General features: G+C 55.5%; 1 protein-coding gene across 2 annotated transcripts; it reads left to right on the top strand.

Annotated features, from left to right (window-relative positions):
- The first annotated feature begins 29,444 nt into the window (after positions 1-29,444).
- SESN3 (sestrin 3) lies at positions 29,445-65,707 on the top strand. 2 transcript variants are annotated; one of them, XM_016187130.2, is made up of 10 exons: positions 29,445-29,527; positions 47,702-47,767; positions 49,862-50,056; positions 51,133-51,315; positions 52,756-53,001; positions 53,588-53,762; positions 58,554-58,672; positions 59,235-59,407; positions 60,683-60,827; positions 61,422-65,707. In XM_016187130.2, the coding sequence occupies exons 1-10, from the start codon at positions 29,465-29,467 to the stop codon at positions 61,506-61,508; spliced, it is 1,452 nt and encodes a 483-aa protein (XP_016042616.1). In that variant the 5' UTR covers positions 29,445-29,464; the 3' UTR covers positions 61,509-65,707. The 2 variants fall into 2 exon arrangements, with proteins under 2 accessions (XP_016042616.1, XP_007520771.2); XM_007520709.3 differs by lacking the exon at positions 29,445-29,527 and adding an exon at positions 30,284-30,360.
- The last annotated feature ends 3,762 nt before the right edge of the window (positions 65,708-69,469 follow it).

Below are 69,469 nucleotides of genomic sequence, written 5' to 3'. Positions count from 1 at the left end.
TCCTGGGGTCATCTCTCTCTCTCTCTCTCTCTCTCATTTCTGACAGTATTTCAGTGATCCAGCCAGCAGCTTCTGTTCCATCACCCCTACTGATTTGGCTTCAGTTTCCTTTTGTCTGTCCAGTCCTTCTTCTGTTAGGGCTGTGGGGAGGTTCTGTTCTCTGGAACGCTGTGGTCAGACTGACTGGAGGGGAGCGGGCCTCCGATAGTCCGATGGTGAGCCAGCAAATGGCTTGGGTGGAGGGAATAAGGGTGTGGGAGACCCTGGTAGCTGAAGCCCAGGGAACAGCGTCCAACATCTGATGTTGAGAAAAGCATGGCCCGTGTTCTGAGGCACAGAAAGCTCTTCTAAGCACAGCCCATTCTGACCTACTCAGTGTGCGGGCTTCGTGTTTCTGTTTGCTCCCATAGTGCATTTCCAGCAAGACTCAGCATGGGCATTAGGTAGATCTGGCTTTGCCTCCTAAACCTGGAGCTTGCCAAGCCCAGCCCAGCCTTCCAGCGGGCAGCGGGGTCATGCCCTCTTCCTGCTCCTGCACCTCTAATCAGGGGAGAGGCCTCTCCAAGCACAGACAAAAAAAAGCAGAGGGTTTATGAGTTCAAAGATGGCAAAGCACATTTTCTGAATTATTACACATGAACTTCTCAGACACTTTCCACTGGCCTGGAAAAGTCTGTATCCTTCCTTTTTTTCCTTTTTTTTTTTTTTACTTTATTTATAAAAAGGAAACATTGACAAAACCACAGGATAAGAGGGGTACAACTCCACAAAATTTCCACCACCAGAACTCCGTATCCCATCCCCTCCCCTGACAGCTTTCCTATTCTTTATCCCTCTGGGAGTATGGACCCAGGGTCATTGTGGGAGCAGAAGGTGGAAGGTCTGGCTTCTGTAATTGCTTTCCCACTGAACATGGGTGTTGGCAGGTGGATCCACACTCCTAGCCTGCCTCTCTCTTTCCCTAGTGGGGTGGGGCTCTGGGGAAGCAGGGCTCCAGGACACATTGGTGGGGTTGTCTGTCCAGGGAAGTCTGATTGGCATCATGGTAGCATCTGGAACCTGGTGGTTGAAAAGAGAGTTAACATACAAAGCCAAACAGATTGTTGACTAATCATGGACTTAAAGGCTGGAATAGTGCAGATGAAGAGTTGGGGGCCCTCCATTTTGTAGATAGCTAGTAGGCATATTTTAGTTATATTCCAAAGGGCCTGTGGCTATACTAGTTTTTCTTTTTCCCCCTGAGCCTGAAATCTGATATGCAGGTGGATCCAAGTTACTGTCTGAGGAGATGATGTCATGGCTGGAAAAGGACCAGAAAGCTGGATCAGGGAAGAGAGTAGCTCCCAAGTATGGGAAAGGTGTATAAATATTGTTGACTGTAAACCCCATCGATTTGATGTGATCTGGGGCCCATATTCAGCTTAGGAGCCTATGTGACCTCTGCATCCCTGTAGATCTGAGCTCACATTCTGTGGTCATGAGTAGGAATGTTCCAAGCTGCCCCAATATCAGGACCCATCTTCCTCAGGTGTAGTATAGACTATATTGTCCAGCCTCCCTTCAGAGGATGGAACATTCTCTACCATTGTTGATCCAAGTTGAGGGCAAGGTCCTATGGGGGCCACAAAGGAGTCTATTGTGTTGTTCCTGATAGAGATGACTGATAACAATGGAGAGAGGGATTTATTTGAGATCTAGGTCCATCATGTTTGTTTGGGAATCTCAGAACTCTCGACTAGAGCCCCAGCTGATAGGGTGGCTTTTTTTTCTTTTTTTTTTTTTTCTCCCAAGGTTATTGCTAAGGCTAGGTACCGGCACTATGAGTCAACTGCTCCTGGAGGCCATTTTCCCCATTTTATTGGATAGGACAGAGAGAAATAGAGAAGGAGAAAGAAAGACAGACACCTGCAGCCCTGTCTCACCGCTTGTGAAGTGACCCCTCTGCAGTGGGGAGCTGGGAGCTCGAACCGGGATCCTTGTGTTAGTTCTTACGTACCTTACATGTGTGCTTAACCCACTGGGCTACCACCGACCCCCTCCCTTCCTCTCCTTTCTTTCTTTTTTTTATTATTATCTATTTATTATTGACTAGAGACAGCCAGAAATTGAGAGGGAAGGGGGAGGTAGAGAGGGAGAGACACTGTTGGGTAGTATGCCAGCTCCCCCTGGCTTCTGCTTCACCAAGCACCGGTATGCCTGTATAGGGATTGGTTTGATCCCATTCAAAGCTGCGGTCTATTTACATAAATCACTTTTATATTTACATAAAGCACCACCCTCCCTCCAGGGCATTGGTGGTTCAGTGGTAGAATTCTCGCCTGCTCCGCCCCCTCTCTTTGTCACACCCTGATTTGCACCAGTCACTTTTCTCTCCACCCTCTCTACGTCACATCCTGTTTACACCCTACTTGGCAAGTATAGTAGTTGTAGTTTAGCTTAGCTCGGCTTAGATTGTGCTGCATCCTGCATGAATAAAGAGATACTGCGTACAACCCAGCCATGAGTCCCGGGTCGTCTGTCTCCCATCAGTGAAGCTCAGCCCGACAAGACACCACTTGTGAAGCTTTCCCCCTGCAGGTGGGGACCAGGGACTTGAACCTGGGTCCTTGTGCGCTGTCACATGTGCACTCAACCAGGTGCGCCACCACCCGGCCCCCCTTCCTTCCTGTTCTACAGGATAGCTTTACTGAATATAGTATTCATGTTGCAAATGTTGTTGTTTGTACCTTGGCAGCTTGAACTGTCTTTATGGTTTCTACTGCAGAACTTGGTGGCTGATAGTCTTCTTCCCTTTTCCTTCCCTCCCTCTCTCTCTCTCTCTCTCTCTCTCTCTCTCTGCCTCCAGGGTTATTGCTGGGCTTGGTGCCTGCACCATGAATCCACTGCTCCTGGAGGCCATTTTTTTCCCTTTTGTTACCCTGGTTGTTGTACCCTTGTTGTGGTTATTATCGTTGTTATTGATGCCGTCGTTGTTGGATAGGACAGAGAGAAATGGAGAGAGGAGGGGAAGAAGGGAAGGGAAAGACAGACACCTGCAGACCTGCTTCACTGCCTGTGAAGTGACTCCCCTGCAGGTGGGGAGCCGGGGGCTCAAACCCTCAAACCGGGATCCTTACGCCGGTCCTTGCACTTTGCGCCATGTGCACTTAACCCACTGTGCTACTGCCCGACCCCCTCTTGCTTTCTTGCTTTCTGTTTTTTCTTTGACCTAGGATGTCAGAACCTCCAGCATTCAAGTCTTTTTGTATAGGCACTATGCTGTATCCTCTGGCTTGGTTGCTAGGCTTATAGGGGCTCTTCTCTGTGTCACAGACCACCTACTTCTTGCTGCTTTTTAAACTCTTTGCTTTTGGTGAATGCATCACAGTGAAGACCTGACAGGAACAAGAAAGGCAAGGAGGCCCAAAGCTCCTCTTCTTTTCATTCCACTGATGGCTTTCCTTTGCCCTATGGACTGTTGAATTCTGTCTGCTTCCTATCACTCTGCCTCTAGGCTCGCTGGCTGTCCCTTCTGCGATGTCTGACCGGCTGCTGACTTTAGTCACAGTAGTGTCCTTTGCAGGCACTGTAGTTTCTGTGTCGGAGGGTTTGGTCTGAGTGCTAGGGAGACGGTAGCTGATCGGGCAGGGTTCAGGCTTTGCGTGCCTGAGGCTCCTGGTTCTGTCCCCAGTGCCGCACGGACCAGTGGTATGGTGCCCTGGCTTCTCTCTCTCCTGTGAAGCACTCTTCGTCCCACTCTCACAGGACTTAAATAATAAAGCCTCTTAAAAAGGAAGAGCGTGGTATTGATGGAAGAATACACAAGTCGGTGAACAGGACAGAATAGAAGACCCAAAATAGTCCACATGGGTGTGCCCGGCTGGTGTCTGCCAGAGAGCAGCAGCAATGCAGTGGAGGAAAGAGGGTCTTTCAGCAAATGCTCAAACACTGGGCGGTCACAGGCCAAGTGCGGAGAGTCAATGCCAGCTCGGCCACAGGCCTCGACGAAAAACATAAAACTGTGACATGCATAGAAAATCACATAGTGGTCCGGGAGGTGGTGCAGTAGATAAGAGTGTTAGACTCTCAAGCATGAGGTCCTGAGTTTGATCCCCGGCAGCATATGTACCAGAGTGATGTCTTGCTCTTTATCTCTCTCCTCCTATCCCTCTCATTGATAAATTTTTTTTAAAAAGTTAAAAAAAAAAGAAACCACACAGAAGAAAACAAAGATGGCCTTGGCTATGCCAGGCCTTGTCTGGTCACCGCAGCACAGGCCCACTGTGTGAAGGGACTGCTGGGGTGGGGCCAGTGCCGCAGCACTGGGCTTCCTGCCCACGGTCCCAAGCACCACTGCAACCTGGGGCTGAGCAGTACTCTGCTTCCTCTCTCTCTCTCTCTCTCTCTGTGTGTGTGTGTGTGTCTCGCTTGCTCTCTGCCTCTCAGAAAATAAGCAAACTTTTAAAACAAGAAATGGTGGTAAGTGAGCCAGGGAGACAGCATCACCAGCCAAAGCTGAGCAGGGCTCTGGCCAGTCAGTCTCTCTTTCTCTCAGTAAAATATTTTTATTTTATTATTTTAAAAAGATTTAATCTTTATTTTTTTGGATAGAGACAGCCAGAAATTGAGAGGAAGGGGGAGATAGGGAGACAGAGAGACACCTGCAGCCCTGCTCCACCACTTGTGAAGCTTTCCCCCAGCAGGTGGAGACCGGGGGCTTGAACCTGGGCCCTTGCACACTGTAACACGTGTGCTCAACCAGGTGCGCCACCACCCGGCCCCAGTAAAAAAAGTTTAAAAGAAAAAAAAACCCTGTAAACTGGACTTGGTCAGATTAAAAAATTCTCTGTGAAAGATAGTGTAAGGAGGAGAATCCAGTCTGGGGAAGAGTATCGGCAGAAGACACTGCTGACAGAGGCCTGCTGCCTGAATGGGGTGAGATCAGAGCGTGGTACGATGCTCTCAGCCCCCTCAGAGCACCCAGCGTCCGGAGCTCTGGCAGCATCGAGCCAGGACACGAGAGCAGAGCCCTCCGCCACGCTGGAGAAGTGGGGCAGCTGCCTTGGAGGCGGCGTGGGGCTTGTCCTTCAGCAGACGTGCTCTCCTCAGGCACAGCCCAGCGCAGGGGTGAGGAGCATAGACCCAGAAGCCTGGACAGTCCAGCTGCCCCGCCCTCCACCCCCAGCGGGGACAGCTTCAGCGCTTCCTCTCTGGTGTGCGTCTGTGAACGTGTGCCTGTGTGTACCCAAATGCTGGAATACTATTCGTCTCTAAAAAGAAGGGGGCCATTAACCCGCGAGAAGGCAGGAGCCCCTGAAGCACGCGTGAAGGGTCAGCAAGGCGGTCACCGTGGGGAGCCACGACCTCACGCTGCGGAGGCCAGGCCTCTAGTGACGGCTCAGAGAGGAGGGCGGTTTGGCGAGGGCCCCATGGGGCTCAGAGCCCCGGGTGCATGGGCCTGTCTGTTGTCACACCACTCGCTCTCACCTGATAACTAACAGCAGCCTGGTCGTGAAGGAGGCAGTACTTGTGGAGCTGAAGTTGGGGGAAAGAGGAATAGCAGTGAGCTGGTGACATGGCTCACCTGGGAGGGCGCCTGCCTTGCCCTGCACACGACCCGGCCCCACATGGGAGCGCAGCACGGGCAGACCTCTCCTCCGTGACTGTGTGTGCATGCTTGCGTGCGTGCGTGCGTGCGTGCGTGCGTGCGTGTGTGCGTGGTGGAATTGTGCATCTGTGAGACTTGGGTGGTGAGGAAGGGAGGGAGAAATAGAAGGAAAGGAGGAGGGAGGAAGGAGGGCCTGCAGCTGCTGGACCTCTGGAAGCCGCGTCCGCCCACAGCACCAGCTAGGGAGCCTGGCCTGCAGTGGGTGTGAGCTGCGTGTTTGAGCAGTGGGTCTGCTGGCTTGGCCGCTGAGCCCGCCTGGTGCTGAGGTGCGGCCAGGGTCATGCGGTGGTGGGCGGCACCCATGCTGTGCCCTGAGCCGTGTGGGACGGGTGCCAGGGCTCATGGGGGCTGATGAACGGGGTGGGGGTGGGCCAGGCAGCCCAGCAGACGTTTCTCTCGCAACAGGTCTCGTGTCCTTGAGACGATCCCCGGGCCTGGTGCCAGGAAAATAAATGAGATTCAGAGACCAAGTCAAATGCTGCCTGATTATTCTGTCAGAGACAGAAGCAGGAAAACGAGAATCTCGAAACCCAGCCACCCAGGACAAAGGGGAAGTGGTGGCGGCGGCTCCCACACTCTGGAGCCGCGGAGTGAGAGAACAGTGCCGCTGGACGCCTGCCCCTCTGCCCCAAAGCCATGGGAGCCCGGGGTGTGGAGTGTGAGCTCTGCTCTGCGCCTTGTCTGGGAGACTGTGGCTCCGGAGGCCTGGCCCCTGTGCTTCAGAGCACTCGGCTGCTGTCCGTTCCCCTTGAAGAGCAGACCTGCTCGCCTCCAGCAGCCCTCTCCCTTCTGAGCTCCCTCCCACCTCCTTGCTTCCCGGGGCCTCTCTTCTTGCCCAGCCCCTGCGGGCGGGCGTGGGGGCATGCTCCTACACTCAGAGCAGCCTGCTGCTGGGGCCTCTCCCCTGTGCAGGTGGGTCCCGCCTCCCTCCTCTGCCTGGGGTCTCGGTTCACCCAGCCTCACAGGGACCAGGCTCACCAGAAACTGGGTGTGACTATCATAGGTGGGAGTCGGCAGGCATCGCTGCTAGTCTTGTCTGAGCACAAGTCTTCTGCATTTAAGAGCATACGAAGACCTATTTATCTCATTAGCGATGTGGCAACTCAGCAAAACTATGAGGAGGTTTGTGTGTGGGGCCGGATGCTGAAGGCTGGGCTAAGGCTGAGCCACACACATACGTTCAGTCACACACACAATCACAGTCACACATACACTCAGTCACATACTCGTATACACACACACACTCAGTCACACATTGACACAGTCACACACACACTCAGTCACATACACACACACAGTCGTATACACACAGTCACATACACACAGTCACATACACACACACAGTCACATACACTCAGTCACACAGTCACACACACACTCAGTCACACATTCACACAGTCACACACACACTCAGTCACATACACACACACAGTCACATACACACAGTCACATACACTCAGTCACACATTCACACAGTCACATACACACAGTCACATACACTGAGTCACACATTCACACAGTCACACAGTCGGTCACACTGAGTCACATATACACAGTCACATATACACACACAGTCACACACACTCAGTCACATACACACACACACATACACACACACACAGTCTCACACACAGTCACATACACACACAGTCACATACACACATGTACACACACAGATACACACACAGTCTCACACACACTCAGTCACACATTCACACAGTCACACACACACAGTCACACACGCACACTCAGTCACACACAAACTCACCAACACACACTCGCTCACACACGCCGCCTCCTCTGCCCTCGTGAAGTCGACACCCAGCAGCGTGCAGTCTCCCAGCCCAGGTGGAGCTGGGTGTAGCGGGCGGGCAGGCTCCAGGTGCACTTTGGCAGCCCTCACCGTGCTCATGTGCTGCCCACAGGTTGTGACTGGCTCTCTGGGAGCCACGGGGCCGGTGGTGGAGACAGCCATCGCGGAGTGGCAGGAGACCAGGCCCTCCCTGAGCAGAGCCCTGCACAACGTGAGTCGGAGTCTCCGAGGCTCTGGGAATCAGACAGTGAGCATATTCCAGCTTCCCAGGGAAGGAGAAGTGGAAGGAGAGGGCTGGCTTCCACCTTCCGAGTCCTTAACCTTTCCTGCCACGGGGCAGGAGGGAGAGAAGAGCTGGGACAGGAGGGCAGAGTGCTGCCGCCACCTAAAACAATAAAAATGTGCCAACCCCCTCCTCTCCCTTCCTCCCTCCCCCCCACTCTCTTCTTTCTTGATTCATTCATTCACTCATTGCTGAGAGAGGAAGAATCAGAGCCTCCCTCTGATATATACAGTGCTGGGGACCAGACTCAGGACCCCAGGCTCGCAGGCCCAGCACTCTCTCCACGGCCTGGCTCCTGCAGGGACCAGCTCTAAGCCCCTTTCTCAGTGAGGAGACGGGGACTCGCCGAGGCCAGTGCTGAGGCCTCAGGCTGCACGCTGCCCGTCACAGGTGCAGGGTGGTGTCGGCATCTCGGCTCCCGGCCTGCAGCCCGGCCAGGAAGCTAGAGCAGCCTCCTCCCACAGGAAGCGGGAGCATGGCGACGTTTCTCAGTTTTCCACATAACAATACAATGCCCACTAGGTCCTCTGTCATCCTTTTCTCCTCCCTCATTCTTATTTTTAGTCGCTCATCAAACCTGCAGCCGGACTGTGTGAAATAAAGCATGAGTCATGATTCTGAAGGAAATACTGTTTGTGATCAGAGTGGGCCACGAGGGATTAGAGGGCCTAGTTCCACATCACACCCACCACCAGCCTTTTCTCAGGTCTTAGAAACGGTTTGCTTGCTTTGCTTTTTAAAGATTTTTTTTTAAATAATTTTTTATTCCCTTTTGTTGGCCTTGTTGTTTTATTGTTGTTGTTGTTGGATAGGACAGAGAGAAATGGAGAGAGGAGGGGAAGACAGAGAGGGGAGAGAGAAAGACAGACACCTGCAGACCTGCAGCAGACCTGCGGTGGCCTGTGAAGCGACTCCCCTGCAGGCGGGGAGCCGGGGACTCGAACTGGGATCCTTACACCAGTCCTTGCGCTTTGCGCCACCTGCGCTTAACCCGCTGTCCTGCCGCCCGACTCCCACTTGCTTTGTTTTTGTTTCTACTTTTGTAAGTTCCTGTGTATCAGCTGTCTAGATCCCACCTATGAGTGAAACCATCTGGTAGCTGTCCTTCAGCTCCTATTTCGCTGAGCATCATCACCTCCAGTTCCACCCGTCCTGTCCCAAAGATTTCAGAGTAGTATCCCATAGAATATACAGCCTATAACTTCTTCAACCAGACAGCTGTGCATGGACGTTCAGGCTGCTTCTACTCCTTGGCTACTGTAAAGAGAGCAGCTGTGAACGCGGGTGTATATGCCCACTGGATAAGTGTGTGTGTGTAGAACCCTGTTTAGACATTCACTGGTGTTAAAGAAAAGTAGCTTCAGCTCTCCTCCGCTGCTTACTCTCATTGGCCAGCAAGCAAGTAAAGAGCACTTGCAAGTCTGCCTCATCATCTTGGAAACGCAAATCGCACGGACCTCGTAAGATACCGCTGAGATGAAGACAAGCGAGGACCACACACCGTGTCAGCACGCAGTAGCCCGCTACTCTGATGGCTGTGCGTCCCCTTCTCCATGAGGTCTGCCGGGGGGCCGGTCAGCAGAAAGCCTGCGAATTAACCCACAAAGCCGGGCCTCTCTGCTGGCGCGAGTGTCTGCCCACAGGCCCGACCTGCCTTTGGCCTTGCCCTTGGGAAAAACAAGAGTCAGGGTGAGTCTTTGTTCAGTGGAAATAAAGCCTATTCATGTGCTGAAGAACTTATTAAGCTATTATCCAAAGAAAGAGGCCAGGGCTGGTTTCTAGTCACAGTGAGGGGGCGGGGGGGTGGGTGGGAGAGAAAATCCTCAGCATGTGACAGAGCCAGAGCCCACCCCTCGTCTGGGGGCCTCGCCTTGGCAGAGCCTGTGTGCTTCTTTGAGCCGCGTGCTGACGGTGCAGCCCCGCCCACGCTCCTGCAGTGCTGTGTGTGCCCGCCAGGCCAGCCTCCAGGGCCAGGGAGGGACGGACGAGGGGGGTCCTTGCGGAGACGTCCTGGCCTCTGACCGTCCAGCCTGCTCCAGGACTGACCCTCTTCTGACCTGCTGCTTTCAGGAAGCTGTGCCAAACACAGTTAACAGCAAGGTGGGGACTGTTCTGAGGCCGGGCGAGGGAGGGGTGGGCTTCTGCGGCCGGGACACAGCGCCAGAGTTAAGAGTTACAGGGTCTCTCAGACCCCAGCCCGCTCTCCTCCTTTCTCATGGGGAGTGTGACCTGGAGGCCCTGGTCTCGTGTCCCCAGCCCACGCCCTGTCTCTGCAGAGGCCATGCTGGCTCCCAGAGGGCCTGTGCTGCCTCTCTTTCACGCTGCCCACAAGACCCGGCCCCAGGACAGTGGAGTCCGGCGACCCGCTCAGCCTGAGGGGGCTCTGCCCTGCCGCCAGGTGAAAACCCAAACGACATCAGACACCGGGGTGGGCCCACTGGAGAGCCAGCTCGGGACTTGGAGAAGTGAGGCATAGACCGTCGGGCCACAGAGACAAAGCCCTCATCCCAAGTACAGGAAGGACACCGGGAACAAAAGCTAGTGAGGGTACCGTCCTGTGTGAGGCCCTGGGGTCCATCCTCGGCACCTCTCACAACAGCACACGCTCTGATGTAAGAGGCAGGCAGGAGGGTGGTGCAGACGAGGGTACAGGGCTTACGTGCCTGAGGCTGCAGGCTTCCTCTCTGGTGGATGCCCCGTGCGCCACACTGCTACTCTGCCCCCCACAAAACTCTCATTTCATAGAATCAGAGATCTTAAATGAGCAGTTGTGCACATACTTAAGTCTTGCATGTACCAGCCACTTGTAGAAGTGCTTCCCAAGACTTTGCTCAGGCTAAGCCGGGCTGCGTCTGGACTCCGCTTCCCCTGCAGCGGCTGGCGGGCTGCTTTCTGCCTCTAGAGGAGGTGCTTACGCCCCCTCCTCGCCCCTGAGCAGGCAGGGAGCTGTGGAGCAAGGGTAACACCAGTGGGCTCCCCCTTTCCAGCCCCACTCAGCTTTCTCCTGAGCTGCTCGCAGCTTTCCACCGGCTGAGACACGGTGCTGGCTAGTAGACTCTGGCCTGTGTGCTTGTTCAGGAGAGAGGCAGTGTGGCTGCATATGTGTGTGCATATGACTTGCTCTGGTGGCCTTAGTCCGCTGACCTGGAGGATGTTACACGAGTGCATGCATGCAGTTCTCTGCCGGGTTTTGAACCTCTGTCTCTGTGCGCTTTGGCCTCAGATGCCGCCTGCCGCCTAGAGCTGTCTCCACCTGGCCTTCTGCAGCCTGGCAGCTGCTGTGCATTTGAGTGCCGTGGCCAGTAGAGTGCACGTGTCACTGGGCTTGAAGCCGCTGTGCCCGCGTGCTGAGGGTGCAGACGGAGCTGGTGGGGTGCAGCTGACACCATGCTCGACCCCTGCCTGCACAGATAGCCCTGTCAGAGTCTGTGTGACATCACGGGGCGGCAGCATGAAAGACACTGAGCCTCTGCCTGTCACCCCGAAACCGGGCGCCTAGCTGACCCAACGCCACAGGGTCCTCTGTATGCCCTCGGGCAGCAAGTGCCCAGACCCCTTCTGTCACAGCTACTCGTGTGTGGGCGGGGGCCCTTCCCACCAGCTCACCATGGGCGCCGGTCATGCCCGCTTAGTGGGACAGAGTGCTGACCGTCACTTTGCTGTAGAAACATCTGTGCCAGAAGCCAAAGCACAGGCTTGGGAAATATTTTGTTACAAGCAACATTCCAAATCCATGGCTGTTGGCTCGGCGTGCAGGGCTGCTCGCTGGCCCGGCAGCTGTGTGGTTAGGTCTAGTTCCAGCTGGAAGGCTGAGGGGCGTTCCAGCCAGTGTGGTAGGAACTGAACCCTTTGACCCACTGGGCTTGCTGAAGGCCCAGCACAGTCTGTTCCCTGTGGGTTTGCACAGGTCCCACCTGGACCAAGGGCAGACTTTCTCCCGGGTGCTCACTGCTCCTCCCTGCCACATCAGAACAAAAGGACACACATTACAGTGCACAAGGACCCAGGTTCGAGCCCCCAGTCCCCACCTGCAGGGGGAAAGCTTCACGAGTGGCGAAGCAGGGCTGTAGGTATTTCTCTCCCTGTCTGTCTCCTGCTCCCTCTCGATTTCTGGCTGTCTTTATCTAATAAATAAAGATAATTAAAAGAAACCTAAAAAAAATAAAAATTAAATTAAGAAACAAAAAGAGACATGAGACTTCAGCTGCAGATGACTCAGCGCTGCGACCCAGCTGTCATCCCCACCGACATCTCCCTAGAGCACCGTGGAGCTCTCTGGACTCTGCCCCATGGCCGTCTCCACGGAGACCACGGCATCCAGTGCTGGTGTCCCCTTCACTGGTGACCGTGGCAGCGGACCTTGGGGGCTGTGGAGGTGGTCTGACGGCGCTGGGCATAGTGGTGTGATGACTGCGAATTCAGCACAGCGGGCAGTGGGCTGTGGCTTGGGGAGGGGGGTTTCCTGTACGCCCAGCCTAGTTATCCCTGGGGCGTTTGACTCTTTTCTGAAATGTCTCTCACAAGGGACGGTTCAGTGTCAGGGACCCAGCGCTTCTGAAGTAACCACTTCACCTGTCTGCAAGGGCTCTGTGACTGTGATGTGATCCTTGCTTTGGAGCTGCCGGTCCCTGCTTGCGGGTCTGCCACAAGTCTCGGTCCGTGGAGACTCCCCGTGTCCGCAGCCACTTTCCACTGCACCGGTTCCACACGCAGGTCTGACCAGCTCCTGCTGGAGGAGTTTGGGCTGGTCTCCACTTGGAGGGCCCGGCAGTTCTGTGGCTTCATCCTGACGGCAGAGAGCTGGGTGCCTGATGGGATGAGACCCCTCCTGCCCGTGAGGAGACACCGCAGGAGGGGCCCTCTCCAGTGAGGCCTCTGGGGAGGGCAGATCCCTGACTTGTCCAGGGCTGGTCTGTCCTGGCGTGTCCATGTGAGGGGCACCTGCTGAAACAAGAAGCAGACCCAGGCCTAGCCCCCCGGCCCCCCCCCCCCCCACACACACACAGCCACAGCAGTTAATTACTGTGCAGAAACATGTTTTGAGTTTTGCCTCTCTGGGAACCTTTGAAAAGTCAAGCGTAATGTGGAGCCAACCCCCAAGTAAACCCATCCATGTCACGGCTAGCTCTCGGGGCCAGGGCTTCCAGGGTGGAAAACGGCTCTGCTCAGACTCGTTCTGGGGTGGCAACCTGCCCCTCCAGCTGCTGGATCCCTCGACAGTTTGGGGCTTGACCCTGGGCCTTCCTGCTTCGCCCGCTCCTCCGCCAGAGAAAGCCCACCTGCCCCTCAGGCCCCTGTGCCTCTGCCCAGGCTCCGAAAGGCAGGGCTGGTGGAATCCCAGGTGGGCTGGACCCGGCCCCAGATGCCAGAGAATGAGGCCGCCCAGCCAGCTCCTGCGGTGGCCTCCCTGGCTCTGCCCTCTGGGTAGCACTTGTAGCAAGGTGGCCCTGGGGGGCTCAGGGCCCTCTCCCCATTTAACACCCACATTCAAAAGGGTGACCCAACTCGGGGATCCAGAGCCCCAAGATTGACTTCCTGGCCACCGTGGACTCAACTATCTTGCTTTTCATTTTTGTGGCAGAAAATGCCCAGACAGCACTGGACAGGAAAGTGAGGGACTGAGACCCCTGGGAAGACAAGCCCCTGTGACTCCCTCCCACTGCCCTGTCCACCCAGAGGTCTGCGGGGGCAGGGCCTCGCTTTCCTGGGGGACAGCGTGGCTGGGGGTCGGCATCTGGGACAAGCAGAGGCCATCCGGTGACCCCTTCCCTGCAGTCTCCAGGCCAGGGAACAGCAAACAAGTTGGAAGCTGGGCCAGAGCAAAGCCAGGCCAGGCCTTCCCTCTAGCTGTGTCCTTCCTGGGCCTGGCCACCGGCCCCATCACCGCACAGACCGTCTGGGAAGGCGGGGAGCCAAGGACAGTGGAGAGCCTTTTCCGTGTTGGCATTTCCTACTTCAAGCAAGTCAGGTCTTGGGCAAAATCGTCTCCTTCAGTGCACTGCTAGTGAACAGTAGTTAAGCCTTTGTAAATACAATGTTCTCTGGGGCTCTGTGTCCAGGAAGAAAGGGGCCCACAGCAGGGCATGGAGAGCTGCGAGTGAGCTGCCCTTCCTTCCCTGGGGGGCCTGGGAGGGCTGGAGATGGGGCCAGAGCGGGAGCGGCATCTAGAAGCAGAGCCAGGCCCGTCTCTGTGCCGCAGCGCCTGTGGCCTGACAGCGCAGCCACTCAGCCACCACCTCTTGAGCTTTGCCTGAGAGACGCCAGGGTGGCTCTCTCCCTGGGATACCGGTGCCTGACCGCCTGCTCCAGGGGGCTGGGGGCTGAGCCAGGATTGCTGACATGGTGCAAGCCCTCTGCTGGGAGCATCTGGCTGAGAGGATGCCACCCAGACGTGAGCGGGCCACTGCAAGCTGACTGGGAGAGAAACTTGCTCCATCCCAAGAGTGGGGCCTGGTGGTGAGCACAGAAGTGTGTGTGTGTGTGGGGGGGGAGAATGGCAGGCTCTGGTTAGAACGTAGTGCTCGAGGCTGTCTGTCCCTTTCCTTCCCTCAGACCCCACTGAAGTGACAGTAGTGGCGGAGGGGTGTCCAGACACTGGGGCAAAGAGGAGAGGAGGTGAGAGCACTCACCGTTGTGGGAGGAAGGAAGGGAGGAGGGAGGGAGGGAGGGAGGGAGGGAGGGAGGGAGGGAGGGAGGGAGGAGGAGAAGTCATGGGGAGCTGGAAGGAGTTTCTGCCTGGGGCTTGGCCACAAGGAAGGTGTCACCTCATAGCTGCTTTGAAAGGGCCGGCACTCAGCCCCCAGCCTGGCTGCCTGCCACAAAGACCCCAGCCCTTTGGGTCTTCAGGACACAGTGGAGAGAGAGGCGCCCAGGCCAAGGGGCCCGTTGTGAGGTGTGCGGCTCTCGGCTCAGCGTCTCACCTGAACGTGGTTCCCTTCTTGCCGGGGCAAGCTTTGCAGTTTGATGGCATCCCATTGGTTTGGTTTTGTGTTTGCTTTCCTTGCTGTCGGACTCGAGTCTTCAGCTGTGTTCCCAAAGCAGACACTGTGGAGAGCTCTGCCAGAGCTTTCTTCTCTGTGTTTGATGGTTTCTGGCCTAACATTCAAGTCTTTGATCCATTTGGAGTTGACTTTTGAGCATGATGACATGCCCCTATTTCATTTTTTGTTTCTGCATGACTTTTTTTTCTTTTTTCTTAGCAGAGCATTGCTTAGCTCTGGCTGATGGTGTGGGGGACTGAACACGGGACTTTGGACTCTCAGGCATGAGAGTCTCTTTGCAGAACCATTGTGCTATCTACCCCTACCCCTTCTGCACATTTTAGCCTGATTTTCCCAGTGCCACTGTGTTGATGAGACCCTCTTCTCTCTAATACTTTGGGTCTGTTTGTCAAAAATAAGCTGTCCACAGGTGTGGAGACTCAGATGACGCTCTAATGCAGCGTTCCTTCAATTTGAAAAGTGAACAAAGGGCCACGGAGATAGCTCAGCACTGGACTCTGTTTTTTTCTTGCAGTCTTCACGATCCTTTCTTTGTCCTTATTCCTTTCCATTCTAAAGATGATGTGTCTTGGTGTCTTTAAGTCTGGGTTAATTCTTTTTGGGACCCTCAGGGCTTCTTGAGCCTTTATGTCTTTTATGTTTTCTAGACTAGAGAAGTTCTCGGCTATTACGTCATGAAGAATGATTTCTTCCCCTCTCTCTTTCTTCCTCTAGTAAGCCAATAATGCATACATTATTTCTTTTTTTATACTTTCTTTTTTAAATATTTATTTATTCCCTTTTGTTACCCTTGTTGGTTTATTCTTGTAGCTATTATTGTTGTTATTGATCTCGTTGCTGTCAGGACAGAGAGAAATGGAGAGAGGAGGGGAAGACAGAGAAGGAGAGAGAAAGACAGACCCCTGCAGACCTGCTCCATGCTTCTCTGCATGCCTGAGATCCAGGTTTGCTCCCCAGCACCACCGCGAGCCAGAGCTGAGTGCTGCTGCCAAGTCCGTCGGGGGTGGGGGTGGGATACACGGGCAGAAGCAGGAAGCAAGGGAGCCACAGACTTGGCTTGTGGAGGGGTTTCCCTGCAGCATCAGGAATATGAACTCGGGGGTCCTGGGCTGCCACTGGCCCCTGCTCCCTGTCCCTACTACTCCCTCCCACCCGGCCTCACCACCAGCTGAGGGTCTGCTTCACATCTCCCTGAGGAAGGAGAAGCCACCAGGCAGGGCAGACACAGGCACTGGGGCTGAGGGGTCCTCTTAAGCATCCCTCCCGCCACTCACCTCCTGTAGCCTCAGGGGACAACCGCGTGCAGTGCGTGACCGTGTCTGTCCTCAGCGCCAGCTGTGAGATGCTGGCAAGTCCTGGGCCCCAGTGCTGAGCTATCTCCACGGCCCTTTGTTCATTTTTCAAATTGAAGGAACGCTGCATTAGAACCTAATCATAGGGGGCGGGTTAAGCGCACGTGGCGCAAAGCGCAGGGACAGGCGTAAGGATCCCGGTTCGAGCCCCCGACTCCCCACCTGCAGGGGAGTCGCTTCACAGGCAGTGAAGCAGGTCTGCAGGTGTCTGTCTTTCTCTCTCCCTCTCTGTCTTCCTCTCCTCTCTCCATTTGTCTCTGTCCTATCCAACAACGAACAACATCAACAATGGCAATAATAATGACCACAGCAGGCTACAACAACAAGGGCAACAAAAAGGGGGAAAAAATGGCCTCCAGGAGCGGTGGATTCATGGTGCGGGCACCGAGCCCAGCAATAACCCTGGAGGGAAAAAAAAAAAAAGAACCTAATCTGAGTCTCCGCACCCACGGACAGTCCTCCTCCCGAGAAGGCTCCTAGTGTCTCCGTGGGGGAGTGAAGTGGGCTTCCTGGGGACGGGTGGGGGGCAGCCAGAACCTGCCACTTGCAGGCCTCGGAGCTGAACACTGCTCAGTGTCTAAGTGACATCAGCAAGAAAGCTCAGGCCACCTCCCTCAGCTGGGGAGACCACAGGGGCCTCAAAGAAGGGCCTCAATGTGCTCTTTCTCCCTTCACTCTTTCCTTCCTTCTTACTCTGAGTGAACACGTGTTCACCCCTCCCCAGTTTAATTTCTCCTGCCCTTTGCTCTGTGTCAGAGAGAGAGAGAGAGGGCTCGAAGCTGGGCTGTGGGCTTCAGAAGACTCGGGCACCGCCGGGTGAGGCCTAGAAGACCCTAGAAGACCCCTGGGCCGACGCCTCCTTCCAAGACCTGACCTGAACGTGAGGATGGGACATGCCTTCTGGCTCTGACTGCTGTCACTGGCCGCGGGGCGAGGCGGCCTGCTGCTTCTGAACCCACAGCTGAAAACACGCGGGGAAGCACAAGCTGGAAGCCAAGCACTTTTCCTTTTTTCTCCTCTCTCTCTCTCTCTCCCCCTCTCCCTCGAGGAACCTTGAAAGCTCACCAACTATATCAGGGAACTGCAGTGCCGCCCCCGGGAGCACGCACACCAGCACTGCCACGATGTGTTTAGCTGCAAGTGGAGAAAACAAGTGCTAATTTTAGACTGGGGCTTTTTCCTTTAGGTCATAGTAAGTGAAGAGACCAACAGCAACTGAAACCTCTCCTCACACCCACCAGGCACTTTCAGAAACGGTCTCCAGACGGGAGGACGCTCGCCCTCACCCCTCCTGCCCGGAGGACAGACAGGAGCTGGGGGGTGGTGGGGGTCTCAGTGGCCTGGCCCGGCCCTGGAGCCCTGCACTGCAAGGCTCAGTCAGAAGTGCTGACCCCGAAGAGAGGAGTGCCCCTTCCCCCATAGAGCAAGTAGCCCCAGACGCTCCAAGACTCACCCACGCCCCTGCTGGCCTCCAGCCTCTACTTGGCCTTCACCCAGCCCGGCCCACCCGGTGCTGACGTCGCTGGCCCCCCGCACCACTCTGCGGGAGGGTGCTCCTGGCTGCTCACCTGCCCCAGAAGAGAGGTCCAGGGACAGGCTGGAGCGTTCACTCCTGGCAGGGACCACCCGCTAGGACAAGGTCCCTGACTCAGCCGGGGTGCCTCTCCCCTCCCTTCCTCCCATGCAGTCTGGAGATCAAAGGGTCCTCTGTAGACACTTCCAGCTGTGTGGAAAGAGGGAAGCTTCCATCTCTGAAGAATCTGGTCGCTTCCTGTGAGCTGTGCCTCTGCAGAGAATCAGGATGACCGGTGACTCTGCTCTGAGCCCTGTCGGGGCCACCCGGCCTTGGCCACCCTGCCTTGGCAGTTCTCGGAACACCCCTGGGCCTGCCTCTGGGTGCAGTTGAGGATCTAGGAGGCAGGCCCTGGCACCTCTCTCCAGAGTCAGAGCAGGGGGGAGGTGAGCATGGCCCCAGTGCCGCCCTGCGGCCTGGCTCTGAGAACCTGCAGAGGACCCCAGCTCCCATCTGTCCCATCCGCCCCCAGGGACAGTCCCCGGCTCACACTACAGCTTTTGCTGACAGCGCTGCTGTCCCTCCCCCGATGCCTCAGCCCCTTTGTCCTCCTTTTATGCTGGGCTGAAGGCAGGACCCACAGGCAGACGTGGCTTTGAGCAGAGGGTCCTGAGCTTTTGTAAATGGAATGCAGAAAGGGGAGACACTGGAGGATTTGGTATTTGGAGCCAGAGGACCTGGTTTGGATCCTGATGGTATCTCTTTGGGCGAGTCTCCTGGCTGTGATTCCTCACCTGTAAAGTTGCGATAAGAAGACTGGTTAACTCACCAGCTGTGCTGGTGACCAAGGAATGAGATAAAGGGTGGTTGGTGCAAAGCATCCGTAGGAAGCAAAGCTAGCCCGGCCTGGTGTGCTATGTGATAGGCCCCAGCAGCCCAGCTCAGTGGAGGAAGACTGGGCAGTTATCACTGTTTAGAAAGTAGAGTCGTGTTGTGAAGAGGAAGGGGAGACGGAGAAGGTCCCACTTGATCATGGTGGCGGGTGACCTGGGAGAAACTGCTGTTCGTGGAGAGCGAGGGCAGCCGGCAGATTTGCTGTCGGACGGATGTCCACCAAGCGCCCTGAACGTGTGCATCTAAGAGGTTGTGGAAAAGAGCTCCGGGGGAGAGGCTTGTGTGACGGACATGGTGGGGACAGGGGGCCAGAGCTTCCTTGTGGGTCAGCAGCGTGGCCTTGCTGCTGTGCAGGGACACGGGCAGCTCCCGATGGCTGGCCCGTCTGCGGAGGAACCGCAGGAGGATAACTGTGGGGAAGACAGCCACAGGGTGGGTTCTGGGTCCTCTGCTCAGCACAGGATTAGCTGCAGAGCAGCTGGAGTCCTCCTGCGGGGGCAAGATGGGGATGGAGTCAGCAGGCCTTTGCTCTCAGGAAGCAGAAGGAGGCCTGTGAACTCCTGTTGGCTAGCAGTCGCTCACCTTTGCAGTGTGGCTGCTTTGCTGTGCCTGTGACCCGCTTTCAGCCTGCCCCCGCTGCACTGGGGGAAGCTCTGCTGCTGTGGGCTCTATCCCATCTCTTGCTTTCTGTGTCTCGAGCTGAAAAAGTCAGCCTGGAGTAGTGAAGCCCTGGTGGAAGGAAGGGAGGGAGGGAGGGAGGGAGGGGGAAGAAGGAAAGGAAGGGGAAGGAGGAAAGAGAAAGAGAGAGAAGGAAATACAAATGTGACAGAAACTGGGGAGCAGTCTCTCTGGAGTACATGGCTGTGCACTGACAACCTAGAGTGCCCAGCACTGTGATGCCATCCAGCATCCCTGTCTCTAGAAACACTAACAGGCCCCGTGAGAGGTGCTGATTCAGAACTGCATCCCCCACCCCCAGGTGGCTCAGTGGGCATCTGCGTCGTGCCCTGTGTGGCCTGCGCGGGGGGGGGGGAAGGGGGGGATGGGACACTGAGCTCAGCTCCCAGGCGGCCCACAGACGGGGGCTCAGCACCTCAGCACAGGCCCCTGCACCCCACTGCACTCACAGTTCACCGCTGTCCACGAGCCCAGTGGCCCTGAGTGCTCCTCTCAGCAGCCCCAGTCCACCAGAGCAGGTGTGTCACCTCTTGGGGAGGCGGAAATTCCTCCTCACCTGCCTGGAATTCCCTTCACATTCAGGGACTGTCCTCCTGGGTTTAGAGCTCCTGGGGAGTCACACAGCGGATTCTCCGCCCACAGGCAGCTCTGTGGTGGCAGGTCTTTCTTTCTTTCCTTCCCCCTCCAGGGTTATTGCCGGGGCTCTGTGCCTGCGTTGTGAATCCACTGCTCCTGGAGGCCATTTTTCTATCCGTTGCCCTTGTTGTTGCCCTTGCTGTTATCATTATTGCTATTGTTGTTGCCATTGATGCTGTTGTTGGATAGGACAGAGAGAAATGGAGAGAGGAGGGGAAGACAGAGAGGGAGAGAAAGACAGTCACCTGCAGACCTGCCTCACCCCTTGTGAAGGGACTCCCCTGCAGGTGGGGAGCCGGGGGCTCGAACCGGGATCCTTGTGCTTCGAGCACCATGTGCACTTAGCCCGCTGTGCCACCACCCAATCCCTGATGGCAGTTCTGAAGGGCCAGGCTTCCGTGGCTTGAGTACTGTGTGTGTGGGAGCTCCAGGGGCCAGTGCTAAGTGATGTGATGTGCTAAGCACATCACTGGGTTTCTGCCATTGGGAGGGGAGAGGCTTAAGCAAGAAGTTAGGGGCACTCTACATCCAGCCTGCTGCTCTGTGGTTCTTTGACTCAGAGACGTTAAATCTCTCTCTCAGATGTTAAATCTCTCTCTCTCTCTCTCTCTCTCACACACACACACACACACACACACACACACACACACACACACACACACACCAGTTCGCAGAGCGGCTGCGGGTATTGGAAGGTGTTTCTCGCTTGCCCCTGGCTCACTGCCCCAGACATTCAGATCTCAGTCACTTCCAGGAGCTCCCCAACTCCTCCCCCAGCCTCCTCACTCAGCAAGCCCTGAGGCCCCATCCTGCCCGGCAGGGGTGTGCTCTCCCAGGCCCACCTCAGGATCAGCTGAAGCTAGGCACAGCTGGGCACACAGGGCTGTGCAGGGAAACCAAGGTGGGACTTGGGGCTTAGGTTGCTGGGCTTCCCCTTCCACGCTCACCGTTCCTTTCAGCCAGTGAGAGCCGCCTGCCAGCTGGGCACTGTCAAGGGCACGGATGCCTCTCCCAGGCCAGTACAGGCTGCTCAGCAAGCTTCCCAGCAGAGGCCAAGAGCCTGGCCTCTTTCTGAGACAGACACTGGACAGACCCTGCCCGCAGCGGACAAACACTGTGCGGCTGGGTGCCGCCTTCCCATTCAGGCACAGAATGACGGAGAGAGGAGGGGACGGGGGGGGGGGAGCTGGGGTTTTTCCCAGTGCCACACCTGCCAGGGGCTGCCAGGGCTTGAGCCACGGCCACACGCACGGCCGGGCGCATGAAGGCTGAAGCACCTTGAGGAGACCCGGGCCCAGCACAGATCTGTGACTGTGATCCAGCTGGGGTTACACAGCACACACACCACACCCCTGCCCTCACCACAGTGCTCTGCTCTGTAAGGGGTCAGCTGCTTCCTGCTGCCTAGCCTGAGCGGGACGGTCAGTCAGAGCCCGTGCTGACTCTCCCTCGGTTCCAAGGTGCAGCCTGCAGGCCCCAGTGCACACACCTCTGCGGGCCACCCCGGCCCAGGCAGCAGTTCTCCCCACCATCTGCTTAAAGAGTAGGGATGTGCGGCAGCACAGAAGGTGCCGTGGACACAGCCCGAGCCCCCGTCCCCTGTAAGGAGCTGTCTGTGCCGCTGGACCGCCGCCGGGTGGACTGGTGCCCCCACGCTTCTCTCTTGGAAGTGACCTTCATCTGCTACTGACACAGAGCTTCACATTCGTGTCGGGCGCATGCAGTGACGCATGACCTGACTTGCTCCACGGCGCGAGGTGGCCGCTTCCCACACATAGCAGGTCTCGTCCGTACCCCCCGCCTGACGTGCCTGTGGGTCCTTCTGCCGAGGAGCTGCCCGGGCTGCGGCAGAGGCTCCAGCTGTCCCCGGCACCCCCCACCCCAGGGCGGTTTTGTCTCCTAAGTGGGTTTGTGCCATTTGCCTCCTTCACCCATTTTGCCCCCACCCCAACACTGGCCACCACCACTCTGTTCTCTGTACCTACCACAGGCTTGTCTTGTTTTTAATTCCACAAGTGTGCGAACAGTGCTTGTCTTTCTCTGTGAGCTTTATCTCACGTGGTGGGAGGTCCCCAGGGTGTGTTCATGCTGTCACAACTGGCAAGGCTTCATATTCTGTCTAGGTGAAAAACGATCACATGGGGAGCCAGGCAGTAGCGCAGTGGGTTAAGTGCACATGGTGCAAAGTGCAAGGACCACCACAAGGATCCTGGTTCGAGCCCCTGGCTCCCCACCTGCAGGGGAGTCACTTTACAAGCAGTGAAGCAGGTCTGCAGGTGTCTGTCTTTCTTTCCCCCTCTCTGTCTTCCCCTCCTCTCTCCATCTCTCTCTGTCCTATCCAACAACAACAGCAATGTCAACAATAACAAGGGTAACAAAATGGAAAAAAAGGGCCACAAGGAGCAGTGGATTCGTAGTGCTGGCACCGAGCCCCAGCAATAACCCTGGATGGGGAAAAAAAAAAGATGATATGACTGAGTGTGGTGTGCTAGTAACCCCAGCGGTAACTGGACTCTTCTGGCCTCTCCAGGACGCTGTTTTGCCTGAGACTCTGAAGTCTCCAGTTCAGTCCTCAGCTGTGGTGTCTCTAATCACTCTCACACACCTTCCCCTCCCCCTTCTCCCTTCTCCCCCCTTCTCCCCTCTCTCTCCCCTCCCTCTCTTCCTCCCTTTCTCTCTCCCTCTTCCTCACCCCCTCTCCCTTTCTCTGTATATATGGAGGGTGATCCAGGAGCAGTGAACTGTTGCATGCTCAGGCTCTGGGCATGTACACACACGCACACAGACACCACACAGGGCTGTCTGTGGGGTGAGCTCAGTGGCCATCTCCAGGTCCCCAGACAAGCAGATAAGATGGTCACTCTGAGAAATGTTGAACAGGATAAGGGGGAGACCATCGTGCTGAGCTCTGGGAAAGGATGCATGGCCTCAGCATCCCTGCCCAGCTGCCTGAGCCCATGGAGACAGACAGACACTGTCACAGCGGGCTTCTCCATGGCTGACAGGACCCAGGGTGGGTGCCCCGCTATCCAGACCCTGTCAAGGCTGACACCCCGAGTCCAGAGTGTAGAGGGGGCCGTGCTTCTGTGGGAGGGGGCTTGCTCTCTGCTCCCTGCCGTCACCTGAAGCCTGTCCACCGGCTGCACAGTATACTTGGGATTTCCTGCCGCAAATCCCCTTCCTTCCAGCTCTCCTTGGCTCCCTGATTCTGTGGGGCATATATGGGGCACCAGAACCAGCTGTCTGGCCCCTAATACGATTTGCATGGCCGGTGTGCAGCGTGTGCCCTGTGAAGTGGGCCCCTGGCCCTGCTCTACAGAGATGGAAGCAGTCCCAGATGAAACTTGCTGCCTGTCATTGTCACAAGTGGCCAGGCTGAGGCTCAAGTCCCCAAGCACAGGCTCTTCCTGCTGACGTGCAGTCTTTAACCCCAAGACCAGGCTGCACCAAGGACCAGCCTCAGCAGCAGGGCCCCTGGTCAGCCAGCCGGAAGGACGGACAGGTAGAGCGGGTCCCCTTCTCTCTTCTCTGGCTTGGCTGGCCAGCCCCTCAGTTCAGCTCTCACCCGCCTGCCCACCTCAGCTCCCCCTGTCCCCCCCTGCACCCAGCCACCCTTTACTCCCTTTACACACACACACACACACACACACACACACAGCAGCTCAGATGTCAGCAGGGCTAGCACCCCGGGGTGACTCAGTGAGCCCCACATCCGGCTGTGCACTGCTCCCTCAGCCGCCCTTCTTTCCAAAGCTGAGACTCAGCAAAGATGCAGAAAACCCAGTGAGGGAGAGAGGGTGCGTGACCGCGTGGGCAGCTCCTGTGACAGAGGACAGAAGAAGCGTCTGTCCTGGATGAGGGCCGAGTGCCTGCCAAGTGGTGTGGGTTTGTGCCAGGAAGCCACGGGCCAGACAGAAGTGCACCGCTGAGCTGGTCCTGGGCCTGTGGCGGGCAGGGGCAGGGGGTGTGTCCCAGAGGCCCAGCAGCAGCCCCCACACCAGCAGGCGCTGAGGCCCTTGGCATGAGAGCATGAAGAGGGCCTAGTGTCCGGGAGCCAGGATGAGGCTAAAACCCACGTCTGCTTCCGCTGCCCTTGGGGTGACCCTAGTGTGGCTTTTCCTCCAGCCACGGCCCCTAACTTGTACAGTCTTCATGGGAGCAAAGCCCCGGTTGGGAGAAAAGGTCTGTATCTTTCCAGACCGGGAGCCCTCCCAGCCTCCCTCGGAGCTCAGCCAAGCCCTGGAGATCACAGCGAGGCCGTCCCTGTAGGAACACGTGTGTGCAGGTGGCCTCCTCTGCCCGGCCGTCCCTGTAGGAACACGCGTGTGCAGGTGGCCTCTGCTCGGCGCCTCCCACCCAGTGCCCGTCTCCTCAGACACCAGTGACAGGTCCCCTGGCCACTCTCAGCCACACTCTGCTCATCCTCACTCACTGGTCTCCTGGGCTGATCTCCTTTCTAAATTTTTTAAAAGATTTTTTCTTTTTACTTGCCGCTAGGGTTGTCACTGGGGCTCAGTGCCGGAATGACAAACCCACTGCTCCCGGTGGCCATCCCCCCCACTTTTTAAAATGTCTTTATTGGGGGATTAATGTTTTACAGTCAGTAAAGACAGTAGTTTGTACATGCGTAACATTTCCCAGTTTTCCACATAACAGTACAACCCCCACTAGGTCCTCCTCTGCCACCATGCTCCAGGACCTGAACCCTCCCCGCCACCCCACCCCAGAGTCTTTTACTTTGGTGCAATACACCAACTCCAGTCCCCCCTTTTTTAAATTTGATATGAAAGAGAAGTTGAGAGGGGCAGGGAGAGACAGAGAGGTAGACAGACAGACACCTGCAACCATGCTTCACCACTCACAAAGTGTCCCCCCAGTACAGGTGGTGAGCAGGGGCTCAGACCTTCTCTCTCCTCTATCCCCCCTTTCCCTCTCTATTTCTCTTTCTCTATGTAGTAAATATTAAATTTGAAAAAGAAGACAGAGATGCAGCCTGCACACAGACGGGGGACGCAGCACGGTGGAGGGCTGAGTAGTGCCGCAGGCTAGATAATGATGTTCAGTAAAACCCTTCATCAGGAAAAGGGGGCTCCGATTCTGCTGAACTTTAGCCAGGACAGAGCTTCTTAGAAGTGTAAGGAGGAACTACCATAAGTAAAAAGCTGTGACTCAGAGTTTTTTTTCCTTTTTCTTTCAGGTAGAGAATGCTGAGACTCCAGGGCACTGGCGTTTCCCCCGCCGCATAGCAGCTGTGTGTGGTGCCAGGCCCCACACCTGGGCGGTGAGCACACGGAAGCCCACGCCTTAGCCGCTGAGCTGCCTCTCTGGCCCAGGACTCTCGCTGTTGTCCATAAGCATGAGCTACCGTCAGAGCAGGAACTGAAACCACAGGATGAGGAAGGGGAAGGGCCCACTGCCAGCTGGGACGCGTGGGGTCGGCCCAGACCGCGGTCTCATCCCACGTCCGCGGGGAGAGCGGCTGGAGCCCGGCCGAGTGGGCCTGCCTGGGCTTCCCGCCACCACGCTCACAGCGTGTGGGCAGGCGGGCACTGCTCGGCGAGTCTTTGCGTGTCTCTGCGTGTGCTGAGCTCTGCAGGGCCCTGAGCCAGCCGTCCAGCTGCTGTGGGCTCAAGGTGAAGTTGCAGGCAGAATCCCCAGGTGCCTTCCACACCTCTGGAGCGGTGGTGCCCTTCACAGCCGTGCACTGCACTGGTGTGCAGGAGCCTGGCGCTACTGCCGGCTGTGCACTCAGGACTCAGGAAAGCAGCAGAGCAGAGTCCTCACTTCCTCCGGGAATCTGTGAGCACCTTTCTGTAACTCCACCCCTGTAACTCTATCCCTGCCCTCAAGGGGCTCACAGTGTAATGACCAGGGAAAATTCCACCAGGCTGTCAGTTCTGAGCTTGGTGCTAGAGCAGAGCTCTGGACGGCTGCCGGGCGGGCACTTGGCCCTAACCTGAGGCCTTCCCGTGGGAGGAGAGAGCAGAGGAGGTGTGTGTTTGTGTGTGTGTGTGGGGGGGGGGTGGCTGCAGCAGGGAGCAGACAGACTGTGGGTGGGCCTGGCGTGGGAGAAGCATGATCAGATCTGTGCCCTCAAATATTCATCCACTGCCGTGAGAGAGGACACTGCTGCTCAGCCTGGCAGAGACGGAGCTGGGACTTGAACCTCTGGGCCACAGCTTGCGGCAGGTGCTCCACAAGAGCTGAGCTGTCTCCCCAGAGATCAGTGCAGGCTGCTCAAACCTTCTCACAAAATACTCCAAAATATCACGTCAACAGCCTGGAAACATCTGCACTGTTTTATTCAGAAAGCCCAGCTCACAGTCATAGGTGCTTCCAGAATCGTCTGTATAAAAATAGCAAGCCAAAACCGGGAATGACCTGCATATTGAACAGCAAGATGGTGGTTAGAACACTTATGGCAGGGCCAGGAGGCGGCAGAGCTGGTAGCCCACACAGGTCACCATGTACGAGGACCTGGGTTCAAGCCCCTCCCCCCCCACCTGCAGGAGGGAAGCATCACAGTGTAGCAGCTCTCCAGGCGTCTCTCCTTCTGTCTCCTCCGCCCTCCTCAGTTCCTTTCTGTGCCACCAAATAAACGATAAAGAACAAAGAAAACCCCACAGGGAGCATCTGGATCTTGTTCTGTGACTTCACGCGCTGCTCACACAGCACTGATGCGGCATATCTGAAAAGGCTGTCTTCAAAGAGAGATGACAGTGAGTTGGAGAGAAAGCAGTCTAAGCGTTTTGTTGAAGTACTGTCCAGTTAGTGTAGCAAAACAACTTCAAAAGCAGTTCCCAGCGTTGGCTATACTTCTCATCCATAGGCCACTTACCTGATCTTTTTTTTTTCTTTTTGCCTCCAGGGTTATTGCTGGGGCTCAGTGCCTGCACTACAAATCCACTGCGCCTGGAGGTCATTGTTGCCCTTGTTGATCATTGTTCTTATCATTGTTGTTGTTATTGCTGTCATTGTTGGCTAGAACAGAGAGAAACTGAAAGAGGAGGAGGAGATAGGGGAGAGAAAGACAGACACCTGCAGACCTGCTTTACCACTTGTGAAGCGAACCCCTTGCAAGTGCGGAGCTGGGGGCTCGAACCGGGATCCTTACGCCGGTCCTTGCACTTCATGTGCACTCAGCCTGCTGTGCTACTGCCCGGCCCCCTGCTTTTTTCTTTATTTCATTTAATTTGTTTTGGATTGAGACAGAAATTGAGGGGAGAGAGAGAGAGAGAGACCTGCAGCCCTGTCTCACAGCTCATGAAGCGTCCCTCCTGCAGATGAGGACTAGGGGCACTGCCTGGGTACTTGTGCGCTGTGATGTGTGCGCCCTACCTGGTGCACCACTGCCTGCCCCCTCTGGCACTGCCTGGGTACTTGTGCGCTGTGATGTGTGCGCCCTACCTGGTGCACCACTGCCTGCCCCCTCTGGCACTGCCTGGGTCCTTGTGCGCTGTGATGTGTGCACCCTACCTGGTGCACCACTGCCTGCCCCCTCTGGCACTGCCTGGGTCCTTGTGCACTGTGATGTGTGCGCCCTACCTGGTGCACCACTGCCTGCCCCCCTCTGGCACTGCCTGGGTCCTTGTGCACTGTGATGTGTGCGCCCTACCTGGTGCACCACTGCCTGCCCCCTCTGGCACTGCCTGGGTCCTTGTGCACTGTGATGTGTGCGCCCTACCTGGTGCACCACTGCCTGCCCCCTCTGGCACTGCCTGGGTCCTTGTGCACTGTGATGTGTGCGCCCTACCTGGTGCACCACTGCCTGCCCCCTCTGGCACTGCCTGGGTCCTTGTGCACTGTGATGTGTGCGCCCTACCTGGTGCACCACTGCCTGCCCCCTCTGGCACTGCCTGGGTCCTTGTGCACTGTGATGTGTGCGCCCTACCTGGTGCACCACTGCCTGGCCCCCCTCTGGCACTGCCTGGGTCCTTGTGCACTGTGATGTGTGCACCCTACCTGGTGCACCACTGCCTGCCCCCTCTGGCACTGCCTGGGTCCTTGTGCGCTGTGATGTGTGCGCCCTACCTGGTGCACCACTGCCTGCCCCCCTCTGGCACTGCCTGGGTCCTTGTGCGCTGTAATGTGTGCGCCCTACCTGGTGCACCACTGCCTGCCCCCCCTCTGGCACTGCCTGGGTCCTTGTGCCCTGTAATGTGTGCGCCCTACCTGGTGCACCACTGCCTGGCCCCCTCTGGCACTGCCTGGGTCCTTGTGCGCTGTAATGTGTGCACCCTACCTGGTGCACCACTGCCTGGCCCCTCTGGCACTGCTTTCTGTTTGAGACTCGCCAGACAGCAAGAGTATTTTCTCTTTGCTCTGTGAAATCCACACTTGGCTTCTGCTTCCTGCCCCTTGGCTGTGAGTCAGGACTTGCCTCTTGTTCTCTTAAGTCACATGCTCCTTCTGGTGCCTAGGTAGCTGGGGGCGGAGGACAGCAGAGGCGTGGAGGAGAAAGGAAGGGCCCAGGAGAGTGACAGTGTGGTAGGGCTGGGCATGGGGGCCGGGTGGTGTGATGAAAAGGGGCTGTGGGGTTGCAGGGTCCTGGAATGTCACTGCGTTGTGTCGCCTGCCAAGGGAACGGCTTCATTGGCGATGGAAACACTTCCAGAGGGATGGGAGGGGAGCAGAAGGGAAGAGCCTTCACTTAGCCCAGGTGTGCCCCCCCCAAGCCCTCTGGGCAGTCCTAGGTGCTTGGGAGTTCTTTCAGGGGTGACTAGTCATGGCAGGAGGACAAGGACTGCACTGGGAAGGGGTCTTAGCTATTCGAGGAAAGTCCCAGAAGGAGAGGATGGCACCAGAGCAGCCCACCTTCTGCCTCAGGGCACCCTCTCTGCACAGCAGTTCTGCCACCTCCATTCCTCCTGCCTTTCAGAGTCTATTCACACAGTCTGCTCTGTGTGACTGAACCCCGTGGTGGGGGGCGGACACTGCCTGGGACCTTGGCCACAAAGCACAGAGGGTCAGTGCACTGTCTGCTTGGGAGCACTGCCCGCTGCCCTGGACGGACCTCTCTCTGGCCCAGGAGCCCGAGGCCCCTTCTCCATGGACTGCTTTGCTGGGGTCAGCAGTGGTGGCCCATCCCATCTAGGCCGTCTGTGTCTGCAGGCATCAAGCAGGCTCCTCTCCGGGCACCTGCTGATGGGCGGTCGAGTGGTGTGGCCCGGGTGAGGAGGGGGCGTGTTCAGGCCTATTTGAGTCTGTCTCAGCCCACCACCAGCGGGCTTTTGCTCCTGGGCTCCAGTCTAGGTGAGGTTCTGGGGCTGGGGAAGGGGCAGCGGGGGTCGTGAGGAGCTGGGCAGCATGTCTGGTTCTGACCCGAGCCTTTCCAAGTGCATCCAACACCGCCTGATTCCCAGGGAAACACAGTCCTCTCTGAAATCCACAAGAATGCAGGGCAGGGGCCAGCTGAGCACACATGTTACCATGGGCAAGGCCCTAGGTTCAAGCCCCTGCTGTGCACCTGCAGGGGAGGGGGAGGCTTCAGGAGTGGCAGAGCAGGGCTGGGCTGCAGGTCTCTCTCTCTTTCCGTGTTCCCTCTGGATTTCTCTCTCTGCCTTTATCCAATCAGTGAGTAAACAAATGACTTTTTAAATGCAGGTCAGCTGGACTTGGCATTCAGTCACGTGGCGAGGTCCGCACAGATGCGGCGCTCCAGCCTGGAAAGCGGCACCCACTGCTGGGCAGGCCTTCCGAGGAGCCCTCAGGTGAGGTCAGCGCGGGGGAGTCTGGAGTGGGGCTGGGGGGGCGCCTAGGGGTGCGGCAGCCCTCTATCTGGGGCGCAGGGGTGTGGGGGCTTGAGGCCCTCGGATGTGGGGAGCTGAGGTCCGAGGATCTGGGGGTCCAGGGATTAGGGTGGGGCGCGCACAGCCTGCATTAGCGGTGCACTGGGCGGCGTCTGGCCCGCATCCACATCCCACCCTCTCCCCGAGCACAGGCGCCCACAGCCCATCCGCATTGGCGGCCCGCGCGGGCTCCCAGCTCTGCAGAGGCGGGCCCAGCCCTCGCCGGGGTGCGGAGTGTGCCCTGGCCACTGCCCGGGGCCGCTGGCCACGCAGGGGTATGGGGGAGGCCGGGCGCTGGTGCCCACAGCCTGCAGACCTCCGCCGCGCTGGACCCGGACGCTGGGGGCGGGGCTTCGGCCTCTCGTGACACGCCCCCTCCTGCGATTGGCCGCGCCAGCCACCGTCTCCGCCCACCCCGCCGCGCCGGCCAATCTTCCGGCGTCCGCGAGCCTCGGAGATAAACTTAACTTGCCCGGAGATTCGGGGCGTCTCGGCCTCCCTGATTGGTCGGCGAGGCTGGGGCGCCGCCGATTGGCGGGGGCGGGTCCCGGGGCGGGGCGCAGTGGCGGGGGCGGGGCGCGCAGGCGGCGGCGGCGGAGTCGGCCGGGCGGGGATGGGGGCGACCGGGGCGCCGCCGAGGGGCTGAGGGGCCGCCGGGCCCGGCTCGCAGGGCCGCCGCCATGAACCGCGGCGGGGGCAGCCCCGGGGCGGCCGGCTGCCTGGTGTGCGCCAACTGCCGCAAAGTGCTGCGCACGGTAGGCCGGGACCCGGGGGTGCGGACGGGGTGCCCTTCGGGTGGGGGGGTCCCTGCGCCGGGGCCCTGCCCCCCCTTGGTCACCCCGCACCCGGGCTTGGGGGCTCGAGCTTTGCGGTCCCGGTTTGGGACTCGGGGTCCGGGTTGGGGGGTCGGGGTCCCGGTTTGGGGTCGGGGTCCCGGTTTGGGGGGTCGGGCCCTGTTGGGCTCGGGGTCCGGGTTTGGGATCGGGGTCCCGGTTTAGGCTCGGGGTCCAGATTTGGGCTCAGGGTCGGGGTCCGGGTTTGGGCTTAGGGTCCCGGTTGGGCTCGGGGTCCCGGTTTGGGCTCAGGCTCGGGGTCCCGGTTGGGCTCGGGGTCCCGGTGGGGCTCAGGGTCCGGGTTTGGGGCCCGGCTGGGGGCGCCGCGCTTTGTCCCGCCCCGCGGCCGGCTGCCAATCACTCCTGTTTTGCAGCCTCCTTCCCCGCAGTGATGCGGCCGCCGCTCGCTCGGCCTCTTCTTTTCTTTCATTTCGTTTTCTCCTTTTCTCCTTCCCCCTTTCCTCTCCCTTCTGGCCGTGGATTGCGAGCCGGAAGCCGGCGCAGGGCTGCAGATGCGAGGCGGACCGAGCGGCTGTCTGCCGCGCTCACGGGGGGTTTCTGTTAATGCGCGTGTGGAGTGTGCGGCTGTGCTTTTCCAGAAACTCTGAGCTCAGATTACAGCGAGCGGAGCCCCAGTGTGTGTGTGTGTGTGTGTGTGTGTGTGTGTGTGTGTGTGTGTGTGTGTGTGTGTGTGTGTGTGTGGTGGGGGGGGGGTCTCGGCGCAGGTTAACCCCTGCAGGGCCGCCTGCACCTCCAGACCCAGCCTGAGGAATGGCGATGCCGGTCTCCAGCTTTGCAGCTGAGAACTGAGGCCTTTAACATGGGGAGAGAAAGAAAAGAAAAGAAAAGAAAAGAAAAGAAAAGAAAAGAAAAGAAAAGAGTGTTGTTAGAGAGCCATTTGATTAAACTAGTGTCTGATTTATTTTTTTAACTGAGTACCCAAAACTTTTTTTTTTTTTTTAGTCTGGCCTCTTGGTATGCTAGTAAAATGCGTGGAGGTGATACAGACTCCAGGGTCTGTTATTTTTGTTGAAAGAGCCACAGTTATGAATCCATAACCCTTTGCCAGCATTTGAGAAGTGTTTCCCTTATAACTTTTAAGAAGCGGTCTAGGGACATCTCCATTTCTAGCCAGTAAGATATGGGAAGGCACATGAGGCAGGGGGGCAGGCCGTGGCACACCTGGCTAAGCGCACACATGACAGTGCGCAAGGACCCAGGTTCAAGCCCTTGGTCCCCACCTGCAGGGGGAAAGCTTCATGAGTGGTGCGGCAGGGCTGCAGGGGTCTCTGTCTCGCCCTCTCTCCCTCTCTCATTTTCTTTTTGCCTCCAGGGTGATTACTGAGGCTCCTAGAGGCCTTTTTTCCCTTTTTGTTGCCCTTGTTTATTGTTGTCATTGCTGTTGGATAGGACAGAGAGAAGTGGAGAGAGGAGGTGAAGACAGAGAGGAGGAGAGAAAGACAGACACCTGCAGACCTGCTTCACCGCCTGTGAAGCGACTCCCCTGCAGGTGGGGAGCCGGGGGCTTAAACCAGGATCCTTAGGCAGAAACCTTACCCCAATCCTTGTGCTTCACGCCATGTGTGCTTAGCCTGCTGCACTACTGCCTGGCCTTCTGTTTCTCTCCCTCTCAATCTCCCCTTCCCCTCTCAATTTCTCTCTGTCTCTACCCAATCATAAATAAATAAAATTTTAAAAAGGGAAGAAAGGTATATGGAAAGTGCACGGCCTGATCCTTATACTTTATATTTGCGGTGCACACCTCTGCCAAGACCCCAATGTTAGTGACACCATGGGTGACTTCTGGACCGGGTCACTGGAGACTGAATAGGAATTGTGTGAGGCAGATAAGACATGACTTGGAAACATTTGGAGTTTTTTAAGAGTACCATTCTTATTTATTTATTTATTTTATTTTTCCTTCTCCAGGGTTATTGCTGGGCTCGGTGCCTGCACCATGAATCCACCGCTTCTGGAGGCCATTTTTTCCCCCTTTTGTTGCCCTTGTTGTAGCTTCGTTGTGGTTATTATTATTGCCCTTGTTGATTCAATTCGTTGTTAGATAGGACAGAAAGAAATGGAGAGAGGAGGGGAAGACAGAGAAGGGGAGAGAAAGATAGACACCTGCAGACCTGCTTCACCGCCTGTAAAGCGACTTCCCTGCAGGTGGGGAGCCGGGGGCTCGAACCGTGATCCTTAAGCCGGTCCCTGCGCTTTGCGCCACATGCGCTTAACCCACTGCGCCACCGCCCGACCCCCAAGAGTACCATTCTTAAGTGCTCTTAAAACTATCAACTGTTTAGCATTTAAAATTGTTTGTTTTGTTAAGAGAGAGAGAGAGAGAGATGGTTTTCTTTCCTGATAAGAGTATATAACTAGGTACATTTCACCTATACCTCGTGATTCTTGAATTGATGGAGTGCCTTCCACTGAAGATAGTGCTTTGTGACCAACTGAGTCATAACATTTTTGAATTTTAGTTTGGTGGAGTTCACGGTGGAGTGGGGCTCCCGCACACCTGAAATGAATTACTCTGCTATTAGAATCCTCATTAAGGGGCTGGGGAGACAGCACAATGGTTATGCAAAGAGACTTTCATTCCTGAGGCTTCAAGGTTCCAGGTTCAATCCCCAACATCACCATAAGCCAGAGTGAAGCAGTGCTCTGGTCTCTCTCCCTTCTCTGTATCTCTCATTAAAATACATATATATATATTTTTTCTTTAAAGAATCCCCATTAAGGGAAGAAGAGTCATCTTCCTGCACAGGTCTGAAGCCTTGGCTCTGAGAGGCTACATTTGTTGCAGCTTGTTGAATGATGGGGACTTCAAAAGGAGCAGAACTGGATTTGCCTTCAGATGAAATAGTCTGACTTCACCCAGTATCTGCTTGTTGCATGTACAGTGTGTGCGTGCTCTGTCCTTTTGATTCAGTGTCTTCCCAATCAGACTTTAGAAGCAGACGAACCAGGGGCCTGGTGGTGGTGCATGTAGTACCATGTGCAAGGACTGGTGCAAGGCCCCGGTTTCGAGCCCCCCGTCCCCACCTGGAGTGGGGACACTCATGATTGGTCAGACAGGTCTGCAGGTGTCTACCGTTCTCCTTCTTTGTCCCCCCTCCCCCTCAGTGTCTCTATCCTGTCAAATAAAATAGAAGGGGAAAAAAAATGGTGGCCAGGAGTGGTGGATTCCTAGTGCTGGCACCAAGCCCCAGAGATAACCCTGGTGCCATTAAGACAACAAAAAAGAAAGAAAGAAACAAACAAACAAATGAAGCTCTCCTCAGATCTGTAGTTTCTGCTAAGTTTGACTTGAGCTGTTGTTAATGAAATGGGTATTCTGGTAGAAGGAAGAATGTGTCTGTGCATTTTCGCAGGATAATGCCTTTGGACCGGGCTGATGGGCGGGTGCATTCCAGGTGGGGTGCTGGGCGGCAGGAAGGACCCCCCACCCCGGCTCAGCACCAGGGGACAGTGGCCTGGGCCCTGCTTTTGGGGCCATTTGTGCTACCAAGTAAGCCCAGTTTTGAAGTGTGAGGGGGGCTGAGGTGGCTCTTCACAGGGTAGCGGGCCCAAGGGGGTGGTCTGCGCTGTTGGACACTCAGCCTTGGCATGTCCGCTCCCCCCCATAGGCTGCTGCGCAGCTCCAGAGGAGAGTGAGCGGTGGCAGTGCTGTGGCAGTACTGTGCTCAGTACCTCAGGCAGCTTGGTCTGGCTCCCTGCTCAGCAGATGAGATGTCAAGACGTGGTGCCAGGGGGAACCATCAGCATGTTGATGTTCACTTGTGTTTCTGTGTGTTCCTGGTCCTCCACCCCCAGTCCCCAGTAGGAATCCAGTTCAGAGAATAAAACAAAACAGCTTTCTGACATCAGCAGGTGAGGCCGGCTGGCATCTGGCTTGAAAAGGTGGGAGCTGCAGAGTGGGAGTGGGAGTGGGAGCTGGGGCAGAGCCAGGGCACGCGGGGCTGTGGCGGGTCTGGCAGCTCCTCTCCACGCGTCCAGGGAAGGGCTGACTGCCTCTGTTGCCACAATGAGGCTCAAGACTGTTGAGCTTTGGGAGGCGGCTCACCTGGCAGAACACTCAGCTACCGTGTGCGGGGACCTGGGTTCGAGCCCCTGGCCACCTGCACCAGTCAAGTTCGAGAAGGTTCGAGTGGCATGTCTGTTTCTGTTTCCCCCTGCTCCCTCCCTCTTGGCCTCTCACCGTCCCTGGAAGAGCAGGGCACTGGAAGGGGTGGCGGTGCACAGGCCCTAGCCCAGCAAGCCCTAGTGGACAGGGGCAGACTGTCAGGGAGAACTCAGGTTCTAGAAAGTGCCTGTGTACCCCTGGGCCCAAGTGCTTCCCCTGGCTGGCATTCGTGGGAGGGTGTCAAAGCACATGGGCACTGGAGAGACTGGACCCTGAGCTGACGGCTCCAGTGACCACGCAGGAAGACATGGCGTGGCGCCCTTCCCCTCCCCCGTCCTCCCTGTTGGCTGGCCGAGGCACTGCCACAGTCTCAGCCTTAAAGTGTCGGGAGTCAGGCGGTAGCACAGCAGCTTAAGCTCAGGTGGCACAAAGCACAAGGGCCGGCTCAAGGATCCCGGTTCCAGCCCCCGGCTCCCCACCTGCAGGGCAGTCGCTTCACAGGCGGTGAAGCAAGTCTGCAGGTGTCTGTCTTTCTCTCCCCCTCTGCCTTTCCCTCCTCTCTCCATTTCTCTGTCCTATCCAACAGTGACAACATCAATAACAACAACAGTAACTACAACAACAATGAAAAACAACAAGGGAAAAATAAATATAAAAAATTAAAAAAAAAAAAAAGCGTCTGTGAGACCTGCAGAACAGCTCACCTAGGTAGTGTTCCGCTCTGCCCTGTGCACAGGCCACGTTCCAACCTAGCCCTCACCGCGCTGGAGTTTTGGTGCTGTGATTTTTTCTCTCTCCCCCCACTCCTGCACCTCTGACTCTATCTGGAGAAAAAAAAATCAATTAATAATAAGCTGGTAGAGGTGAAACCTCAGATGACCAAATAAATCAAAAGCAAGACTGCCCGCCTGGAGTTTGCTGCTGTGCCGTGCACACCCCAGGCTCGGGCCCCTCACAGAGAGGCTTCAGGCAGGGCTCTGCCACTGCGCCTGCCTGGGGAACGTCCCACTCGCTACCACGGGGGGTGAGCCTCAGGAGCCCCCTCACAGGCTGCCATCCTGGCTGTCTTGTTTTGGAAAGCAGTCATTTTCATAAGAGCATGTGCCTTGTGTTGCATGGAGTGGGTCTGTGTTGGTGACTGCAGGGGGGGTAAACAGCCTGTCTCCGTTCAAACCCCTGCCCCGCCTTCAGCCAGAGCTGAGCAGGACTCTGGGAATAAGACCTCAGTGACAGCAGACAGCCAGGGCACCCTTGCACTTCTCCCTCTGGTGGTCAGCAGCTGCTTGTGAGGGAGCTGTGTGCTCTCATTTGCACCTCTACACCTCTTCCTCTATTGTGAAGATGGGCCAAGTGCTTTGAAGAAGTGAAAGCGGCCTTTCCAAATAGAGATGAGTGGCGACTGTCAGAAGCGTCACGCTCTGCTCCTGGGTAACTAGAGCAGATTTTGCAGAAGGTCACTGTAGTTCCCTGAGACTGCAGCTTGGTCTTCAGCTGCACGGGAAGAAGCAGCGTGGTTGTGTCACACTAACGGCAGGTAGTGTCTAGCCTGCTTTCTCTTGCACACTCCACCCGGTTTTCTGGGTGCAGAAGATTCACAGAGTGTGAAGTTGAAGAAACTTAGAGCCTGATTCTTTAAGAGGCTGACAGTGGTTCCCAGCTCAGTCGTTTGCACTGTTTCTAATATCAGAAATGCAATTTCTCTGTCTCTTTATCATGTTAAGTCAGGTACGTAAATTGTAGTACTTAGTGAACAGTTTTGGCTTCTCTGTGGTTAACCATGTGGCTGTTCTTCCTGACCTCAGCCCGTCTTCCTAGCTCCCAGACACTTGGAGTGCCTCCTATGGTCAGCCTCGGCTCCCATGGCACTCACTGTGCCGTCCTATCTGTAAAAAGACACTCGACAGAAGCATTTTGAGTTTATGGTGTGTCTTATGTAATATATATATATACATATACATATATATATATATATATATTATTGGATAGAGACAAATTGAAAGGGAGAGGGGAGATAAGAGAGAGCACTGCTTCACTATTTGCAAAACGTTCCCCCTGCAGGTGGGACTGGCATGTTGAACCTGGGCCCTTGCGCACTGTGACACTTGCTCTCAGCCAGGAGCACCCCCGCCCGGCCCTTTGAACAGCACTTCTAAAAAGTCCTCGATTTCTGGTAGATCTGTTTCTGCAGTAGAAAAGAGTTCTTTATGAAGTTAGACATGGCATGTCTGCTGACTTTCACTCTTGTTGACTTTCTGTGTCAGGACAGAAGCCGTGGAGCTGAGAGGTCTGGAGTGTCTCTCCCCTGGGCCCCGTCCCTGCTGCCCACACAGCCCCGTCCACACCAGCGTCCAGTCCTGGACAGAGGGCTCTGTGGGGAGACGGGCTCTGTGTGAAAGGCAGCATTCCCGACTTCTCCTCAGAAGCCCCTAGAATCTGGCTGAGCCGAGGTGGTGCTCATGAGTCCCTGGGAACCAGCCTTAGACACGGCGTCCCCCGGGAGCTCCTGAGAGCAGGGCCACTGTCGCTGCAGACAGCCTGCACTCGCCCACTGTGCTCCGCGTCCCAGGGAGGGGCATCTGCCGGGCGTCTGCTGCCTTCACTCTGAGGCTGTGGCAGTCCTTGGCCCATCTCCCGAGGACACCTGAGTGCTCCGGGAGGAGCTGCCCGAAGCCGGCGGGGTGAGTGGGGACAGCAGGCTGCCTCCCTCCTCTGGAGATGCAGCTTCTCACAGGGCCAGGGCCAGCGAGACAGCTCAACTGGACCGGGCGCCTGCGAGGCTCGTGGGGTCCCCTGCACTGCGAGGCTTGTGGGGTCCCCCTGCACTGTGGGGCTCATGGGGTCCCCCTGCACTGCGGGGCTCGTGGGGTCCCCCTGCACTGCGGGGCTCGTGGGGTCCCCTGCACTGCGAGGCTCGTGGGGTCCCCCTGCACTGCGGGGCTCGTGGGGTCCCTGCACTGCGAGGACCGTCCGTGCTGCGCTACCTCCCCCGCCCCCACATGGTAAAAGGTTGACTTGAGACAGTGAAGCCCCTGTGATGACAGATACCTGATGGACACAACTTACTGCAAAGTCTCCTTTTGACTGAAGTCAGGGATGTTGGGGCTAGATGGTGGCGCCTGACGGAATGCCCACAGTTCCATGCCCAAGGACCCAGGTCCAAGACCCTGCTCCCCACCCGCAAGGGGGGCACTTCATGAGCGGTGAAGCAGGGCTGCGGGTGTCTCTCTGCCTACCTCCCCCTCAATTTCCCTCTGTCCTTTCAAAATAAATAAAAAGAAAAAATTAGCATGCATTAATGCAAGAATCAAAGAAAACAAAAGGTCCAGCAAAAAAAAAAAAAAAATCAGAACAAAACTACCTAAGCTAGAAGTGCCTTAGCACTCAACCCCAAGCAGTGTCACCGTTAGTTACTCTATCAGCACGTGCACTACTTGAAATGGAAGACCTATCTGCCGTGCTTTCTCCATAGGGTTTGAGATGGCTGTGAGGCGTTTTATACCGCTCAGGTGTTGAGTAACCTGGAGGCCTGGGTTCTGCTGCTGTTTGGAGGCCTGTGCCCGATAGTGGTGGTGGTGGTGAGGACTGTGCTCGGGCCCAGAGTCCGGGAGCCATTCCCCATGGGGTGGGGTGGGGAGGGGAGCCTGCCGTCCTGTATGTGCTGCCCTCGGCAGCGTGGGGACAGGCTCTGTGTCTGTGGCCATAAAGTCTGGGCACCAGGCTGGAGGATGGCCCTGTCATGGGGACCAGGGGCCCTCGGTGGGGTGGGTGGGGTGGGGGACACCATGCAGCGCAGGCTGCCCAGAGGATGGCGGAGAGAACTGTAGGCACTTGCGTCTGCTGGGACTTGGACACTGAAAGACCTGCCGGCCCCTCCTTGGTCCCCAGACCATTGAGGGCGGGTGTGTGCTATGGGCTGTGGCTCAGGGAGCTGGCTTCTCGAAAGCAGCCATGCCCGCTGTCCACGCATGGTACAGATGGTATGGTGGCCCCGGGGGCTGCCTGCAGCAAGGCTTTGCCCACCCCACCCAGTCCGGCTTTCTCGCCCAGGTGTCCTGGAGGGTCCCTGTGCCTCCTCGCTCTAGCCGTCTTCCTCTGGTGCGTGGGCTCAGCCGCCACTGCCTCGGAGAGAGCTGTGTCGCCCGGCCAGCTTGGCCACTTGGTCTTCGGCAGAGCCGCAGGCCTGGGGCCGGGGTAGGCGAGGCCACCGCCTAGCTCTAAACAGGCAGTCCTGCTGGCTGGCCGTGCCCGCCTGCACCCTGCTTCTGTCTTGAGCTGCCAGTGTCAACCACAACACCAGAAGCCCTCCTGCACAGTTTGGGCTCTGCCCTGCGCCCTCTCCCTGTGGGCTGCCCTGCGCCCTCTCCCTGTGGGCTGTCCTGCGCCCCTCTGTGGCTCTGCCCTGCGCCCCCTCCCTGTGGGCTGCCCTGCGCCCTCTCCCTGTGGGCTGTTCTGTGCCCCTCTGTGGCTCTGCCCTGTGCCCTCTCCTTGTGGGCTGTCCTAGGCCCCTCTGTGGCTCTGCCCTGTGCCCTCTCCCTGTGGCTCTGCCCTGCGCCCTCTCCCTGTGGGCTGTCCTGGGCCCCTCTGTGGCTCTGCCCTGTGCCCTCTCCCTGTGGCTCTGCCCTGCGCCCTCTCCCTGTGGGCTGTCCCGGGCCCCTCTGTGGCTCTGCCCTGCACCCTCTCCCTGTGGCTCTGCCCTGCGCCCTCTCCCTGTGGGCTGTCCCGGGCCCCTCTGTGGCTCTGCCCTGCGCCCTCTCCCTGTGGGCTGTCCCGGGCCCCTCTGTGGCTCTGCCCTGCACCCTCTCCCTGTGGGCTATCCTGGGCCCCTCTGTGGCTCTGCCCTGCACCCTCTCCCTGTGGGCTGTCCTGGGCCCCTCTATGGCTCTGCCCTGCGCCCTCTCCCTGTGGCTCTGCCTGGCCTGGTCCTGCAGCCCAGAGCAGTGAGTGCTCTCTGCCACTTTGCTTCCCTCTGCTGCCAGGAAAGTACTACTAGAGAACCTGAAATAGCTCTGTCTCCATGGCAATGGGCAGTCAGCTTCTGCCTTGGAGACTCATGATAAGAAGTATAGAGAAGCCTCCTCCTGGCCTGAAATATCAGAGCAGCAGCACTGAGTGAAGCAGCCTCCTGCCTGAGTGACGGCTCAGCACCCCTCCCCCCTACCTTCAGGTGGACAGAGAAGACCCTGGCAGTGCCACAGGGTCACCACAGGGGCCCCACAACTGTGTGACTCCTCTGCTCCCTGGGGCTGGCCCTTGTTCTTTTTTTTTTTTTTTTAAACCAGCGGTTGTAAGAAGGAGAAACACCGCAGCACTGCCCCACAGCCCCGTGAGTCCAGGGGCCTCCCGCCCCTGCCCTGTGTGTGGAGCAGCCCCAGGGCCTCCGCCGGCTGGGCCAGGTGGTCCAGGCCTAAGATGCTACTCGCTGCACTGAGGCTGGCGGGACACGGGAAGACAGCCGTGCTGTGCGAGAGCAGAGTGGCGGCTGCTGCGCAGGCGGGCTCTGTCAACCTGCCTGGTGGTACTGGACGCATCGTGGTGGTCTGGGTGGTCTTGGTGAACAAAGTCGTTATAAATGTGGCAGATGGAGCATAGAAATTCGGTTTCTAAAGTTTACCTCTTTTGTCGCTGCTAGTGCTTCACTGTTCTGAACTGACTTTTTCAGAGAGGGAGAGAGAAACCATAGTGTCAGAGCCTCTCTGGTGTCACAGCACCTGCCTGTGGCATACCAGGGCACTCGACCCAGGCCACACTCATGGTCTGGCCAGCACCCTGTGTGACTTGAGGATTCATTCTGGGTGATAGTAGCTTTACGGGGGAGGAGGGGCATGGGGGACGGTTGAGAACTTGTTATCTTGACTCATAATCACAGGCATGAAATATTCCTGTGAAGTTACCGAATTTGTGTCTTGGAGACAGTTGGGGGATTACAAGGTCGTCACAGTCGTGATCCCAAGGAAGGTGACATTCACACAGGCGCAGACGTCCGAGGGACAGCGCCATGCGAGCAGGGCCTACCTGGCAGGAGGAAGGCCTCAAGGTGTGCTTGCCGTTGCTGGTCTGTGCTTTGTGCCTCCCTTAGTAACTGTCACTTTGATTGTTTACACTGGAAGAAAGGAAAGGCAGTCGGCGGAGGAGGCAGCAATGGTGACTGTGTGCACACAGCAGCCCCAGGTGGAAAGGTGGTGTGGGACAGCTGCCCTTCTCTGCACAGAGCTCAGGGGCCCCAGCCTGCAGACTGGAGGGAATTCCTGCTCTGCTCAGAACCTGCCGGCCTAGGGCTGCATCTCCTTGGATCGTGCTCTTGACACCTTAGCTTACTGGGCCTCAGAGCAGCCTCAGGGACCTGGGTGCCCCCATACACATCAGCAAGGAAGGGTTTGGCAAGGCCTGTCCTCTCTGGTCCCCGCCTGTACCCTTTGCGGTGGCTTCGTTCCTGCCTCAGGGAAGATGTGGATTTGGGGTCGCGTCCTCACTTGATCCTTATTTCTCATCAGCAACATGCTATTGCCTTGCTCTCTAACTCAGAAGAGAAAACGTTTCTGGACTTGACAGGTTTCATGGCCAAGAGCCCACTTTGTTCTCTCCTTGCGGGACATTAGCTCTCGGCCCAGGGGCCCAGGGCTCTCGCCGCGATGATCGAGCTCTGCTGTGGAGAACGAGTCAGGCTGGGGCCCCTGCTCCTGCTAGGGCTCTTTGGGGAAACTCCTGCAGGGGGGTCGCTTCACAGGCGGTGAAGCAGGTCTGCAGGTGTCTGTCTTTCTCTCCCCCTCTCTGTCTGCCCCTCCTCTCTCCATTTCTCTCTGTCCTGTCCAACAAGGAATGACATCAACAATAATAACCACAGCAAGGCTACAATAACAAGGGCAACAAAAGGGGGAAAAGATGGCCTCCAGGAGCAGTGGATTCATGGTGCAGGCACTGAGCCCCAGAAATAACCTTGGAGGCAAAAAAAAAAGAAAAAAAACCTAGGTTATTGGCTATGTGAAATGCAGAGTCTGTTGGCACATTAACAGTGTCTAAAATATTTGCCATCAACTCTGCCGACGGAGTGATCACATATGTCTCTTCAAGCTGTCCTTAGACGTCACTGCTCACTCGTGGCCAGGAGTGTCTTCCCTTCCCGTGCGGGAGCTCACTTCTGCTCTTGATGAGAGTGCCGGCAGGTCACCACTCCGGATGGCGGATGGCGGTGACTCAGCGGTGTGCTTGCTCTGCTGCGGGAACCTGCTGCTGGGCCTTGCCGCCTCACCTCAGCAGCTGCACAGGCTGCTCCCCCGCAGCTTCCCCATGGCTTCCCTGTTCCCAGTGCCCCCACCCCTTCTGTCCTTTCCTCCTCTTTTCCACGGAGGGTGAGAAGCAGACAGAGGACGACGAGACCCCTGTAGCACTGCTCCTGCAGCTTTTCCCCAGGGGCGGTGGGGAGCAGGGCTTGCAGGCAAGCTCTGTGCTTGACCTGAGGCTCCACTGCACAGTGCACTCGCTCTTCTCCAAGAAAGCTCACTTTTGGGAAACGCCGTTCTGGCGGGACATGTGCAGTGGTGTGCACGTGACCTGTGGGGGTCACAGGAGCTCCTCAGACACCAGCTGAGGGCCGATCCCCCGGGAGGCGCGGGGCCTGGTGACCCTCTGTGCCCCTGGTGAGCAGTGCCGGCAGACCCCGTCCCTGAGGAGGCGTCTGGCTCCACATCCCCCGGTCCTCAGTGCTGGAGGGCCACTCACTGCCGAGTGTGGTGTGAGGCCATCGCCGCCTCCGTGCGGGTCTCTGCTGATCTCCCGCTCTCTGGGCGCCCCCGGATGCCCCCAGGTGTCCGCTGTGATTGGGTCTAGCTGGTGGCTGTGTCACGCTGGAGGTGCTTACTGTCTGGGTTTGTCTTGTGGTGCTTCTGTACCGCGTGGAAGTTCTATGTGGGGGGGGGGGTGTTGAGTTACTGGCTTTCATTGTTTTTGGATTTTGGTTGATGTTAGAGAAGCTGTATTGCTTTGTCAGTTCACGTGCTGACTCTAGGGAGACCCCGTCCTGCCCCTGCCTCCTGCTCCCTGCCCTGTGCCCCCTGCCCCACGCCCCTACCCCCTAGCCCCCACCTCTGGCCCCCGACCCCCTACCCCTTGCCCCCCGTACAGATCTGCCCCGGGTCCTACTCCAGTCACAGCGCATCATGGCTGCTCTCCCCAACCTAGGAACAGAAAGTTCCTGTTTCCTTTGCACGTGCATGAAGAGCGGGACTGAGGGGAGGCAGTGCAGGTCAGACTTGAGCTGCTCAGCCACGTGGTCCCGGCAAGCTGTGTGGAAGCCGCTCTCTCTGTTTCCATGCAAGCAGGAGCCCTTGCTGTTTCTGACTTCTCAGTAGGTGAAGAAGGCTTGGCTCAGTGGGCATGTTTTTAAAGCCTAGAAATCAGCCTTATTTAGTATTTCCCCTAAGTCAGACAAGTGATCTGTGTTATGATCACCAGTGTAGTGTGGAAGACACGGAAAGGTCCTGCTATTCTGTGTTCGCCGGGAGAGGCTAAGCCCCCCCACCCATTCTTTAAATTGCCACCAGGGTTATTGCTGGGGCTCAGTGCCAGCATAAATCCACTGTTCCTGGGTGCCAACCCCCTCCCGTCTCCCATCCTCCCGTATCTCCAAACTCAGTGGCCAGTCACCTAACTCAAGTTGGACGTGCTAAGATCGACCCAGTCTGGAAAAGAGAAATTTCCCATGAGTGGTCATCCCACTTCCGGTTATCTTGTCCATCTCCAAAACTCTCTCCCTTTACACTGTCTGAACTGGAAGACGCTTTGAAGAGGGTTAAACCGGGAACAGCTGCTGGCTATGATAACATCACCCCAGAACTCATTCTTAACCTGGGCCCCTCGGCAAAGAAGTGGCTCGCTTCATTCCTGTCCCACATCTTGGAATCTGAGTCTATGCCCAAAGTTTGGCGTCGTGCGAAGATTATAGCGGTTTTGAAACCAAAGAAAGACCCAACACTGGCCGCCAGCTATAGACCAATTTCTCTCCTCTCCGTGTGTTACAAACTCCTTGAGAGGCTGCTTCTGTCACGTATTTCTCCTCTTACAGAGAAATTCCTATCACCCGCCCAGGCTGGTTTCCGCCCAGGAAGATCTACCTGCGAACAAGCCCTGGCCCTCTCAACTTACATTGAAAATGGATTCCAGAAGAATTTAAAGACGGGTGCTGTCTTTGTTGATCTCACAGCAGCCTATGACACGGTCTGGCACCGTGGTCTCCTGGTCAAGATCTCAAGATGCCTGCCTCCATGGGTGGCCAACACTATATCATTTCTTCTCCAAAACAGAAGATTCCGGGTGCATCTGGGTGACAAGTCTAGCAGATGGAGACTTGTCTCAAGTGGCCTCCCCCAGGGCTCTGTTCTGGCTCCTACGCTATTTAATATTTACATCAATGACCTCCCAGAAACTTCTTCAAGGAAGTTCATCTACGCCGATGACATCTGCTGTGCAACTCAGGCATCCAAGTTCGACATCCTCGAGGAAACACTCACGAAAGACATGTCTCTGATATCTGATTACTGTAAAAAATGGCGACTAATCCCTATCACTGCAAAAACGGTATCATCTGTTTTCCATCTACACCATGCCTCGACCTCGCGTGAGCTTAATGTGCAGCTTGGCAATACGAGAATCCGGCATGAAGCCCAGCCAGTCTATCTTGGCGTTACTCTCGATCGCACTCTGTCATTTCACAAACATCTCATATAAACTGCAGCAAAGGTGGGCGCGAGGAATCACATCATTGCAAGACTGGCCAGCTCCTCATGGGGCGCGAGCGCTTCCACACTACGATCATCATCTCTGGCATTATGCTATTCCACTGCAGAATACTGTGCCCCAGTATGGTTCCGTAGCCCCCATGTCCACTTGGTCGATTCCAAATTATATTCCTCCATGAGGATAATTTCTGGAACCATCCGTTCCATCCCGGTTCCATGGCTGCCAGTTCTTAGCAACATCGCCCCGCCAGATATTCGTCGGGATGCGGCATCATCTAAGTTCATTTCCCACATCTACGCTCGACCGGACCTGCCAATATACGCGGATATCTTCGCCCACCCTGTTCAACACTTGACGTCTCGTCACCCAATCTGGTCCCCTACGCCTACACTGAACTTCTCTGTTCCAGTCTCTTGGAAACAGAGCTGGCAGTCAGCTGAGGTAAAGAACAAACACCTCATCACAGACCCCTGCAAGTGTCAACCCGGCTTTGACCTAGCACGTTATGATTGGGCCCTCCTCAATCGCTATCGAACAGGCCATGGCCGGTGCGCCGCTATGTTCCATCACTGGGGAGCCAGAGACGACCCGAACTGCCCCTGCAGCTACAGACAGACTATGACCCACATCGTCAACGACTGCCACCTCTCCAGATTCAAAGGAGGTCTCGAAACTTTACATCAGGCTCAACCTGACGCTGTTGACTGGCTACGGAAGAAGGGCAAACGCTAGAAGAAGAAGAAGTGTTCTCTCATAGAATCGCCATAGGCAGACCTGACGTCTTAGTGGACAGAGCATGTGCAGTTTCTCTTCCCATTTTGTGAGGAATGATCTGCCTTCAAGTACTTAGTAGTTTAAATGCAGCGATGAACTCTTGGCAAGTCCACGTTTTAGGACAAGCAGTTTGCTGATTACCTCAATAAAGGCTCCTAATTTTTAGTATTTCTAGCTTCCAAGTATCTTGATGTCTTCCTGGGACTAGTTGATATAAAGTGGTCTGCTGAATTGCTCAGCTGTTGAATGTCAAAATAAGTGGTTTCCTAAGTATAGCCCTGTCTACTCAGCAGTCTGTTTCCCAGGCATGGTCTCAGCTGGGGAGTCTGAAGCGGAGCGTCCTGCAGCTCCAGGAGCTTCTGAAAGAGCAGCCTTCTTCCTGCTAGCATTCCGTAGACCCCAGCCAAGACGGCGGCCTCGACAGCAGACTGGCTCTGTGCACGTGTCTGCTCCGAGTTTGGGACCTCTTGTTTTCTTGACTGAGATTGTGGGGCTTTAGGAGGAGAAAGAAGCTCATTCTAGGATCTCTCGTTACAAATTTATTTTGAAACATTTCTTTCTGTGTGAGAGACGGAGAGAGGCAAGAGCACCGTGCAGCTCCAGCACCTGGGTGCTAGGGACTGAGCCCAGCGCCTGGCAGGAAGCCTGGGTGCTGGCCGTGTGCTGCAGGCTGCAGAGGGCAGCCAAGACACAGCCTGGGGGCCGGCGCCCATGAGCGGAGCTTCAGCCTGGTGAAGACGGAGACCTGCGCCCTCAGCACAGTGCCGCCTCTGCCTGCCTGTCCTGCGCTTTGTAGGACCAGTGCCTCACCATGAACAAAGTTGCCACTGCAGGCTGCATTTTCTTTTTGAAAGTTTTTAAACATGTTTTACTATTTATTTTGGATAGAGACAGAAGTCGAGAGAAGAGGGGGAGCTAGGGAGAAAAAGAGATACCCTGCTCTATTGCTCATGAGTTCCACCCCCCCCCCCGCAGGTGGGGACCAGGGTCCTCGTGCTTTGGATCGTGTTCTCTACTGGCTGTGGGGCGCTGACCCCAGAGCTCACCCCTTTGTCCTAGAACCTTCCATGTGGTGCCAGGGCTGGAACCCAAGGCAACACGGCAAGACACGTGCTCTCCCCAGTGAGCTGTCTCCACGGCCCTAAGCTGCGTCCCACACTGAGAGCTTCTCCCAGAAAGGACTCTTGCAGGCAAAATAACAATTTCAAACTTGGAAGGGAAAATTCAGCAAATGTCATTTCTATAAACAAAGCATCAGAGCTGGTGTTTATGGGGACAGGTCACTGGCCTGAGGGGAGCAGGCGTCAGTGAGGTATAAACAAAGCATCGGAGCCGGTGGTTATGGGGAGCAGGCATCAGTGAGGAGATAAGTGGATGCTTTCCTTCACCCTCCTTGCTGACGTTTTTCCTCTTGAAGCCGGTGATCTGGCGTCATAATCACTAGCTCCAGCGCTTGGCCTGTTGAAAGCGCCAGCCACTGAGGACGCTGTCACTCTCAGGCAGGAGCACTGTGCTGTGGCCGTGTGTGCAGGGGGGAGAGCTGTTCACTCCACCATCTGTCCAGGCAGAGAGTAGGCTGTGGTGCCGTCAACAGGAAAGACACTAGCCCCCAGCTTCATGGAGCGCCTGGGCCAGGCCAGCACATCGTGCCGTTGGGCACCGCACCACATCCACGCCCGAGGGTGGTCTGAGCTGGCCCGGGTCTGTTTCAGGCTCTGTCCGGCTCTGGCCCCCTGGCCCGTCTGCTGCAACCACTCTGCTTGGTAGCTGCTGGCTTATGAGCGGAGGGCAGGTCTCTGCTTCCTGTCTGCTAGGCTCTGTGATGGCGAACAGCAGAAAGGCACAGAGGAGGAGGGCAGAAGGTGGCATGCATGGCGCCCTGCCCCTCTCCCCACTGGAAGGGGGGGGTGTTTCACAAATGGTGGAGTGCACTGCAGGTGTCTCTCTTTACCTCTGTCAAAACAAGGAATAAATAAAAGTGAAAGAGACGCAGGGGAGGAGGAAGCAATAGGAGTACTCTTTCCTTTTTCAAAGATTTATTTTTGGGGTGAGATGGTGGCTGCTGTAGAGCACACGTTGCCGTGCCTGAGGACCTGGGTTCAGCCACAGTCCCCAGCTGTGTGTGTGTGTGTGTGTGTGTGTGTGTGGCGGGGGGAGCTTCACAAGTGGCAGAGCGGCCTTGCAGGTGTCTCTCACTCTTGCAAAATAAATGAATAATCTAAGACCACCAGAAACAGTGGAGTCGTGAAGGTACCAAGCTCCAGCAGGAACCCTAGTGGCAAAATAGCGAATTCTGTTTTATAGATAAGTGTGTACATAGTGGGGGAGAACAGCTCTGGGGTGGTGGCAGGTGTCTCACAAACGCAGGTCCTGTGCCTCACCCGCTGAGCTGTCTCCCCAGCCTGCTCTCACTCTGTACTGTCAGATGAGGTGGGTAGCTCTTCAGTGGCGTCAGGCATCTGGGGTGCCTCCCTCGATGGTGGCAAGGGAAGTGGCGTTGGGGGCTCCCCCGCTCACTGTGGGAAGCCCCTGGGTCTCTCACTGCCAGGGCTGTCTGATCAGAGCATGGCCCCTGCATACAGCTAGGCTTTTCCCAGAAAAATTGTTAACACACGACTTTGCTTTCAACAGGACAAGAGGGTCAGAGTCTCCCAGCCCTTGACAAGAGGACCAAGTGCCTTTATTCCAGAGAAGGAAGTAAGTCTGTCTGCCTTTACATGAAGTGTGGTTTTGAAAACAGCAGCATGTATGGAAGAAGTTCTCCATTTTCCAATAAGGAATTCACAAATGGTTTGCTCTGAGTTTATATAAGAAAACCACAGAGAGAGTTCCTTTTCAGCATTGCCTGGAAGTTTTCTTGTATGATATCTGCCTTATTTTAGAGTTAGGTAGTACTTCCGGGCCATGAGAGTGTGGGTCTTACCTTATCTTGTTTCAGATTTAGCAGACAGTAATGAGCTGTAACTTTCCTGTAGCAGTGACAGACCCAGTGACAGCCTGGGCATCTGGTGTTGCCTGACTGGAGGGCGCTGTTTGGAGCTGAGTCGCTTTGCCGACAGCTGTGCAGGCCTGCCAACGCTCCCTCTGCCTGTGGAACGTCTAAGGAGCCTGTGGCTCACAGCGTGCGGCCTCTGTCCAGCAGGAGGGCTCACCGGCCAGGACACGTGCCTTGCCAAGCTGTGTGCACCTGGGGGTGACACAATGACACGCTCCCTAAATGAAAATGAAAATCAATTTTTTAAAAACAGAGATTGAAAATGCCACAGAGGGGACAGAGTCAGCAGAGGGGGTCTAAGACCTCCGAGAAGGCACTGTCTGGGGGCTGGGAGGGCGAGGGCTGGACAGACATGTGGCAGGGCCCCAGCTGGCATCAGGACCCCACTTAACACGATGGTGGCAGCGGACACCTCATGCTTGCCTTCCCCGGGAAGCCAGGCCCACAGGGAGGCCTCCAGCCTGGGGTGAGGCCTAGTCTGCAGTGCAGGACCAGCAAGGTATGTGGACTCTAGCTCAGTCTGAGCCTGTTTCCTGGTTTTCTTGTTTGTTTTTTATAGAATCAACTTAAAAATTTTTTTATTATTTTGTTTATTGGATAGAGACAACAAGAAATAGAGAGGGAAGGGGGAGGAAGAGAGGGAGAGAAACAGAGAGACACCTGCAGTCCTGCTTGACCACTTGTGAAGCTTTCCCCCTGCAGGTGGGGACCGGGGCCTCGAACCCGGGTCACTGCAAATTGTAACGTGTGCTCAGCTAGGTGCCCCACTGGCCACCGGGTCCCCCATTTCCTGGTCTTAATAGAAGCACATTCTTCCTAAGTCTAGAACGCGTTCTGAACTATGAGTCACTAACAAGCCTGGCCTGGCCGGGCCCATGTTTCACGCCCTTCACAGCGCTAGCGAGCTCCCACTCCTCCCCAGCAGGTCTCCGGCTGATACAAGCTCGGTGTGAGCCAGCGAACCCTTGAGCCCTGGGTGGACGGTGTCCGGTTCAGTGCTTAATATCATGGCCTCAGAATAGACTTGGCAGCACTTCAGTGTTGTTAGCTCTTCTCTATTTAAAATATATTTATTTTAGTTTAATGAGAGGGGTAGGTACAGAGAGAAAGAGAACAGTGCTGCTCAGCTCTAGTGGCTTGAACCTGGGACTTTGGAGACTCAGGCCTGAAATCCTTTTGCATAATCATTATGCTGTCTCCTCTGCCCTGATTTTCACCTACCACCTTCTACTAATTACCATATTCCCTTTTGTCCTTGAAGACGTCACAAAGCTTCCTACTGTGCTGCATAACAAAATCAAGTAAAGGTTGGGGGCAGGCAGTGGCACACCCAGTTGAGCACCGTCACCGTGCACGGGCACCCAGTTGAGTGCCCTGGCTCCCCACCTGCAGGGAGGAGCTTCTTGTGCTATAAAAGGCTGCAGGTGTCTCCTTTTCTCTCCCTCTCCTCTCTGTTTCTCTCTGTCCTGCCCAATAAAAAGAAATAAAAAATCAAGCAAAGGATTAGACTGAAAATACACGTCTGCCGGGAATGTGGGAGACACCCGGGAGTGTCACTGCACGTGTCCCTGTGAAGTTCAGGGTGATGCGTGTGGCCACAGCCCACTGTGCCCCTCCCTGGCCGGGATGTGTCTGCTTCCCATCCTGGCCACGGTGCTGTCACTTCTGAGTCCAGGGTGTGCGTGCGGACTACAGACTCTGAGTCTCCCTAGCAAGGACGTGCTTTCACTGCAGGGTGGGACGTAGGCGGGGCGGGGTGGGGGACCAGTCACTGACTCCTGTGCTTCTCGCGGCAGGTCACCCAGGCAGACACGGCGGAGCGGACAAACCTGCTCGTGGAAGAGTACTCCACCTCCGGCCGCCTGGACAACGTCAGCCAGGTGATGGGCCTGCACGCGCAGTACCTGGAGTCCTTCCTGCGCGGCCAGTTCCTCATGCTGCGCATGGACGGGCCCCTGCCGCTGCCCCACCGCCACTACATCGCCATCATGGTGCGTGCCCGCGTGACGGCCGGTCTGGGTGTCGTCCACAGCGGCTGCCTTCCGCCCATGGTCCCCGCTCCCTGCGAGAGAGGAACTCGCGGCCCGTGGCCATCGCCCTCACGTTGTGCCCGTTCCCCACTCTGGGCTTGCTCCGGATACTGAGCAGGGCACTTGTGGCATCTGACCCCGTCACCTCACACTGGCCCTCTAGAGGAGCATCTCACCCCAGCAGCCGAGTGAGGGCCGCCCGGTCCAGCAGGCTGTGGTGGAGAGGCCTTCAAGCTGGCTGACCTGCCTGCACGCTTGACCTGAGGGGTTGCTCATGCTCTCTCAGGTTTACAGGGTGACAGGAAGGGTGTTGGCGTGTTTTCTGACTGAGCCTTTGATTTCGGCTGTAGGCTGTGCTGACTGCAAGGCTGACAGTGGCCTTCTAGGTCAACAGTAGGAGCAGACAGAGCTGCGGTGTGAGACATAGCCCTGCAGAAACGCGTCTGGTGCAGACTCCAGGCTCAGCTGGCTGCACAGGCAGGATGGGGCAGTGGGCTGCTGAGGTGGGCACAGGCGGAGGAGCCCGGCAGTCTGAGGGGCTGAGCACTCTTAATGAATGGGCACAAACAGCAAGATTTTGCTGGGTTCTTTTTATTTTCCCCTCCCCCAAGATTTTACTACGTTTGAAATGACACTGGAGTGACCATCATCGACCACCATGAGGTGGACGTGTGTTTTCTTAGCGTGCGAGAATGGACCCTTCAGGTTGACGGGCACCACCTTCCGGTTGGAGGCAGCCGTCCTCGGGCGACACATACTAAGACTGAGCCCATCTCTTCCTTGTGTGGCTCTGCCAGAATCAGCGGCAGCATTAGGGCGGAGGTTTAAGATGAGCAATATTCTGGGGGAAGAATTCTCCACTGTTAAATCTGCTCACTGTTCCAAAGTCATTAGTTTCAAGGCAGACCAAGATTCTACCTGGAGAGGTGGGGGAGAGCATAGTGGTTATGCAAAGGCTGATGAAAGCCTGAGGCTGAAAGCTGCACAGTGCTCTGGTTAAAACAAAAAGCAAGCTGCTCTTTTTCCCTCTGCTCCAGGCTGCTGCCAGGCACCGGTGTTCTTACTTAATCAACATGCATGTGGACGAATTCCTCAAGACAGGAGGCAGTGCCGAGTGGTTGAACGGCCTGGCGTATGTGCCGCAAAGGCTGAGAAACCTGAACGAAATCAATAAGCTGCTCGCGCACCGTCCCTGGCTCATCACGAAAGAGCACATTCAGGTACTGTCGCTGCCCTGGGGAGAGCGGTGTGCAGGGAAGCACTGTGCCCAGGCCTTTCAGACTGTGAGCTAGGGAGGGCCGGTGTGCTGGTGTGAGACTCGTGTCGGGATGGGCTCTGTGTCGGAGCAGTGTGCTGGGCGCCGTGCCGGGGTGGCCGCCCCGTCGTCTCTGCTGTTGGCCGGTGGCTCCATTCTAGAGGACAAGGGCTGAAATGGCTGAGTCTGCTTCTCACGTTTCATCACAACCTCGCGAGGCTGAGGAGAGGCCAGGGCTGGGAGCACCTGCCTTTCAGAGAGAGGCTGCAGGGCCAGTGCTGAGGGCGTGGCCTCTCCAGGGTGCTTGCAGGAGGAGCTACCCCTTCCCTGCTGAGGAAGCCCTGGGGTGTCCAGCCCATTCCTAATGCATAACAGGGTGCTGGCTTTGAGTTCCTTGGCTGCCAGCGTGGTGTGCACTGTTAAGAGAGATGTAAGGGACTGGGCAGTGGCACACTCGATTGAGAGCACATATCACCATGTGCAAGGACCTGGGTTTGAGCATCTACCCCCTCCTGCAGGGGGGACGCTTCATGAGTGGTGAAGCAGGATTACAGGTCTCTTTCTCTCTCTCTCTCCCTCTCTCTCTCTCCCTCCCTCTTCCTATCATTCCTCCTCTCTCAATTTCTCTCTGTCCTGTCAAGTAAAATAAAGGGAAAAAAATGGCTTCCAGGAGCAGTGGATTTGTAGTGCTAGGACTGAGTACCACAAATATCCCTGAAGGCCAAAAAAAAAAAAAAAAAGAGTGGATTTGGGTTTCAGTTGTGAGTTTTGGGTCTGGGAGCAGCAGCAGCAGACAGGCTGAGGGGCAGTGGTTCATCTGGGGAAGTGGGGAGAGGGCCCCCAGTGAGCCGGAGCCCCAGTGCAGCACCCAGCTGCCGGGGCAAGTCAGTGGCAACATCTGGAAATTCCAGAGCTGTCTCTCGAGTGACTGTTGTGTTCTACAGTTGTCTTCCACTGTAGGGTCTTCTCCACCTGAAGACATGACCATAGTTGCCTTCCTAAGCTGTGTCTTTGTGGTGGGGTCTCTACTATAAGCCCTTACTCTTCAGGCTTCTGCCAAGGAGCCCTCTAGTCCCTTCCGGCTTCAGCGTCAGAGCGTCAGAGTTCTCTGAATGTCTGATTGTAACCGCACGTGGGGGAGCTCTGAGGCAGAGGCCCCTGTGCATCGACAGCTGTCAGAGGAAGACGGGAGCTCTGAGGCAGAGGCCCCTGTGCATTGACAGCTGTCAGAGGAAGACAGGGCACCTGTGGCGCTGCTTGGCCCAAGTCGTGTCTTTAGATGAGAAATAGTTCCTGGAGGAGTCATGCCCGTCGTTCCGATTGGACAGCTGAGCTGAGTGACGTGCCCTGCTGCCCCCGCGTCCCTGTGACACAGTCCCTTCTGCCATTTGTTCCCCTGCTGCAGGAACTCGTCAGGACAGGGGAGAACAACTGGTCTTTGCCAGAGCTGGTGCACGCGGTGGTGCTACTGGCCCACTACCACGCGCTGGCCAGCTTCGTCCTGGGCAGCGGCATCAACCCCGAGAGCGAGCCCTCGCAGCCCACCGTCGCCAACGGCCTGCACCTCCTCTCCCTCAGCAGCTTCTGCGTCTGTGACCTCGCCAACGACAACAGCATCGAGAACACATCCCTGACGGCCGACAGCTTTGGGGTCAGTATCCTGGAGATGAGCGGCGGTGCTGCTCATCATGCGGCTCGGTGCCTCCCCCACTCTCAGATCAGAAAGCCGGTTCTGTCTGCTGCTTTGCCCGGGTGGGTGGGGCAGGCGTGCGAGACCGAGGGCGAGACCGAGGCCCAGGCCCCGGTCCCCTCCACCTGCGGCTGCTCTCTACCACTGAGCCACCCCCAGCTGTGGACCACGCCCGCCGCAGGCCGGGCCAGTGCCCTGTGTCTCACATGCCGCGGCGAGTGGATGTGCAGTCACTCCAGTTTCAAAAAAAGAAATAACTCAGCACACGCCAGATGCTAGAGTTCTGTGTCAGATGGATTTGTCCTTCTAGATTTTGTGTTTATACCTGAAACAAAGGTGACATGCTTTTGAGGGCACTTGAGGCTGTCAGGCCATTTTCTCGCAGGCACTGCCTGGCTGCCCAGCCACTTTCTCTCACTAGGCAGGTGCCAGGCGGGGCCCTGGCACGGCAGCTGGAGGTCTCTCTCCCTCCTGACCCCCTGGGTGAGACAGGGCCCAGTCCCACAACCCACAGATGCCAACACCCGGCTCTCTTCTCTGGCTCTAGATTGTAGACTCTCTCAGCGAGCTAGAGGTCTTGATGCAAACGATGAAGAGGCTTCAGGACGGCAGGGAAGAGGAGCAGGTGTCACCAGAAGAAATGAACTCTCGCTTCGACAAGGAGACAAAGGACAGTCTGTTCGTGGTTTCTGGGGACTCTCTGCAGGCCTTCCCGCTCTCAGGTACGCGGCTCCCCTCCAGGCCTGCGGGGCCGGTGTGCACAGCGGTTCCCCACGTCACCTTCCCCTGGGCAGATTCCAAACAGGTCCCGTCCTCTCTCCAAGGGCCACTCTGTGTCCCCAGCGAGTCTTGAAAGGCAGGTACTGCATCTCACTTTTGAGAGGCCTGCAACTAGCTCCCTTGTTTGGTCAAAGGCACACTCAGGTGGCGTCCAGCCCCCACCGCACTGGGGGCAGATTGGTGTCTTTCAGTCTGTCTGAGGGAAGAAAAAATGATCTGGAGAGCTGAACCCTTAGAAATAACAAACAAAAAAGGACTAGGTCGTTTTCGTAGAACTTGGGGGCTTTCTTGCGCACTAAGACGCTTAAGTCTCAGAAACATTGTCTTCTAATGTTCTCAGCAGGGAAACTGTGTTTCTAACAGGGTTGTCGCTGGAGCTCAGCGCCTGCACAACTCCACCATTCCCAGTGGCCATTTTGCCCTTTATTGTTGATAGAGAAGGAAAGACACTTGCAGCACTGCAAGTGGGAATGGGGTTTGAACTCAGGTCCTCTTGCAGGGTAATGTGCACTCTACTTACTGCCTGACCCCTGGAGCAAAACTTCTCAGTACTAAAAACAATACTGAGCAGTGCACAGTAAGATCCTTTAAAAAAAAAATATTACCTTTATTTATTGGATAGAGACAGCCAGAAGTTGAGAGGGAAGCGGGGGATAGAGAGGGAGAGAGACAGAGAGACACCTGCAGCCCTGCTTCACCACTCACAAAGCTTTCCCCCTGCAGGTGGGGACTGGGGACTCGAACCTGGGTCCTTGCACATTGTAACGTGCGCTTTACCAGGTGCACCACCACCCAGCCCCTTCCTTTTTTTTTAATATATATTTTTAATATTTATTTACTTTTCCTTTTCTTGCCCTTTTTTATTATTGTAGTTATTATTGGTCTCATCATTGTTGGATAGGACAGAGAGAAATGGAGAGAGGAGGGGAAGACAGAGAAGGGGAGAGAAAGACAGACACCTGCAGACCTGCTTCACCACCTGTGAAGCGACTCCCCTGCAGGTGGGGAGCCGGGGGCTCGAACCGTGATCCTTACGCCGGTCCTTGTGCTTTGCGCCACCTGCACTTTACCCACTGCGCTACCGCTACCGCCCAACTCCTGAATCCTAGCTTTTAATGCAGAAAAGACTGCTCCAAATTCAATTTCTCCATGGAATCTCACCTGCCAAGCAGAGCACACGAAGGACGTTCTCCAGAGAAAGGAGGAGTGTGGCAGGTCTTGGTCTGTCCCCCAGATCGCTGCTGCAGCCAGTGCCCTGGCCAGGGGGACTCTGAGTCTAGCAAAAGGCCCTGCAGCTCGTGGGCTCACGCCCCAGCTGAGACCAAGTGCAGAGGTGGGAGGACAGCCTCTGAGCCCAGGCCTGAGGAGACACAAACTGACCAGCAGTTGGTGTGGCGAGGCCACCTGCACAGCCTTCCCCACTGGGCCAGCTTCATTGCGGACTCTGCACTTGGGGGGCTTCTGCAGGGCAGGGCGGGCGGGCACAGACCTGGGGTGTTCTAGGGATGCCAGGGCTTCAGTGTGGGCGTTTGATTCAGGGTGGTGGCACAGATCTCTCCTCAGGTCACTAGAGCTTGAAGAGTCTGTTGCCTTCAGCTTTTTGTTGAGAACAGATTTTGGATGCCGGTCTCTCCCTTCTTGGGCCCGTGATTAGCACACCAGAGACCCAGCAAGGAGTCGTATTCAAGTGCAGGAGGAGAGCTGTGTCGTGTGTAAGTCACTCGTGTGTGCGCCCTGCTCCTACCATGCCTCCATGGAGGATGCTGAGTCCAGTTTCCAGACTAGCCTTATTATGCAGTGAAAACAGAGATCTGTCTTTTCCTACAGACGTATGTCATTTTGACCACTGTGATAAGTCATTTAAAACTGAAGTCTAATTCTGGATCAGGCAGTGGCACATCCAATAAAGTGCACAAGAACCCAGTTCAAGCCTGTGGTCCCCACCTGTCGGAGACAAGCTTCATGAACAGCGTGGCAGGTTGCAAGTTCCTCCTCTTTTTTTTTTTTTTTAATTTCTTTATTGGGGGAATTAATGTTTTGCATTCAGTAGTAAATACAATAATTTGTACATGCATAACATTCCCCAGTTTTCCACATAACAGTACAACCCCCACTAGGTCCTCTGTCATCCTTCTTGGACCTGTATTCTCCCCACCCACCCCAGAGTCTTTTACTTTGGTGCAATACACCAACTCCAGTTCAGGTTCTACTTGTGTTTTCTTTTCTGATCTTGTTTTTCAACTTCTGCCTGAGAGTGAGATCATCCCATATTCATCCTTCTGTTTCTGATTTATTTCACTCAACATGAATTTTTCAAGGTCCAACCAAGATCAGCTGAAAACGGTGAAGTCACCATTTTTTATAGCTGAGTAGTATTCCATTGTGTATATAGACCACAACTTGCTCAGCCACTCATCTGTTGTTGGACACCTGGGTTCCTTCCAGGTTTTGGCTGTTACAAATTGTGCTGCCAAGAACATATATGTACACAGATCTTTTTGGATGGGTATGTTGGGTTCCTTAGGATATATCCCCAGGAGGGGAATTGCAGGGTCATAGGGTAGGTCCATTTCTAGCCTTCTGATGAGAGCTCCCCAGACTGTTCTCCACAGAGGTTGGACCCATTGACATTCCCACCAGCAGTGCAGGAGGGTTCCTTTGACCCCACACCCTCTCCAGCATTTGCTGCTGTTACCTTTTCTGATGTATGACATTCTCACAGGAGAGAAGTGGTATCCCATTGTTGTCTTTATTTGCATTTCTCTGACAATCAGAGACTTGGAGCATTTTTTCATGTGTTTCTCAGCCTTTTGGATATCTTTTGTGGTGAATATTCTGTCCATGTCCCCCCCCCCCTTTTGGATGGGGTTATTTGTTATCTTGTTGTTGAGATTTGCAGGTTCTTTATATATTCTGGTTATTAGCCTCTTGTCTGATGGATGGCATGTAAAGATCTCCTATTCTGTGAGGGGTCTCTTCGTTTGGGTAGTAGTGTCTTTAGCAGTGCAGAAGCTTTTTAATTTGATGCAGTCCCATAGGTTTATACTTGCCTTAGTCTTCTTTGTAATTGGATTCGTTTCATTGAAGATGTCTTTAAAATGTATGCGGAAAAGAGTTCTGCCAATATTTTCCTCGAAGTATCTGATAGTTTCTGGTCTAACATCCAAGTCCTTGATCCACTTGGAATTTACTTTTGTATTTGGTGAAATACAGTGGTTCAGTTGCATTCTTCTGCATGTTTCAACCCATTGTTTCCAACACCATTTGTTGAAGAGACTCTGCTTTCCCCATGTAATAGTCTGGGCCCCTTTGTCAAAGATTAGATGTCCATAGGTGTGGGGGCTCACTTCCGGGCTCTCAGTTCTATTCCACTGGTCAGTGTGTCTATTCATGTTCCAGTACCAAGCAGTTTTGATGACAATGGCCCTATAATACAGTTTGAGATCTGGGAGTGTGATGCCTCCGGTTCTGCTCTTTTTTCTCAAGATTGTTTTGGCAATTCTAGGTCTTTCCTGGTTCCCAATAAACATTTGTAGCATTTGTTCTATTCTCCTAAAATAATGTGCTTGGGATCTTGATGGGGATAGCAGCAGGTTCCTCCTCTTACCCGATTTTTTTAAAATCATAATTACAAAAAAGAAAAAAAAAATGGCTGTGGAGAAGAGTGGGTTCATCCTGTAGGCAGCACACCCCAGTGGTGGCCCTGGTGGGAAACAAGGCCACCAAGAGTGGTGGAGTAGAGCAGGCTCCAAAGGATGTCCATCCCTGTCATCTCACACATGCAGACTGTGACTTCCTGGCCCTCGTGCTGACAGTGAGCCAGTGCCACTTCCTGCTGGGCAGTAGATGCCCTTGGTGCAGAGACGGGAGCAGGTGTTCAGTGCACACAGCACACACACGTCCCTGCCCCCCCTTCCTGTGTAAGGAGGGAGCACTAGGCTGGGCGGTGCAGCCCCTGGGCTTCCTGAGCTCAGCTGACAAGGACACAGTCCACCTGCTGCGTCAGGTTAAGTCACTGAAATTATACTGCTGTGTTTTTGTTTTGCTTTTTAATTGCCACCGCTGCAAATCCACTATTTCCGGTGGCCATTTTTTTTCCTTTTATTTATTTTTGACTACCTGGGAGAGACAGAGACAAAGACACGTGCACCTGCAGTGCTGCTTCAGTGCAGCTCAGGAAGCCCCCCACTGCAGGTGGGGGCAGGGCCATCATTGAACCTGGGTCCTTGCGTTCAACCAGGTGTGCTGCCATCCAGCCCTGAAACTTGAGTTTTTATTATGCCGTAAAATCATCTTCCTTAACTAGTACAATTCAGTCTCGATACCTATTTTTACATCTTGTTCTTTGCATGGGAGGAATTAACAGTTATTTTGGAAAAGCATGACATTTTCCAGAGCAGAAGGTGGTCAAAATCAGGAAGGCAGTGCCTTAGATGAGAATCCCACACCCACGCGGGGCACTGCACCGTCGTCATCAGTGGTGAGTGTGGCGACGTACCGAGTGTCTGCACAGGCTCCTCTGCACAGTCACAGTGGTTGTGTGTGGACAGCTGCCCAGAGTGCACCCCCCTCCTGTGGTCACTGTCACAGTTCTAACAAAACCCTAATGGTAGCCCCTGGCATGGTCCTTGGCCACCACACCCACACCACACACACACAGAGATGTGGGCGGGGTCTGGTGCTGGCCGGGCAGCAGCTCCTCACCATCCTCCACTCTGCTGTGCTCTCCTCAGACTTTGAGGATGACCCGATTCTAACTGCAGACGTCTCCCGGTACATTGAAGACCCTGGCTTTGGGTACGAGGACTTTGCCAGGCGAGGAGAAGAGCACTTGCCAACATTCCGGGCTCAGGTACGAAAAACTAGAGCAGAGGGCCGGGACTAGCTCGGCCGAGGCCGGGTTCCTGCTCCTGTCTTAAAACAAGGAGTCCCCAGGAACACAGGGACCATGCAGGAAGCCCCAGTGAAGGCCCTGGGGAGGAAGGGGGTGTGGAGGGAGGTGCTATGGGCCCGAAAGGAAGCAATAGCCAGTATAGGGGTGTCTGCGAAACAGGCTTGCCGTTGAGCGTAGCTTCTGCCACCAGGGTTATTGCTGGGTTCCGTGCCTGTGTGACAAACCCATCGCTCCTGACGGCCATTTTCTTTATTTATGGAATGAGATGGAGGGAGAGGTAGAGACGCTTGCACTGTCTAGACAGCCCATTAAGTGGGGAATCCCTCCAGAATCCCCTGCTGAGGTGAGGCAGGGCACTGGCTCCTGCTGGCCCACTGTCGGGCAGAGCAAGAGCCCTCCCGGGTCCGAGTGAACTCAGCTAGGCTTCCCATGCTGGGGGGGAGTCCATACAGGCAGAGGTGCCTGCGTGGGTATCGGGCACCCGGGGATACCCAGGTTCACGGCCACTGTGTTCTGCCAGGACTACACCTGGGAAAACCACGGCTTCTCCCTGGTGAACAGACTCTACTCTGACATCGGGCATCTGCTGGACGACAAGTTCCGCATGGTCTGCAGCCTCACGCACGAGGACGTGGACACCAGCACGCTGCACAGAGCACTCTTCAACTATGTCCACTGCATGTTTGGAATCAGGTGCGTCAAGAGCCGTCCTGAGCGCTGGTCTACACACGCGCGAAGTGCAGGGGGAGAAGGCGCAGGCAGGTCCTTGGGACGTCTGCTGCTGGGGACACCATGCTTTGATGCCCACTAGTCGGGCAGTCCGCCCTCAGAAAGTCAGCCCCAGCCCCAGCCCCAGAGCCCCAGTCAGCAGGGATCTAGGCTCTATGTGGCCAGATCAGAACTGAGCTCAGAATAAATCAGCAGATGAGATCCAACATTATCTTCCTAATCACAGAATATGAGGTTTTGATTTGGGCTTTTACGCCACTAGATTTTCAGGAAATACTTCATTATAAATATGTTCATTTTGACTACTTTTTTCTAGTAAAGCGTCAGACAGCCTTGATGGAATAGTTAGAATACAACTTTTTAAAACAAAATAATTTTTTTATAACTCCAGCTTTGGCTTATGGTGGTGTGGGTGACTGAACCTGGGACTTAGGAGCCTTAAGCATGAGAGTCTTTATGCTATCTACCCCTGCCCAAGAAAATAAATTTTAACACTGAAACTTTCTACCTAAAAGACAGTGGCAAGTAACTCATGGTCTAGGGTGGAAAATGGGACAGTAGAATGATTATCACAGAGTCATATTCTCAGACACACATTATGGCCAGGAGACACAGAAGACTTTCATTTCTGACAGTCTAAGGTCCCAGGTTCAATCCCTGCCAGAGTTGGGCAGTGCTCTAGTAAAACTGGGGGCAGGGGGAGTTGGGCATGTGGTGCAAAGCGCAGGGACCGGCATAAGGATCCCAGTTCAAGCCCCCGGCTCCCCACCTGCAGGGGAGTCGCTTCACGGGCGGTGAAGCAGGTCTGCAGGTGTCTATCTTTCTCTCCCCCTCTCTGTCTTCCCCTCCTCTCTCCATTTCTCTCTGTCCTATCCAACAACGACAACAATGAAAAGCCAGGGCAGCAAAAGGAAAAAATATATAAAATTATCTAAAACCAAAAAAAAAAAAAACGGGGCAGGGAGGACACGACAAAATGGGAAGGCAGACTTGACCGGTGCGCTGTTTTGCCACGTGTGACCCAGGTCCCACTGCTCTGGGGGAAGCGTCAGTGCTCTGGCTTCTTTCCCTCCCCACTGTACCAAACTCTGCAGACACCTGTCAGTTTATTTTCTTAATTAGGAAGGCCTAATAGGTAGGGCACCTGGTAGAACTTTCTCAGCCCGTGCCTTTGGAGTCCCCGGTCTGGACACTCTCAAATCAGGCTTGTGCTCACAAGCTGCGCCCCGTGACCCCCAGGTATGACGACTACGACTATGGAGAAGTGAACCAGCTGCTTGAGCGGAGCCTGAAGGTCTACGTCAAGACGGTGGCCTGCTACCCCGAGAGGACCACCAAGCGCATGTATGACAGCTACTGGCGGCAGTTCAGACACGCGGAGAAGGTGCGCGCCCCGTGCCAGCCCCACAGGGAGCGTGGGGGGGGGGGGTGGCAGCCGCCCCGGTTCTCTCTCCCTCTGAAATGGAAAGTGAAGCCACTGGCCTGGGAGGCACCGTGAGGGCTGGGTGAGAAGCTCCCGCACCCGAGGCAGAGGCAGAGGCAGAGGCAGAGGCAGACAAGCGGCACTGCCTGCTGACTCAGGGATTCTTTTTAATTCATGGCTTTGAGTACTGACTCTGTTGGTTGCCTGCTTTGTTAAGTTTAGCAGTTGAAGACTGGGTGCTTTCAGTTCTCTGACAGGGCAGTCAACTAGGGCAGTGTCTGCCTCCAGCCTCTGGAGGGAGCCCTGGAGCAGCAGCCTCGCACCCCACCCTGCTGCTCTGGTGTTTGATACCAAGGGTGGCTTAGAAAGAAATACAGAGGAGTCACTAAAACCTACTCACGATCGGGAAAGCTAGGCCTCGGCCCTCAGATCAGCCCCACGGGTCTGTCACGTGGAAGCTTCCCAAACGATAAGCTTGTGCTCCGAGGCACAGGCATCCATGGGGCCGTCAGGGAGCAGAGCAGCGCAGCAGCTGACGGGCGTCTTCCCTTGCAGGTGCAGGTCAACCTGCTGCTGATGGAGGCCCGCATGCAGGCCGAACTGCTGTATGCGCTGCGCGCCATCACGCGCCACCTGACTTGAGCGCAGGCCCCAGGACCTCGCTGGCGGGATATCCTCGGGGCTGTCTGTGAGGTGGCGGAGTGACGCGGCCCTCCTGGCGGGGCGGCAGGTGGAGGCGCAGCCCCTCCTGCTTGGGGCGTCGGGACCGTCTCTCACATTTACCTTCAGTGCTTTGAGGTGTGTGCGTGTGGCTCCCATCTGCCAGGGCCCAGCGAGGGGTGAGCCCCTCTGGCAACAGGAAGCTGCTCACCCGACAGACACGTCCTGGGGGACGACTGGTCAGGCACTGTTGTTCTTACTGCTATTGGTGATGACGTGAAAATGTGATGCAACCATTGTCCATAATCTAATGTGAAACCGATCATGACAGACCCTAGCACATGCTACTGAAGGCCACGTCCAGCTGCTCTCGTGCCAGATGTGTACCTGACAGCCCTGGCCGCCCACACTCAGCACCCTGCCCCTCAGAACTGACCCAATGCTCCTCCCATGCTCACTTCTCAGTCTCCTCTCCTACTCAGAGACCTTTATCATGTCCCGCCAGGCCAGTAGCAGCTACTTCCCCGGCAGATCAAGCAGCTTACATTCAAGGAAAAGCATGTCTCTGTGCATTAACATGTACCATGCAATACGTCAACACGCCAGCCTCCCCCACTGTCACTGCAGAAGTGCCCTTTCAACCAGATCCATAGAGAAAGTGGGCTCAGGTTTCTCTATCGCCTAAGGCTTTCGGCTTCCTGGGGTTGAAGAGTGTTTCCTAATGCCAAAGCATCCCCTCCCCGAGAAAGTCTCTTTGGACAGCTGGTTAAAAAGGGGATCGAGTGACAGGGGAGAAATAAGGTTCCCAGAAGTTGGTTGCTGTGGCTCGCTGTGACTGTCTGGGAGCTCAGCCTGTGCGTTTGTAGCTTTAATCGGCATCCCGCTCACAAGCCAGTGCGAGCCTCTTAGACGCTCTGGCGGGAGCCCTGCACAGCCCCTGGGGGAGGGGAGTCACCTCCTGGTTTGCACAGACTTGAAGTTACTGGCTCAGACTTTTTACAGATGAGATGACAGAGGGAAGCCTATAAACCTACTCACAACAAAGTTCTGCACATTCAGATTCCAGAATGTGGCCCGAGACCTGCCTCGTAAGGGAGAAAATGCTACTCAAGATGGCACGGTCCTCAGAGTACTCGGCTTGCCCCGGCCTCGCTGGTGTGTCTTGCTTGCTAGAGAAGCCGAGTGTGCTGAGATGGGTCCCAGGCGCCTCCCAGTTCAGGCTTCCACTGGCTTTTGTCTGTGCTGTGACCCCTCACTTGCTAGTCCTGTGAGTCATCCCCGGGGAAGTGGACATGCAGGTTCTGGCTGCGGGACTGGGTCCCGGGAACTCTGATGCCTCACTAGCGGGCTGTCCTACCAGAGGCTCTGTCACCTGGAGCCAGGGCCCGGCCACCCCGCCACGCACTTCTGCCCTCCTGGAGAGCCAGTTCTGATGGGACTCAGCACCCGAGAGGCAGCCAGTGCACACTTGAAGCTCTGATACGGTTTCCAGAGGGTATTTCTTCAGAGCATTGCATTTACTCTATAGTAATTGATAGTATAGCCTTTTATACTAAGATGTGATATTTCAAAGCTGTCTGGCTCCTGGTGTCGTGCTGTGATGTGCCAAACCCCTCCGTGGCTCCCCGCCTCTCACATCTCCCCAAAACTGCCCCAGCTCCCATGGGAGCACCTGGTGTGTGAACCAAGTCTGTTTCTTCCCAAACTCAGGAAGACTCTTTCCCTTCGGGGGACTTTGTGAGTAGAAGATGGCTGTCGGGAGCGCTGGTGGGCTGCAAGCCGTGCTTCACCCGCAGCAGCTGGGCAGGGCTGCACTGGGGCTCCAGGGAGAGGGTGGGTCAGGAGCAAGTCTGCATCGAGCTCCTGTTCAGATGGTGTTGTCCGATCCTCAGAGGACCTCGCCCCACAGCGCCTTCCCTCCACCGGCGGGTGTCACGCCATCCTACACATCTCAGGTGCTCCGGCTGCAGGGACTGCATGGGAGCTGCTTGCCTCTTGAGGGCCGAGGGTGTGCGTTAAGGCGCGTCAGAGTGGAGGATAGTTAAGAACAGATCCCAGTGCGTGTGATGAAGCGGCTTTGCGGCTTCTGTACTGTGTTCAGAGCCGGGTCAGGACCCTCCCTCTAGAAAGCCAGTCCTGGCATGGTGGCCTGTCCCCATAGGTCGCGCCAAGGCTGTCCACACGGGAGGAGGCTGGAGGCAACACAGGCTCGGCAGGCCTGGCACAGCCAGAACGAGGAACCCCAGCTCCCCAGCGTGCCCGCTGCTCCTCGGTCCTCCAAGTGCCTCCACGAGTGTGCTCCCCTCCGGCCCTGGGTCCAGACGCCTTTGACAGTGCAGACGTCACCAGCTGCCTGCTGAGTCACCAGCACTTCCCTATGACCTTCTCCATCAATGGTGTGGCTTTGTCCTGCACCCTTGGCCCTCCACCACAGTGCCACCCCACCTGCCTACTCCGCTACCTCATTCCTGCCCCCACTTCAGGAAGGCTCTGTTGTCCACTAATAGGACTTCCTATTTTTAGATAAATCAGAGCTTTGCTTTCTATCAAGCAGAAATCTGTATATCCTTACGTGGCACAGAGATCCATCTGTCTGTATGCTGAGGCACCACCAGGCCTGGAGTGGAGTCCCGGCGGCCTGCCCCCCCCCCCCACGTGTATGCAGAAGGGTCAGCTTGGAGAGAGCGTGCTGTGGGGCTGGGGTGGGGGGGCACCAGCCTCTGCTGGGAAGTAGATGGTCTTGGTCTCCAGAGGGGCCCAGGAGCTTTCCTTCCCACGGGGCGCGGGGGGACGAGAGGGGCCCCAGTCAGGTGCACGAGGCCTGCTTTAACGCCGCGCGGCTGCTCAGTCTGAAGTCTACGGTTTAAAGACGGCTCGGGCGAGGGAGCACAGCTACACCTTCCCTGCTCCTGGGAGCTGTGGGGTGATGGGGAGACGGGGAGATGCTCTTTAGGCTGACACCCCAAGGGGCGTCAGACAGCGCTGAGTCCAGGTACGCTCAAGAGCATCTGGTATATTTTGTTCACAGTCTGTTTTCTTGTGCCCTTCAGGTGAACTCCTTGAAAGGTGTGATTAAAGTGAATCGTTCCTACAGGAATGCCATGACAGGAGAGTCTCTGCTCCTCAGTGCCGCAGCGCTGTGTGTGCGCCAGGCCTGACGGGCAGTCAGCAGCCAGAGGGGTTCTCGTACACTGCTCATTCTTCACCAACACTTGAGCTGGGCCGGGAGGGGAGGGGCCTGCCCTGTCCCTCTCTCCACGTGGACTCAGCCCCAGACACACCAGAGGCCAGGCCGGTGTCCCCTCCCCATTCTCACTCAGCCCCACCTCAGGCCCGAAAGCCACTCTCCTGGTTGTGGCACAGCTGGGTGTCTCCTCCAGTCAGCCTCTCTGGCCACACCCTGATGGGGCAGGGCGGCTTCACTGTGAATGTCTGTTAAAAGAGTTCCTAGCTGAGTTGCACATGACTTCAGATTGCCAGCTTGTTGACTTGGGGTTTTAGACATCGTTTCACCCTTGAGTTGTGAGCATTTATGTAGCATGCTGTGAAGCGTCTGTTCTAGTTCTTTAACAGTGTTAATCCAGAACTCCCAGATTCCCTGGTACTTTTCCTTCAGCGTCATGGACGCTGTGAGCTGCCTGTGTAGTCCTGAGCACTGTTTGTCCCTTGACTCTGGCCTAACGGGAGGTGGGTGTAGCTCAGCTTCTTCTTCCTGGACAAGGCATTCCATCAGATAAGCTTCATCAGGTAGGCCAGTGGAGCAGTGGAGAGCTGACGTTGGCCGTGTCCTGTTTATAGCTGCGACTCTGTAAGCAGCCACCGTGAGTGTGTGCTGACAGCTGTGGCCCCACAGAGCCCCCCGAGCACCCCGCCCACTGTCCTCGATGTCCTGTCCTGACTCGAGCTGGCCTTAGCAGGTCGGCTTGCGTGCTCAACGCCTCTTTTGTGTTCTGCCTTTGTTCTGAAGGGCTGGGAGACTGAAGGGACTGTTGGTGAGTGTGGAGTCCAGTGCGTTAACATGTTAACAATTCATAACTGCACTTTCGATGACATTTTAAAGGTCTGTTTATAGGTACAGAACAATGACTTAAACTGTATCACATTCAGACATGCAGAAATTTAGTTCATTGTTACTAGAAGGAATTTTACTGGTTCAATAAACCGGTAAACCTGAATCCCAACGACTGGCCTCTGTGTCTGTCCTCATCTCGGGGTGGCTGCCCTGCCTGCATGTGCTGGCTGCTGGACATGTGCTTTCTGAAGAGCAGGCTCGCGCCAATTCAGAGCTGCGTGCTCCCTGTTTCTTCCTGGCCCCTAGTTGTGTTGTGACCTGTCCTAAACTCATCAACGTCACAAAAATGGGGGCACTGGGAGTCGGGCTGTAGCGCAGCGGGTTAAGCACAGGTGGCGCAAAGCACAAGGACAGGCATGAGGATCCCGGTTCGAACCCCGACTCCCCACCTGCAGGGGAGTCGCTTCACAGGCGGTGAAGCAGGTCTGCAGGTGTCTTATCTTTCTCTCCTCCTCTCTGTCTTCCCCTCCTCTCTCCATTTCTCTCTGTCCTATCCAACAACGACAACAACAGTAATAACTACAACAATAAAACAACAAGGGCAACAAAAGGGAATAAATAAATAAAATAAATATTAAAAAAATGGGGGCACTGTAACGCTGGAGCTGTGCTTTCAAAATAGCAGCTGTGGTCAGGCTAGAGCCCTGCACACTTGGGAAGTACAGCCTCTGTCTCCATGATAAGAAGGGCCCAACGGCAGCAAACAGCGGGCCAGTTTCTCCGCTATCTCTTGACTACCTGAGCCGAGTTGAGCCGTGATGGAGGCTGGGGGAGGGCCGTGGAGGCAGAGCCCACATTCACAGCTGGCGCCTTTGCACACTCTGGTGACAGTGCGACTGAACTTCGTGCGACTGAACTTCGTGCGACTGACTTCTGCATGCCAGTCTGAGGGGAGCAGGTTGGGTGAGAGCCTGAGCCAATCCGGGCAGTGGCACTGCTCACAGAAACCAGGGAGGAAGCAGGCACTCGCGTACACACGCACACACACACACATACACTCACACACACACACACACACACACGCAGGCAGGTGTGAGACTATACCCCCTGAATGTGAAATCATTAATAAACAAAACCACTTCATTCCCCAACTAATTTCCATGGGGAAATAAATCAGTAATCACTGCCTATCAAGAAACTGTTCAATGGGGGGTCGGGCAGGGTAGCGCAGCAGGTTAAGCGCATGTGGTGCAAAGCACAAGGACCGCCATAAGGATCCCAGTTTGAGCCCCCGGCTCCCCACCTGCAGGGGAGTCAATTCATAGGCGGTGAAGCAGGTCTGCAGGTGTCTGTCTTTCTCTCCCCCTTTCTTCCCCTCCTCTCTCCATTTCTCTGTCCTATCCAACAACAACAATAATAACTACAACAACAATTTAAAAAAAAAAAAGGGCAACAAAAGGGAAAAACAAACAGGCAAAAAAAAAAAATTTTAGATACTGTTCCATGTCAGGGACTTCCAGTCCATTATCACCACACAAGTGGTCATCGTCCCCCTTTTCAGAGAGTAATGTCAATGGGCATAGCAAAAGCAGGCAGCTATCTTTAGGTGTGCTCTGAGACTCCTCTGGCTTCTCTGCCATGACCCCTCTGTGCCAGAGGATGGAAGCAGCTCTGTTTGGTTATCAGGGACGGCCTTAGAGACAGATCCTATCAGCAGCTCAAGCCCACGTCAGGAGGAGGAATTTCAAGCAGTCTTACCCTGATACCAAAAGGAACCAGAAAGTGAGACCAAAACTCACAAGGGAGGAAATGATAAAAAGACCAAAGAAGAACTCAAAATCAACGTGACAGAAAGTCAGTAAGACCGAGAGCTGGCTCTTCGAAAAGATCAACACAACTGAGAAACCTTTAGTTAGGCTAAAAAAAAAATCTAGTAAATAGACTCAAATGACACAGAAGTTATGGCAGATACTCAGAACTACAACTGACCACAGAGAACTGTGAGCCCATTAAGGCAGACACACCGGATACTCTGGAAAAGGGAAATTCTGGTTTGTTTTTGTTTGACCACCGGCTATCACTGGCTCAGTGCTGGCACTATGATTCCATGGCTCCTAGCAGCCATTTTTTTTCCTAACCCCCACCTTTTTCTACCCCCAGTAGCAAAGAGAGAAATTGAAAGGGGGGAGGGGAGAGAGACACCCGCAGCCCTGCTTCACCACCTGTGAAGCATTCTCCCTGCAGGTGGGGAGCGGGGGCTCAACCCAGGTCCTTGAGCGTGGTGATGTGTGCTTTCAATAGCATGTACCACCACCCACCCTGAGATAGATAAATTCTTAAAATCACATAACCATTCAAAACTGAATTAGGGAAAATAAAAAACCTGAACAGAATAATTACAAGTAAGAAGTTGAAAGTGTAATCAAGGGAGTCGGGCTGTAGTGCAGCGGGTTAAGCGCAGGTGGCACAAAGCACAAGGACCGGCATAAGGATCCCGGTTCGAACCCCGGCTCCCCACCTGCAGGGTAGTCGCTTCACAGGCGGTGAAGCAGGTCTGCAGGTGTCTATCTTTCTCTCCTCCTCTCTGTCTTCCCCTCCTCTCTCCATTTCTCTCTGTCCTATCCAACAATAACAACAACAATAATAACTACAACAATAAAACAACAAGGGCAACAAAAGGGAATAAATAAATAAAATAAATATTTTTTAAAAAACTATTAAAAAAAAAAAAAGAAAGTGTAATCAAGCTTCCCCCCCCAGAAAAAATAAAATAGAAACCCAGGACTAATGGACTCTAATGAGTCCTCCTCAGCCTGCAGAGATGAGCTGGTTCTTATCCTCAGCCATTCTAAAACCTGGAGGAAGCACTGTGTATGAGCCAGTAACAAAAGCAGAAGCAGACACCCCTACAGACCAGTATCCTCACTAAACAGATGCAAAGGTCCCCAGCAAAATCTGAGCACATCCATGCAGCAGACATTAAAAGGATCATGTGCCAGGGCTTTTGGCTCAAACCTATAGGTCAATCCGCATGACACATTGCATCAACAGAGGGAAGGGGGAAAAAATCATCTGATGACGTGAGTAGATGCAGAGAGAGCATCTCTTTATGGTTTCAGAATCCCTCCCGGAGAGCAGGGCCAGACCCCGACCTAGTAAACACCTCAAAGGACAGCCCACAGCTTGTGTCACACTCAGCGGGGAAGCACCGAAAGCTGGGGCTCTGAGGCACAAGGCAAGAACAACCACTCTCACCATCACTACCCAACTAGTAGAGATGCTCCGGCAATAACTGCTACACAAGAGAGAGAGTCAAGTTAGCAAGGGAGCAAAGCAATCACAATTCGCAGAAGACAAGACAAGACCCTAAACGGGAGAGACTGGGAGTGTGGACCGACCAGTCAACGCCCATGTTCAGCGAGGAAGCAATTACAGAAGCCAGACCTTCTACCTTCTGCAACCCTCAATGACCTTGGGTCCATGCTCCCAGAGGGATAGAGAATGGGAAAGCTATCGGGGGAGGGGGTGGGATATGGAGATTGGGCGGTGGGAATTGTGTGGAGTTGTACCCCTCCTACCCTATGGTTTTGTTAATTAATCCTTTCTTAAATAAAAAAAAAAAAAAAAAAAAAAAAAAAAAAAAAGACCCTAAACGGCCCCCTGAAAACTACTGGAGATGAATCTGCACAGTGAAGTGGCAGGCTAGAAAACTCAAAACAGTTGGGGAGTCGGGCTGTAGCGCAGCGGGTTAAGCACACGTGGCGCAAAGCACAAGGACCAGCATAAGGATCCCGGTTCGAGCCCCCGGCTCCCCACCTGCAGGGGAGTCGCTTCACAGGTGGTGAAGCAGGTCTGTAGGTGTCTGTCTTTCTCTCCCCCCTCTGTCTTCCCCTCCTCTCTCCATTTCTTTCTGTCCTATCCAACGATGACA

This window comes from Erinaceus europaeus, chromosome 20 (genome assembly GCF_950295315.1).
Source record: "Erinaceus europaeus chromosome 20, mEriEur2.1, whole genome shotgun sequence".
Taxonomy (NCBI): Eukaryota; Metazoa; Chordata; class Mammalia; order Eulipotyphla; family Erinaceidae; genus Erinaceus; species Erinaceus europaeus.
Note: the sequence above shows the minus strand (reverse complement) of the source record. Positions and strands in the feature narration are given on the sequence as shown.

Bases quoted from the DNA above. Each gene is read 5' to 3' on its own strand.
- SESN3 (XM_007520709.3), top strand. From the start codon at position 30,286: ATGAACCGCGGCGGGGGCAGCCCCGGGGCGGCCGGCTGCCTGGTGTGC. The intron at 50,057-51,132 runs GTGCGTGCCCGC...CCTCTGCTCCAG, and splicing joins GCCACTACATCGCCATCATG to GCTGCTGCCAGGCACCGGTG. The intron at 60,828-61,421 runs GTGCGCGCCCCG...CTTCCCTTGCAG, and splicing joins AGTTCAGACACGCGGAGAAG to GTGCAGGTCAACCTGCTGCT.